This window comes from Leptodactylus fuscus, chromosome 3 (genome assembly GCF_031893055.1).
Source record: "Leptodactylus fuscus isolate aLepFus1 chromosome 3, aLepFus1.hap2, whole genome shotgun sequence".
Taxonomy (NCBI): domain Eukaryota; kingdom Metazoa; phylum Chordata; class Amphibia; order Anura; family Leptodactylidae; genus Leptodactylus; species Leptodactylus fuscus.
The window spans coordinates 108,941,572-109,002,519 of record NC_134267.1 but is presented as its reverse complement, the minus strand read 5'-3'; the positions used below and the strand labels follow the sequence as shown (position 1 = coordinate 109,002,519).

Below are 60,948 nucleotides of genomic sequence, written 5' to 3'. Positions count from 1 at the left end.
GACTCTTTCGAGTGTTCATATATATCTACATCAACATAAATACTTATTTTTATTAAGTCTATAGTACCTCTAGTGTGTTCTGCCATGGACCCCCTCCAGTTTGCCTATTGGCCAGGCATTGGGGTGGATGATGCCATCATTTATCCAACCGGATACTCATCTACTTCATTAAGCGACCACAGTATGTGAGAGCCCGGGACTGTGTGTCAGACACTATGATCTGTAGTACGGGGGGTACCACAAGGTACAGTTCTTGCTCCATTTCTCTTCACACTGTACACTGCTGAATTTAGGTGCAACTCTTCTAGCTGTTACTTACAGAATTACTCTGATAAATGCAATAGTAGGCCTCATCACTGATGAAGATGGAGTACAGAGACTTAAACTGGAATTACGTGGAGTGGTGTCAGCAGAACCACCTCAGGATTAATACTGGGAAGAACAAGGAGATGGAGTTTAGTAAGCGGAGCAGTGTTCTGATTCCAGTGATGATCCAAGGGACATGCATTAAGATAGTCAAGACCTATAAGTACCTGGGTGTGCTTTTCAATAATAAACTGGACTGGGCTGATCACCTGGAGACGCTGCACAGAAAGGGCCACAGCAGGGTCTACCTGCTCAGAGATTATGCTCAAAAATCAGGAAATGTTATAAAGTGCATCAATCAAAAAAGGGTGTCAACAGCCCCATCTAGAGGCACAACATGTTCCTTAAGACGTGAGCCTTTATGCTGCTTCAAATAGAAAACCTTAGATATGATAAGGGAAAAAAATGCAATGTACATCAGAAACAATTTTCTATTAGGGTCTATCCAGACATGAAGGCCGGCGAGTAAACCTACAAAACCATGCAACCACTGACCTTCAACAAACAATACAAACAATAGGCTTTTAATCACCCACTGGGAATCCTGACAGTTTGTATGGCAGCATTTTTTTTTTCTACAGTGTCTCGGGGCTTTGCTTATATGGTATTTTTTGTTTATCAACTAAAACACACAGTAACATATGACATATCATTTATCCTCTGAATTTTATTTGCAACTATTGCATTACAAAGAGTTTTTTCAATGTCAGTTTGCATTTAAAGAACAACCCGTTTTCAGAAACATGGCAAATTTTTGTTTCAACCAATTGGCCACATAAATTGGAGAATGGGTAAAAAGTGCAGGAAAGTGACTTGCCACACATTCCAAATCTTAGTATTACACAAACCATAAAAATCCCTGACGTAACAACCGCACCATTATTTTTCACATTCTGCAACCGTAGCGGAGAAATACCCATTTCTGTAGTATGAAAGATCCACCTGGGAGAAACAGGTATATACTATACAGGACCACTATGTGAAATGCTAGTTATTTACAGTATAATAGCAAATATTCAGAAAATTACAATTTTTCTCCAACATTATTTAATCTGTGGGGGGAGGGGGTGGAAGTACACATTACAAATGCAAAACAGTCATCAATGGTGTACTAGTTTACCGAGCGTCACACAGTTATGTGCATGTAGCCCCTATACTCCTCCTCAACTTTGCAGAAAGCCAAGTAAGCCTACACATAAACGGCTGCAGAAATATTCCATTTGTGGATACCACAGTATCAGGACAGAGAGTGGAGCTTGGCACTGTTCTGAAGACTGTAGATGGCTGGTAGGTTCTCGTCTTGGTACAGTCACAGAGCACATCATTACTTATCCTGACATTAAGACTTTTCTGAAGTGATATAGCCTCTCAAATGTATCTTTTACAAAAAAGGCATCTTTGCATAAAAACCACAAACATACTGCAACTTGTGGTCCCATGATTTACAGAGCCATTCCTTTACCACATCCATTTTGCACTAATAGTGGTAATAATGACAAGGGAAGATTTGTATATAGAGCATTACATAATATATTAGTAACCATGTAGAACTAAAATTTGGAGGAATGTTTCAACTAAACAAGCTGAAATAAATCCAGATGATGTAATATTGTAGAATATATAGAAATAACTAAGTAAATGGAAGAAGATAAATGTATATTTAAGCAATACCGGGTTGTTTGCGAGGAAACAAAATCAACCAAAAACACGGTATTGAAAGTCCATGGTGTGTTTGCGCGAGACATTACCAGATACAGTAGTACATGGATGAGCACTTTGTGAATTGAAGACATGATCGTTTTAATAAAAAGCTTTATTTTGTTTCAGATGGAGGAAATGTTTCACTCTGCACCAGTTGGCTTTGGAAAGTCACTAGGCCTTTGCCAATGGCAAGGACTTGCGTGACCTTCAAAGCCAAACATCACAAAACACTCAGGATTATGAAAAGTAACTTGAAAAGAAATCAAATTTCCTGGAAAACCTCTACACTGTGGCTCTGGCGAATGGAATAGCTCTGATATCAGATAGACAACCATGTGCAAATCATTGAAGTCCATTATTTAATTTAACTTAATCATCCTCCTCGTCTTCCTCCTCCTCATCATAGCTCTCTTCAAAGCCTTCGCTGTCTCCTTGGTCATCATCACCCTCTATGGTAGTATCCCACTGTGGGTGGTTTTCAGGTATTGGTTTAGCTTCATGAACTTCCAGCTAGAAAAAGAAATTGAAAATGTGGCATTTTTACCAAAAGTATTCAATGTAATGTTTTACACAATTCTAAAACCTAATCTGCAACACAGGCCTGCTAGAATTAGGTATAGCGTTTCTTTTCGGAATCTAAGTGTCCTCATAGATTTCATATAGAAATGAAAGCATTGTTTTAATAAGCCTTGGTGGGTCCAATATTGTACTCTATGATCCATCCCTGGTGCCTTGGATTTCTACATAATGTTTATTCTGAAGAGAAGGTGGAGTCTCCTATCAAGTGTGCATAGGGTCAAACATACCGTAAACCTACGTTGCAGAACGCAGCGGGGGCAAAAAACGCTGCGGAATCTAATCCCATTTTTCTTACTTCCTCTATTAATTCTATAGGAACAACGCAAGTGTGTCCACAGGTTAAATTGATATGCTGCGTTTTTAAAAATGCAGCTTTTCCACAGTGTTTTTCCCCAGCAATGTATGGATGGGATTAACCAGTATCTCATTCACTTTGCTGGTACTGTAAAACACAGCATTTTTTGTGTTTCCACAATGTGGGGCCTTAGCCTAAGTGGGCCTATACACAACAGATTAAAGTAGGTTGAACCCACCTGAGGAATACCTGTTGGCTGTATGGGTAACCTGCTGACAACTATCCAAGACATAGGTCCCTGACCTTCTGTTCACTGTCAGTCATATTCAGTTTAGAAACACAACATTGAGAAATATCTTATGAAATCACAAACATTCAAAAATATTTTACTGTAATTATATTTGTGGTATTATATTATGACAATTCTAAAATGGCACTACTACATCATCAAATACATATTCATTACTGCAGAGGACCAGAGATGTAAGGTGTTTGAGCAGCCATCTCCTATACTGTACACAGCATACTCTATAGTCTCTACCAAGCATAAGTTCTCATTCTAATCTAAAACATGACATCAGCTATAATGTGGCAAGAGATTAGTAAATTGGAAAATTTACTGTAACTATAATTCACATGATATACAAACTAGTGATTCATGTTTAGTATGTCTAATTTTTATTTATTCTTTTTAAAGGCGATGTCTTTTGTTCTTAAAGCTGACAGGGAACTATATACACAGTTCAGAGATCTTACCTTCAATGGTTTAATCTGATCTAGACCCATATAAGAATCGGACCTTAAGAAGACAGTGTATTGATAATTTCCAGGTTTACTTGGTGCTGGAAATTTTAGCTCCACCTTAAAATCAAAAGAAAGAAACATTTAAGGTAAGCAAGATAATAAAAACTGAAAAATAATGTTAGACCGAACAAAAGGATGTTAGCAGGCATGGCTTTCTGTTAATTTGTATATCAACATGAGTACCTCCAGTGACCGATAAAAACTTCAGAGCTATGGGTGGGATAAGGCTATGCAGTGACTTTGGCTGTAACTCACTTCTAACTTCATCACAGCTGATAATTGCTGCGACTGACATAATTGGGGAAAAAAAAATCCCCAAAAAACCTAGACCCATGAATAAAGATAAAAAACAAACCACACTCCTGATTTAACTAGACTAGCATATACATAAAATATTAAGTGGTTCACTGGAGCCACACTTTAAGACAAGTCTCAACACCAAAAATTGCATCAAAGTATTGTTCAATACCTGTTAAAAGCACATCATGAGGACAATGCAATTTTCTCCAGAGACTTTATGACTACCCTCCGGGGTATATTAATTACATAAAATAATCCTTTAAAAGGGCACTATCATTGGAAAAAGTCATTTTGAACTAAGTACATACTTGCATTGCCTTTAGAAAGGCTATTCCGCACATACATTTTGTATGTAAATTGCCTCAGTAGTTTTTGAATGAGAATTTAAAAGGCTGGAAAAACCGGCAACTCTCCAAAGGGAAAATTCTATAAAATTTAGCTTTTAATTAATCATATTAAGAAAAGTGAACAAAAAGCCAAAAAGGTGTTTTTAGTTTTTTTTCCCCACTTTTCTTAATATGATTAATTAAAAGCTAAATTTTATAGAATTTTCCCTTTGGAGAGTTGCCGGTTTTTCCAGCCTTTTGAATTCTTCTTTATATCATTCGTTGTCCCGAATGTGCCATGCACCCTGAAGAAAAGATAGGAATTTGCAAAAGAGGAAGATATTGGTGAGCTCGAAACTGTTTTTTCATTATTGTTTCAGTTTTTGAATGAGCCCATTTTTATTCATATGCTAATTAGCCTCTTGATGCACCCCGGAAGTCTCATCGTGTACCCTCTGCTATATTTTCCAATGTATGTGTACAGCACAGGCTGCTGCTGCAGATCGTGCACTTGTGAAGTCTCATCGTGCACTCCTTCCTCCTGTGTATACAGCACAGGCTGTTGCTGATTCATCTCCCTGCTCTCACATACAGCACAGAGAGGAGTGCTTGCTGAGAACTTCCTGTGCACGCTGGAGTCTAATTAGCATGTGGATAAAAACGGGCTCATTCAAAAACTACTGATGCAATTTACATACAAAAGGTATGTGTGAAACAGCCTTTCTAAAGGCTATGTAAGTACGTGCTTAGTTAAAAATGAATTTTCCCAATGATAGAGCTCCTTTAATAGTCCCACCATGGAAAAATTCAGTGTATTGCAGCATAGATAATGCAATAATAGTACAAGAAACAAAAACACATACAAAACTCAGAATACAAAAAAAAAAAAAAAAAAAAAGGGAAGATACTAGGAGTCATAACAACGAAAGAAAAACTTCAGTTCTCTGTGCGGAGTGATCTCCATTTAGCCTGATGTTGATTATACAGCCTGACTGTGGTTGGGAGGAAGGATCTTCAATAGTTCTTCTCACACACTTGGGGGTGAAGCAGTCAGTCACTGACAGTTCTACCAAGTGCTGTCATAGTTTTTATAGCATAGACTATCCCTATGAGACTATTTGCCCGACCTAACCAGCAATGACCTCACCTCTTCTTGATCCTTTAGTGTACACACATGATAGGGCATAGATATTAATGTTTGATCCTTTCTGTCCGCGATGTAAATCCACCACCATTCTTGCTTTTCCTACAACAATAAGTGAATATGTAAACAATCCAATAAGGTTTTAGTAACGTTTACTTTTTGTATTGTTACCACTATAAATACAACATTTAACAAACATTAATGAAAAGCTTCAAATTTTTTTTTTAGGTCCCCTGTTACTCTGTTTTTTTATTAGATTGGAAGTGCTGATGCTTCATTTGTGATCAGTCAGTCACTGGCCTTTGTGATGACCAGTTCACAAATGGCATACGAGTGCCTGGAATAGAGGTTCTGTTAAAGGTGAGTTATGCTATTTTGTAACTAAGACCATCTGCAGTAACTTTTTGTAGTTTCTAGAGGAGTTGGACAATCCCTTGGTCATGGCGTTGCTGTGCAGCAACTACAAAACATACAACCAACATCAAGTAAGGTAGGTCCTGCCAGAAAACATTCACCAGGTTTCCATTTCACAGAACTACATTTCAGCAACTCTTTTTGTAAGATGCCTTGTTCTACACCTAAAAAACAGGATATGTAGGACTTGTACAGCTATGCAATGAAAACATATGTTCTGAATTTAAACTTCTGCCAGTGCCTCTGACATAACAAACAGGTTTGGCAGAAAAGATTTAGGACAGAGGAAACAGCAAAAGCTTTAATCTGACTTGTCGTTTTTCATTGTATGGCAAATTTCTCTATTCCCTATTTGAGTACAAGACGACTAGCTGTTCAATTTTAACTTTGCATCAAACCCCATATGTCTGATTAATCAACATCTCTAAAGATAAAGAAGTTGGAAGCTGTAGAAAGAGTGTTATTACTGACTGGATCATTTTTATTTCTCCTTAGCACAGCCTGTCCGTTGTTCTGGTCTGTAGGAAGACCAGAACAAAGAAGAGGCGGACTGCTAAAATAGGGTTTACACATGGCGCCTCACGGAGCTCTTTATAATTTTATACCCTGTACCCGCACATCTATGCATTTCAGAGTGCATGCACTACACCTCGAAACGTACTCCGTAATGCCAAGATGTACTTCCCACCTCACAGATGTGTCAGAAGAAATGGAATTATCTCTAACTATAAAGGTTTGATCTTCAATGTGGCTACAGACAGAATTAGAACAGGGCTACTTCGGACATTAAGCCACTAATTCATAATGACATGTGGGTAAGTTAGTGCCCCGAATAGCCCTCGTAGGTTTCTTTTTACAGTCCTTTCTACATATTTCTGAAAAAGTCTTGTTATGCCTTATATTGTAAATGCATTAAATAACAATGTGTACCATTCTTACACATGGGGAAAATGTAGGTTAAAATTATAATAAATGTTATGTCACTTTCTGGCAGAACGAATAAAGCTGCAAATTTTAGTGTGCCACACACGGATTTTCTGACAAGTGGCAACATTGGCATGGCACATATTGGAAGGGACATTAACACTTGCAGCTCAGCAGACTTATAGTTTGCGCCAGCTCGTACCTGGCATAGATTTGAGATTCTAGATCATAGTGTGCACAATAGCAGTGAGCACAACTCCCCTACTTCTAGTGAAACAATAGTCTTTATAAGTCTGCCCTATAGAATTTTGAACACAATCTCTCTAAATTGTTGTGATAAATATAAAGAAAATTGGACTTCAATTTATGATAGACATTACCTCTGGAAAATATAAACTATAAACAGGATGTGTTACTTTAGATTTGGTTTCTAGTAGTGCTCGATCTTTACGCTGAATGCTTTGTTGCAATTCTTGCCACTCCTTTAAGGAAAAAAAATACAACAATAATAGAAACATGTCAATTACACGTCATACATATTTAAAATCAATTTAGCTTAAAACAAAATAAAGACCCAGATGTCCCTCCTTTAACAAAAATCTTTGGATATCAGGTCTATGTCATAAAAGTTTAATTTACTACTTAAAGGGGTTGTCCCATCACAAGGATCCTATCTATACTGTTTGTTAATGTGAATGTAAGACTTTTCCTAAATACACTGCTTCAGCAAAACTGCTTTGTTTGTCTACTATCTTACTTTATTCATTTTTTTGGGACACATCCCTTGACTTATCTGCTCATAAGTCAAGTGATGTATCTGCTGCTCTGAGGGGGGGAGGGGCTATGTGCACAGGAGCGAGCCTGGTTGGGGGGGTAATTTACCCTTTGGGGGGGAAGGGGCCGCCAATGCAGACCGGCATCCGCTGTAATAGGCAGATGCCGGGGAGGGTTGCATGAAGCCAGCAGCGGCAGGAGCGGAATAACAGCATCGCTTCAGCTGCTGCTGGCTTCATGCAGGGCAGAAGCATAGCGATGTTGCAGGCACCTGTGCCAGCGTCTGTGCATCTGTGCCGGCGTCTACACTCCCCGGCATCTGCCTCTCTATTACAGTGGATGCCGGGTTTGTATTCACATATGCACAGCCAGCGGCGAGATGCCGCTGGCCCTGCGGGCACACTCATAGACCAGTGTAGCCTTCGCAATGCGAATACAGACCCGGTGTCCGCTGTAATAGAGAGAGGCAGATGTCGGGTCTGTATTTGCATTGTGAAGGCTAGACTGGTCTATGAGCGCGCACGCATGGCCAGCGGCATCTCGCCGCTTGGCTTTGCATATGTGACCCCGCCCACCAATGACGCAACAAAGCCGGAAGCCGGAAGATTTTTCAACAACGAAGACTGGTGAGTATGCGACGTGGGACAATCCCTTTAAGGACAAGGCCACACATTGTGGAAATACAGCTTTTTTGTTGCAGATGTGTTTTTTTGTTTGTTTTTTTGAGCCAAAGCCAGGAGGGGATAGAGCTTTTGTTCAAAAACCTGCAAAATGCCCTATTCCTATTTTTTCATAATTAAACACAAAACATATCAACCAAAATTTACTACTAACATGAAGTATAATGTGTTACGAAAAAAACAATCTCAAAATCACTTTGTTAAGTTAAAGCATTCCAAAGTAATTGCCACATAAAGTGACACATCAGTTTTGAAAAATCGAGCTTGGTCAAGAAGTCAAAAAGTGCCAATGACGGGAAGGGGTTAATATAGGAAAGGGACATTTTGGGGGGCTTCACTCGTTTATTAATTTTCTTTACCACTTTTTTTTTTTAATGTCATGTCCCACTAGGGAACGGGGTTTCCAGGAATGGTTACTGTGGGCGTATTTAATTGGGAAAACCCTTAGATGGCACACAAAGGGGTTAAAAACTCCCGATCAGAACTCCACTCAGACCAGGGTGTTAGCCGTCAGTTACAGTTAACAACTGCTCTGGATGCCCTGCTCACATAGTTAATAGTGGGCGGGCTACACAGGGTGTCATAGTACATCCTTAGCCAGTAAAGCTCAGGCAGCCAGGATGTATTATTACGTCTTTTATCGCTAAGTGGTTGTGCAGGACTTTGAAGACATGGCTGCTTTCTTCTTCTCAGGAAGTGACTTCACATCTGTTGGTAACATGGCAATGCCAGTGACCCATCCTATTAAAATGAATGAGACTGAGTTGCATGACATGATTGTCAATCCATACGGAGAAAAAAAGCTGCCATGTTTTTGAAGTCCTGTATAATCACTTTAAAACACTAGCACAATCAAGTTACTCATAAACTTGAAGGGGTTTTCTCATCTTCTACAGAAATGGCTGATATATAATCAAGGGGCTGTGGTGCTGGTTAATTTTTATTTTCTTTTTAAATGTAGATTGTGAGCCCCATATAGGGATCACAATGTACTTTCTTTTTTTTTTCCTTCCTATCAGTATGTCTTTATAGAATGGGAGGAAATCCACGCAAACATGGGAAGAACATGCAAACTCCTTGCAGATGTGGTTCCTGGATTTGAACCCAGGACTCCAGCACTGCAAGGCTGCAGTGCTAACCACTGAGCCACCGTGTTGCCCCGCTGCTGGTTCATTTGACTGGAACAATGCTGCATTTTCCTGTAGGTGGCTATGAAGCGGATGTGCTGAGAAAGTTTGTGGAGGCTTTATTCTCAGGATCAGTGCGAGTTTCAGAGACCAGACCACCACCAATCTTAAAGTGATGGGTAAATTCACTGTGATAGAAAAATTTTATCATCAGAATGGGGTTGTTTCTGCAGCATGTGCACAGATTTCTTAACAACCTATTTATATGAATGGAACAGTCACAAATCCTATTCAAGTGAATTATCTTAAATGCTCCAATATACAAAAGCCAATTTCGACTTTACTAACTGACCAACAAAGGGTGTGTACATTCTAAACAAGAGCTTACCGCTTCATCGTCTTTGCCTTGCTTGTCATCATTCTCCCTGTCAGAATCCTTGTCACTACCATCACTCTGGGAATCCCGATTAGTATCTTCGTCTTCAGAATCACTACCTTTGTCAGAAACATCCTCCTCCTCTTCCTTTGATGCAATATCCTAATGAAATATCAAGGAGTTATACTATTATCTTGAACTAATTTGATCACAGCTTTACAGATGAATAAGGAGGGTACTTGAGTTTGTTACTTCCTTACAGGTTCTTTATTTCTAATCTTGTTTACATTTTCTGATTGTAGACTTTATTATTCTATTTTTTGCACAAGATTATTGAGAGAGCCATCATGTCTGAGCATTTAAAGATGTGCTCTATAGCATGCCCAATAGACAGAAATAGTCGAATGACTGATTGGAATGGATTCCTCAAAATCGTTTAAAATAAAACCATTTGACTTGTCATGGAAAGCTTTCTAGGCATACTGTTACTTGTGCAGAGCTCAATGTGCAGGGAAGGGAAAGATGCTGCTGTGTGATGATTACCTATTGTGAATGGTGGATCGTATAGAGAAGTATTACATGCCACTGTAATCCTACAACACCTTTAAACTGCCTTATATAAAAGATGGCTAGATTTGCTTCTTACATGCTACTATAAAAATGTTTCTTACTGCACTCTAATAAATTCAGAAAACTGACATGTAGAGTAAGAAATGACAAAGAAGAAAATTCTCACATTTGCAATGATATCATTAGCGTGCTTCGGCTTTCCTTGTTTCTGCTGTAATGCAGGCGGGGCAGTGGGCTTTTTTTTCAATGGTTTCTTCTTCTTTGATTTGGAAGACTTTTTTGCAGTTTTATTTTTTTGCTGCCAACCTTTGCTTTTTTTGCCACCATCCCCTTGCTGTAAATAAAGTAAAACATAAGTCCCTGTCCAATAGACGTTTTACCGGTAAGTCTTTAAAAATACAAATAAAATAAAAAATACAAGAGTTCAAATCACACAATTTAAAGGGAGGCTTCCAGGACAGGGCAGCCCGTTTGGAGACCCTGTGCATGGAAGTAATGGTAATTTTCCTAAACTGAAGGTGAAGGGAGAACTGGTGCAAACGCTCAAAAATGATGCACCTCAAGGATGAGGTTAAGGTCTCCCAGGAGAATGGTAAGGAGGGAGGAGCTTTCCCTGAAGATGTATTTTCACCTCAAGCCAGAAGGCCAGGGTCTTCTGAAAAAGAATATAAAGGGCAGACACCTGCACCAGAAAGAGGACCTTTCATGTCCTCAGGCACATGCGGTTTTATATACCACTAGTAAGCTGACTGCACTGACTTCAGTGCACTATCAGCTTTCCTGTCATGTGTCCCAGGGCCATTATAATGGCACCGATATCTGCCCACTGTCAGAAGAGTGTCCCTGATAGTCTAGCTGGGCTGTGAAAAAAAACCCCTCCTGACAGTATTTGTGCACAGCCCTGTACCATCAGAGGGGGCATTGCTTACCGCCCAGCGACGATGAGGCGGGGGGGGTCGTTCCTCATAGCTTAGCATCATCGATGGAGTATTACTCACAGCCCAGCTAGACTGTCGGGAATGCCCTTCTGATAGTGGACAGACATCGGCAGCAGCACCAATATCTCAAGCCCCTGGGCACATAACGGGGAAGCCAACAGTGCACTGTCAGCTTTCTAGCGAAATATAAAACTGCATGTGTCTGAGGATCTGAAAGGTCCTCTTTAAGTGAAAACAGACCAAGTCCTCGGTTCAGCTGGACTAGAAAATGTGTAGAGGTCAGTCTTCAAATCTTAGTGCTGTCCCATAAAATATAGGAGCTAGCACTACTATTACAATTAAGGGTTGAATATATCAGAGTGGGGTAATCCTTTTCTGAGATCTAGTGTCATCCCAATATATCGTACACACATACACTCACCGGCCACTTTATTAGGTACACCTGTCCAACTGCTCGTTAACACTTAATTTCTAATCAGCCAATCACATGGCGGCAACTCAGTGCATTTAGGCATGTAGACATGGTCAAGACAATCTCCTGCAGTTCAAACCGAGCATCAGTATGGGGAAGAAAGGTGATTTGAGTGCCTTTGAACGTGGCATGGTTGTTGGTGCCAGAAGGGCTGGTCTGAGCATTTCAGAAACTGCTGATCTACTGGGATTTTCACGCACAACCATCTCTAGGGTTTACAGAGAATGGTCCGAAAAAGAAAAAACATCCAGTGAGCGGCAGTTCTGTGGGCGGAAATGCGTTGTTGATGCCAGAGGTCAGAGGAGAATGGCCAGACTGGTTCGAGCTGATAGAAAGGCAACAGTGACTCAAATAGCCACCCGTTACAACCAAGGTAGCCAGAAGAGCATGTCTGAACGCACAGTACGTCGAACTTTGAGGCAGATGGGCTACAGCAGCAGAAGACCACACCGGGTGCCACTCCTTTCAGCTAAGAACAGGAAACTGAGGCTACAATTTGCACAAGCTCATCGAAATTGGACAATTGAAGATTGGAAAAACGTTGCTTGGTCTGATGAGTCTCGATTTCTGCTGCGACATTCGGATGGTAGGGTCAGAATTTGGCGTCAACAACATGAAAGCATGGATCCATCCTGCCTTGTATCAACGGTTCAGGCTGGTGGTGGTGGTGTCATGGTGTGGGGAATATTTTCTTGGCACTCTTTGGGCCCCTTGGTACCAATTGAGCATTGTTGCAACGCCAAAGCCTACCTGAGTATTGTTGCTGACCATGTCCATCCCTTTATGACCACAATGTACCCAACATCTGATGGCTACTTTCAGCAGGATAATGCGCCATGTCATAAAGCTGGAATAATCTCAGACTGGTTTCTTGAACATGACAATGAGTTCACTGTACTCCAATGGCCTCCACAGTCACCAGATCTCAATCCAATAGAGCATCTTTGGGATGTGGTGGAACGGGAAATTCGCATCATGGATGTGCAGCCGACAAATCTGCGGCAACTGTGTGATGCCATCATGTCAATATGGACCAAAATCTCTGAGGAATCCTTGCAGTACCTTGTTGAATCTATGCCACGAAGAATTGAGGCAGTTCTGAAGGCAAAAGGGGGTCCAACCCGTTACTAGCATGGTGTACCTAATAAAGTGGCCGGTGAGTGTATAATTTTTATGCTTTGTGCATCATTATCAATAAAAGTTAAGTTTTAGTCCTTGCAACCAAAAGTAAGGACAAACCTCAGTACACCTTTTTGTTTTGTAATTATTGTTATATGGACTAGAGAAAGGCCAGAATCCTGGGACGACTTAAAGAGGACCTTTCACGTCCTCAGGCAAATGCGGTGTAATACAACACTAGAAACCTGACAATGCGCCGAATTCAGCACACTATGGGCTTTCCCGTTCTGTGCCCCCACTGAAGAGCCATCAGTGCCGTTACCGTTCCTTACCACCCAGCCATGACGCAGTGACACTGAAGAGCTATGGTAACTGCACCAATAGCTCTTCAGCTGGGGCACAGAACGGGAAAGCTGAATTCAGCGCATTGTCGGCTTTCTAGCGGTGTATTACACCGCATGTGCCAGAGGACGTGAAAGGTCCTTTAAAGGAGAGAGGATGGAAATCATGACTCACACACCACTGTATGTAGGCCTACCACATGCAATAACATTGCAGACTGGAGTTTTTGGGCTTTGAGAATAGTCTGGGTAACAGGATCCAAAAAACCACAACACATCAGGACCTCAGCTTCAACAGCCACGCCATTAAACACAGACGAGGTAAGGTGGAATGCAACAGCCTATTGCATGGTGTAAGCCGATGGCCGGCAAATAATAATAATAATGGAGGGGGTGTACATCTCACCCAGACTACTCAGGTGGGCAAGATGAGTGAAAGTCCAGGAATGACTTGTTCTCAGCAGACAGCTTTTGTCTGCTGAGCATTTTGTTACATGCTTAGTATTGGGCTGGATTTTTTAGGAATGGCAGGTAGGAATGGCAGTGGGACCTGTCATTCCACACCCCCTCCAGTCCACACATTGTGGATGTTTCTGCAGTGTGTCAGCTTCTGTGGATTGTCCTCATCAGTGAGGTTTAAAAGGTCAGCTCCAGCAGCAAGACTTTGGACAGAGCTGGGCTGCAGGGCCAGCTGGAAGGTCACACTGTGGGAGCTGTGTCTTGTACCATTCAATTTTGCTATTGAATCTGCTATTATAGGTGAGGTAACCTATTTATGTGTTTAGTTAGAGCCTAACCGGGCAGGTGTTTATTTTTGTATGGTTTTTTTTTCTCTTTGGTTGCTGCAAAAAAATAAAAATAAAACTCTACCTTTTTGGACTAAAAATGTGGACTTATGAGTCTATGCCACCCCACCTAGCAACCTCAGACCCTGACGATGGCCACTCGGCTCCTGGTGTCCCCCTGATGGTTTATGTAGGAAACTATGGTAGAGTTCTTGGTCTAGACTCTAATCAGACACTGAAGAGCGCCAGGACATAATGTGCAGCCCCACCTAGAGGTGGAATTGGAGACCGGCCTGGACAGGCGTGTGGACAGATGAGTAAATTATCGTCCACTATCTAGTGCAATAATATAACAGGTAACACCTGAACAAACAAGAATGCTGTCCCCCAGTTCATGCCATGAACTGCCGCCGAGGCCATCGCCTCAAATCACTTCATTGCAGACGCCACAAAAAAAGGCCGGATTTGACAAATGGCCCTGTGTTTGACACATGTTCTTAACAGTTCAAACCAAAATGCAGGCCTGCTTTTCTTTTGTCTGCCAGATTTTATAAGACTTTACAGAGATTGCTGAACTCTCTTCAGGTAAGTACTTGTATTTTTTGCCTTTCATCATTAACTCCAGAAAACATGCACAGAATATTGATAATTGTGCTAATAACAGTATTTTTCCTGTAAAATTTGGCTTAAAACAGTTGCCCCAATTCAAAAACTTATGCTGTGTATAGGATATATGTGTCAAACCACTGGTGGTCAGTCCACTGACTTTCCCCACTAATAGGAGAATGAGGGACCAAAAGTCCACCTGCATTCTCCCCATGAATGAATGGTAGTGTGCCTGAATGACTGGAGCTACATTCACTGCCATCGGGCTGCTGAGACTGCTCTTTTTATAATGGACCCCTGATGGGGGACATCAGCCCATTGGACTCTTAACCAAAGATAACATGCTAAAAAGACAGATGTGTCTGCTAACGCAAATCTTTGCCAAGTGAGCTTCATGGATGTATCGTTTCACATAACTGCACAGAGATAGTTTCTTTTTAGTTGCATTGTTAATAGTGAATACTGTACTGGTGAATCATGACATGCCTACTGTTACACTTTCTAATATCTAGTCACTAGGTACACAAATGACAAGAGGGTAAAATAGACTTCAACAAGAAGCAGTACACATACCCCTTCTTCAACTGGCTGGTCTTCAGCAGAGCAAGCAGACTGTTCCTTCTCAAACACCTCCTATGTTATGAAAGAAACAGAAATTGACAAGCTAAAAAAACTCCTACAGTATATTTTCAAAGTACACTTTAAGCTTTATAGATAGTTAAATATTTATGCAAAAAATCTAAAATAAACCTTCTATATCAGAGATTGAATTCTATTACTTCATTAGGATGTTCTTTATTTTTCCTACTTACCGCCATTGTTTGTCTTTTAAGGGTGACAAGAACAGTGACAAGGGATCCCACTGTAATATTGTTACTGTCTTCATCATCTAGCACTGTAACAAATAAATAGAGTCCTGTAAGACCTTCATAACAAGCGGACCACCTTATAGGCTGAAACTGTACCAGGAAAAGTCAAGCTTCATGTAAATACATCATAACCATTTTATCATTAAAGGAGTTGTCCCATCTCAAGGATCCTATCTATACTGCTAGTTTATGTGGATTTAAAGGGGCAAAATTATGCTGTATGAGCCCCGCTAATCCCATTTCACCCCCCCCCCCCTCATTTTAAAATAATACCCTAAAAACATTTATTCAAATGATACTTACCTGTGCACGGTTGGATGACATCTTGCTGGCACGCCTTCCTCTTCTTTCAGCGAAGCCCTCCTGTCCTCGCTCGTCCACGCCTTGATTTTCTGTTCATCCGGAATGAAGAAGTTCATACTTCCAAGGGGTACTTAGAGCTACAACAAAAATGGCGCCGCAGCGCGCGCAGTAGCGCTCCGGAGGAAGCGATACTGCGCACGTGTGGGATTTAAACACAACCCGCCGGAAGAACAGAAGATCAAGGCGTGGAAGAGCGAGGACAGGAGGATGTCACTGGAAGAAGAAAGAAGAGGAAGGCGTGACAGCAAGATGACATCCGACAGTGCACAACTGCTCATCGTAAGTATCATTTGAATAATCGTTTCTAGGGTATTATTTTAAAACGGGGAAACGAATGGACGAGTTGGCCTCAAAATCTGTCTAAAAATACTGTGTGTGAACATACTCTAAGGCATTCTACGGCTTACATAATGATGGTATCATTAGAGTAGGTCATCCGTGTAATTGGCAAGGCAGGGTTCTGACACGATCCCAGTAGCAAATTTTCGGCACTCAATGTAGACTTCCAAAGAGTTTTACTACGTCTAAATAACAATAATAAAGGTTTTGGTCCTACGGACCTTCCTCAGTACATCGGATATGGTGCAATGAAGTAGAACAGAATGTAAGTCAATTGGAACGTCCAAGAAATATGATGCAAGGTCACCTGGGACCCCAGACAATCAACTGTTTAAAGAAGTTATGGCACTCACAGGCATTGTGACCATTTCCTTGTTCCCTTAAAATAGCAGTACAGTCCCATTTAAGTGAAAGTGACTGAGCTACATTACCAAGCACAGCCCCTACAATATGTACTGTGCTGTGCTTGGTATTCAATGAAGAGGCCTCAGCTCTCACCCAAATGCTGCAGCCTCTTCAACCAGCTGATTTGTGGAAGTTCTAGACTTCAGACCCTTACTGATCACACATTGATAACCTATTCTAAGGATAGATCATCAATATGTGTACCTCAGAAAACCCCTTGAAATAGAAAGCAAAGATCTTAAAAGGGCATTCATTCATGGACACGAAACACCGAAAAACATGGCTGACCAAAAAGTCCCACCTACCTTGTGGTTTTACCTCCATTGTAACATGTGGAAAACTACCAAGAACTGCTACCAACTCCTCATAACTGCTATCCTCAAGAAAGCTGAACAGCAGACGACGATCTGACTCCTTCATACTGACTAGATCCCGAATGGTCTTGATTTTAAACTATGAACCAATAGGATTGGAAAAAAAAAAAAGAAATAAAATTCTATATTCAAAATCATACAATAAAAAGTTGAATTTGTGGCACATTTCTCTGCAAGGGATATCTAGCTGGTTAAGAATAAAAGAAGTCATTGTCACACTAGTGAATCCCTTGCTGATATCTCCAATACCAGATCCAGCAATGATGGGCCAATATTGGCATGTGATCAGAGAATTATTAATCTAGTTGTCCACCATTAAACCCTCACCAGCACCCAGCACTCTCTTACACTTGGTTTAGAGTATGCAGCCCAAAACTAAATTCACCTAACCTGCACGGATTGAATGTTTGCAGGACAAATTGTTCTTCATAATGGTACCATTAATTATTCAGTATAATGTACTAGGAAGTCGGAAAAAGGATTCCGAATGGGGTAGAATTGAAAAAGAAAAAAACAAAACAAAACATTTTTTCACTTTCTCAGGAGCAGACCGTGTCCAGCCCCCCCAAAAAAAGGTTTCCTCGCAGAGAGGCTGCATACAGACACTGACAGTTTGCTTTTAAAACACCTTCAAATGAATTGGTTTTAAAACGGACAGCTGTCCCCTGTGCAGTTTCTCTGGGTAATAGGAGAGAAACCCGGAGGGTGGACAAGGGTGCAAATTTGAACACCCCGTTACAGGTTTCATTTTACAGCGTTCACTATGCAGTCAAAATGGCATGTCACCTGTAATCTATGTTTCAGTACGACTCCGGCGATGTCAAATTAATATAGTTTTATTTGCATTTTATCCCCTTAAAGGGATCCTATCACTCACACATGATTTTATCTAAGTATCACGTCGGAATAGCCTTAAGAAAGGCTATTCGTCTCCTACCTTTCGTCGTCTTCTCCGTGCTGGTGTTCGCCTACAATCCCGGTACTTGTCGGTATGCTAATGAGCTCTCTTGCAGCACTGGGGAGCAGGCTCCAGCACTCAGACAGCACTAGGGGCGTCCCCAATGCTATGAAAGAACTCTCTCCAGCACTGCCTCCTCTTCTTCAGCAGCGTCATCTTCAGCCTTTTCTTCCGGCTGTGGCTTGTAACTTCTAAGGCCTCGGGCCTTGGGCAGAGCAGACCGCGCATGCCCACAGGCCATGAGAAAATGGCCGCTTGCAATACTGTGCTGCGAGAGATCTCATTAGCATACCAACAAGAACCGGGATTGTAGGCGAACGGCGGCGCGGAGAAGACGACGAAAGGTTGGAGACGAATAGCCTTTCTTAAGGCTATTCCGACGTGGAACTTAGAAAAAAAATCATGTCTGAGTGATAGGATCCCTTTAACAAAAAAAACAAAACTTGGCAAGAAAAAAACAAAACACTCTTTTTTCTAAAAGTGGCCATATTCTGACACCCAGAACTTTTGTATATTTCCGTATACAGAGATGCATAGGGAGTTTTTTGCGTGGCCAGGTGTATGTTTAGTTACATCATTTTGGAGAATGTCTATTGCTTTAATCATTATTTATTCAAATTTTTATCACTGTTATCGGACACAGGAATACCTAATGTTTATCTGTTTCACACAAATGAATGCCAAACAAGCTTGGGAGCCTTCAATATTTACGGTGGAAGGGGTTAAAGAAGCCTATCAGCAGGAAGATCGGTATCAAACTAATGCCAGTACTTTGTAGGGCATCATCTACACTTTCCAAAGAGGTCTTTCTTATTCTGGATTGCAGCTCCATTTTCATGAAGATCAGTATTTTATTCTTATGCAAATTCGCTGAAAAGGGTTTTAGGGGCATTTCTTCTCCTGCTAGGGTTCTGTGTGAAGCCCCAGCAGAAAAAAGACATGTCCCTAAAGTCCTTTTCAGCTTATTTATATATGTATAAAATCTCAATTTCCTGAAAATGGAGCTGCAATAGAGAATAAGAATGGCATCTTTGGAAAGTGTAGAAGCTGCTGTACAGGGTACTGTCACTAGTTTAATACCATTTCTTCTGATACCAGACTTCTTTTAAAGGGAGTCTATCACCTTCCCCAGGCACTTTCAACTGCTGTAAAGGATGTGCTCACAATTAAAACCATATCTTTGTAGTGTTTCAAAGCCCAAGAAATGGGTCTAAAAAGCAGTTAAATTTGTTATGCAAATGAGCAGCTTGCAGCACAGAGAATGTTTCTTCAATTGCCGTACACAACCGCATCATGGGTAAAACTCGCTCATCCTGGATGTAGTACATCCCTAGGCAATAGAAGCTGATCTTTCAACTGCTCTAACGTAACTGAAGCTGCTGCAAAATCCTGGAAATGTGCAGTACTTTCCAGTCCATCCGAGAATACTGCACATTCGCTACCTGGAAGTCCCATCCTACACCCATTCTCCCATTGAAGCATTATCGCCTTCTCTTCCAGGGTTCAGGGAAGAACCTCCAGATGGCATACGCGCAGTATGCTCAGATGGACCGGAGCGTACTGCGCATGCCCAGAATTTAGCAGCAGTTTCAGTGACGGTGGAGCAATTGGAGGATCAGTTTCCACTGGGCAATGATGCGACAGTGCTCAGCAATTGAAGAAATGCCCCGTGCTACACATTTGCATATAAGAATTAACCACTTCAGTACCGGGCCAATTTGTGGTCCAGGACCAGACACATTTTAGGTTTATTATGTATGTGCGGTTTTGAGGTCTGTAAAATTTTTCTCGTATGTCTTAGTCAACTATTTTTTGCGTCTTTTTTCGGGGACACATAGGGCTTTATTTTTATGTTATTTTTATTTTCAAATGTGTTTTAATTTTTTTATATCCAGGAAAATATAAACAAAATAGGAGGGAAATTGTGTCTGGTTTTCAATTTATATATATATATATTTTTTTATTTAATAACACAAAGTGTCACTGAAATACTTTATAATATAGTTTTTCCTCTCCGTTACGGTAATTTTTATTTTGTATGGTGTCGTCGGGGGTGGGGCTATAACCTTTAATAACGGCGTTTTATTAGCGTATTATTTATTATTATTATTTTATTTACATTTTTTTTAAAACTTTTTTTATTATATTTTTATTTTATTTTTTTCCCAGATTGTGTCCCCATAAGGTGATAAGAGACCTTTGGGGACATCTGATCACTTTTTTTTTTTGTACTTGAGGCTGATTTCTCCTATAACTGGGGCTGGTACATTTAACTTCAGTTACAGGAGAAATACAGACTCCTGCACACTGTATACACAGTATACAGAGCTGATCTGGGGTCCTGTAGGACCCAGCAGCTCTGGCAAGACACTGCTCACAGCGGATCACGTGTCTGCCGGGTCAGAGGGCAGCTGAATTATGGCTGCGTCCACAGCCGTGTATACAGCGCTCATTGAGCGCTGTATACACAGCGAGCGATCGAGATAGCAGAGGAGGTAATAAATCTTCCCTGCTATCTCTCTGGGAGCTCCGGCTGTGGCTCCTAATGAAAGCAGCTACACGAACTCCGTGCAGCTGCTGTGTTCTGACTGGACGTACAGGTACGTCTTGTCAGAACAAGGCAACCACTTCCCGGATGTATATACTCTATGGGCGGTCCGGAAATGGTTAAACTGCTTTTTAGGCTAAGGCCTCAGGTTATGGAAACACAGCATTTTTTGTTGCAGTATTTTGCTGCTTTTTTTTTTTTGGGGGGGGGGGGGGGGGGGTGAGCCAAGATCTGAATGGCTTGAAAAGGAATGGAAAATATAAAGAAAGTACTTAGACAGTTCCCTTCTGACAAATCCAGTTCTGACTTTGGCTCAAAAGACCGCAGCAAAATCTGCAACATGGTAGGGCCTTAGCGTTATTCCTGAGTCTACCTAAAAAAGTTATCAAAGCATTTACAGCACTAGGACAGTGGTTTAAAATGGCTGGAGGAGGTGATAGACTCAGTTTAAACAGAGACACAATTGTCCTTGCTCGTAGATTATAAATCCACATTATATTTAATGCTAAAACCATATCCCTCAAAAAAGTTTTCTTTGTGCCTTTCATACATATTTATAATTACAACAAATTAAGCAAACAACTGGGGTCAGAAGCTAGAAAATTGAACAACGTACCTTTTTGTGGTTAAAAACTCGTCTTAAATGATCCTCTTCAATAAATGGCAGCTGCATAAAGGGAGATTTGAACTGTTGCAGGCCCTGCACGATCATCTGACACAGTTTCATGCAGTTCTCCAAAGAGGCAAGTGATGGTGGCCTGAGCTCCCTCTCTTCACAAAGAGCACGAAAAATAAAACAAACCAACATGAACTTCACCGATAAAAAGAACAATAGAAATGTAATTACATATTGTTTAAAGAAGTTACACACTTCCTTATTTTTACCAATTTGCATAAAACATCCACAAATAATATGCCGACATCTCACCAAGTACAGTCTAGTTTTCTGACAGTAGGGCACTCCATTCAGCAACATGACCTCTGATGAAGGAGCATGTATCCTGTCTATTAAGGGCTCGTTCACATCTGCGCCCAGTCTTCGTTCTGCAGGTTTCCGTTTCCTACACAAAACAGAGGCAGGAGACGGAAACATGCAAGACTCTTTCATACCCATTCATTTGAATGGGTTTGAAAGGTGTCTGGCCATGAGCGTTTGATGCTCTCTGCCGCAAAACCGTTTTTTTTTTAAATCGGACACAGAGTCGGACATGCAGTACTCGGTGTCCGATTTAAAAAAAACGGTTTCGCGGTGGAGAGCATAAAACGCTCACGGCCAGACCGCTCTGACTGGTTTCCGTCTTCTGCATACAGAACGGAGACCCCGAACGCTAGTGTGAACCTAGCGTCACTGGCCTACATTGAATAATACTGCACATGGCATTAGAAACTACTATGTGTCAAATGAGTACATTGGTGCTTTAATGTCAGGCACCAAAAAAAAAATTTAAAAAATTACCTTCTCGACTACGAGCCATAATTATCAGTTGACATATGACATTAACCATTTCTTGAAGTAAAGCGGGGCACTTCTTTAGAATAAACTGCTGATCTGAAAGAACAAAACCAGCAAAGTAAGGTAAGCTTAGACAAAAAAATAAATAAAAAATTTAAAAAAAAAAAAACCACACAAACTTATTTCTTACCTTCTTTTAGAGTCTCAGGAATCTGCATCCGTGACAAGTGAGCAAGTAAAAGGACTCTGGATTTTAAGCTGTATGGACAGGTTAGTGGAGGTTCATTCTTCTTCAGATTGATACCACCAATTTCTCTTATCAGCTAAAGGCGAGACAAAAAAAAAAAAAGTTCTTAGTTCTGTGGAGGATTCCTATTTAATAGTTTTTATTGCCAAATGTTATTAGTAAGTAGATTACCTGAGGAATAAGTATATTATCTGCAGGCCTGCTCGTGGCATCTTTATTATATTGTGGGTCAAACTCTGACGCACCAGATAAGACCATAATTAGACCTTAAAAAGAAATTTAAAAAATTGATTCATGGGAAGAAGAACACATCTTATGTTAAGAAGAACACAGTGCTTATAACACATCAAATTTACTCAATAGGTTATGCATACATGGAGCCATTAAAAACTTGAAGTGTACCAGCAATTATAAACCCACATTTCAGAAATGAATAGTACAGGTGAATAAATAAATCTTATTAAAACAAAAGGGCTTCCTTGTCCACTTCTTAGGGGGCATTCACACAGAGGAAGATGGCGCCGATTCTGGCGCGATAACTCGCGGCAGAAGCAGCGTTTAACAAAAAAAAACAAAAAAAAACAACACTCCCATTGACTTCAATGGGTTCCCGCAGAAAACGGAACCCACTGAAGTCAATGGGAGTCTTTTTCCGGCGCTGATTCTGCCTCGAATTATTGTGCCAGAATCAGCACCAACTTCCTCCGTGTGAATGCCCCGTAGGCTGCTCTGCTCCTCATCTTCACTTGGACTGTTATCTCCATAAGAAGTGTAGCCTGTACTTTGGGTCATACATACATTTGTTGAGATGGGAGAGGGAGCAGGAAGAGGTTTTTATTCCCTCATTCTGTGCAGTGGTGAAATCTTATCCTAAAGATGCAGCAGTGTCAGAAGAGTTCCCTCGCTAAAAGTGTTGCAGCAGTTGTGTTTTTACGGCAACTTTCTCCTCCCCTCTCTGCAAATTTCTACGTAATAAAATATGCAAGCCTGACAAATGAAAAAGTGTGCATATTTCTTAAAGAGGACCTTTCATGGTTCAGGGCACAGGCAGTTCTATATACTGCTGGAAAGCCAACAGTGCGCTGAATTCAGCGCACTGTCGGCTTTCCCGATCTGTGCCCCGGGTGAAGAGCTTGCGGTCCTGGTACCGTAGCTCTTCACAGTCAGAAGGGCGTTTCTGACACTCTATCAGGAATGTCCTTCTGTACAAACAGCGCCAATAGCGCTGTACTGTGTGAGCGGGGAGGAACGCCCCCTCCCTCTGCTCATAGTACTCGCACATAGATGATTATCAGGAGGGGAGGAGGCGTTCCTCCCCGGTCTCAGAGCACAGCGCTATTGGCGCTGCTTGTACTGAAGGACGGTCCTGATAGAGTGTCAGAAACGCCCTTCTGACTGTGAAGAGCTATGGTACCAAGACCGCTAGCTCTTTACCCGGGGCAAAGATCAAGTATATTACAAACTTTTTTTTATGTTCATCTGCACTATTGATTTATGAAAAGCTGACCACCAGCAATCAGCAAGCAAACAGATGTACTATTGATACAAGGGCAAGAGAACCATGTTCTTTAGAAACAGCACCACTCTTTAGAATGACCCTTTGTTTAAAAAGCTGTGGAAAGTTTTAGTGACTTTAGAGTTTTAAACGCCAATAGAGGTTTGAGACCCCTCACACCCCAGTGTTCTAGTAAGTCTTCATAACCTCTTTTTGATGAATTTCCTTTCTAATTGACACTTTAGATATAGAAAAAAAAATGCTAAACTTATAAAGGGATGCAAAGAAAGCCACTCTGTCCCTTTAAAATATGCAAGGAATTGAATTTTCAGTGCTCGACTTAAGCATATTCACAGCCAGTTTGTGTCAAACCAAAAATACACTCACGTTTCATGTCCATGTTCCGTGTCTTATATACAAAATATGTGTAGATCTGCGTCGTTCGAATAAGGATCTGATCTCCGCTATATCTGATAGATTTATACCACCAAGAACCCTAAAACATTTTTCAGACAAAAAGGTATGAAATATCATTATAAAAGGAACATAAACCCTGAATGTAGATACATGTTTTATAGATCGAAACAAGGGCAGTCACACTATGAGCCTTATTTAGCAGAAACGTCTGGTAATAACTCTAGCCGTCTTGCCTATAGCTACCGATGAAAGTTCAGCTTTCATTTTTCCATTTTTGCTAAAACTGGGAATGGATAATAAAACAAGAGAATCATAGAAGTAATGAAGCCCATACACAGTAGAATGAGGGCCAATTGAACCACATTTGACAACTATAGCAAGAAGGTCTGACCAACCAACTAGCCAGCACACAGAGTGACTTGGGTGGCGCTGCTTCCCATTGACTTAACACTGCTAATTTTAAAGTATCGCCATTCCACAAGAGTTTGTTATTTCACTGTTTAACATGTGGCAAGCAAAAAAAAAAAAAAAAAAAAAAAAAAAAAAAAAAAAATAATAACCTTTAAAAAGGACTTTTCATGTCCTCTGGCACATGCGGTTTTACATACCGCTAGAAAGCCGACCGTGCGCTGAATTCAGCACACTGTCTGCTTTCCCATTATGTGCCCCCAGGGCAAGAGATATCAGTGCCTTTACCGTAGCTCTTCACTGTCAGAAGGGTAAAAGTATCGTTAAATGCAATGATTTAATACTCAAGGGATTCAGTGTCCTAGATATGGAACTGAATCCCGTGGGTATTAAATCATTACATTTAATGATACTTTATGTTTGCTCTATGAACACATTACCTTTTTAAAGTGTGTTTGTATCTAACTGTTGGAGACACGGGTGCATATTCCAGTATGGTTTCTTGCTGGGCCCAAAGTCAGTAGTGGTGGCTATGTGTATTTGGGGTGCGTGACCTGTGTTGGGGTATGAATTGTGCTCAATATGCCATCTGAGTGAAGGGCAAGTGTGACTCTGAGTGAGTGGAGTAAATTAACCCAACAGCCACACCCATGTCATTTACTAGGATGCTCCATGCGTGCCAGTTAATTTTCAAAACTGACCACAACTCAGCTAACTAAAAGATTAAGTGATTATTTACTTACCATATATACTCAAGTATAAGCCGACCCCCTAATTTTACCACAAAAAAACTGGGAAAACTTATTGACTCGGGTATAAGCCTAGGGGGGAAATGCAGCAGCTACTGGAAAATTTCAAAATTTAAAATGGCCGGAGTTTTTGGGTGCAGTAGATGCTGAGGAAGGGGAGGGGGTGTTTTGGTTGTCTGTCTGCCCCTTCCCTGAGCTTGAGGACTGGGTTCCCCCCCCCCCACACTTTGAATTCAGCCTGGCTGAATATAGGGTATCTGCAGTGCTCCTATTAACCCCTTCCCGACAGAATATGAGCAGTGCAGATACCCTATATTTAGCCTGGCTGTAGTCAGGCTGAATTCCAAGTGGGGTGGGGGGACTCAGTCTCGGGGAAGGGGCAGTTAGACCCGCTACGGCATTTACTGTACAGGAAAAATATATTTATAGATATGTAGAGCGGGCGTTTTTGGACACAGGGATACCTAACGTTTATGTGTTTCACAGTATTAGTTTTATATGTGTTCTAGGGAAAGGAGGTTTGAATTTTTAATACTTTTTATTTAATAATACTAATACTTTATTTTTAATTTATTTTTTAACTTTTTTTTTTTTGCATTTATTAGACCCCCTAGGGGTCTTGAACCCCAGGGCGTTGGATCACTAATGCAATGCATTGCAATACATTGCAAAAATTGTCATTTCTTTTGTAGGCTGCATAGAGCAGCCTGCAAAAGAGAAGCACTGCCGGCCGGAGAGCCTTTACAGGAGCTCTGAGGGGAATCCCCAGCCGGCTGGACCTGAAGGAAAACTGCAGCCAGCCACTAGCAGGAGCGCGGAGGGGAATCCCTGGCAGAAGCGCTTCTGCCGGCAGCCAGCCGCAGTTCCTATCTAAAGGATCGCACTTGAGAGAGAGAGGTCGCGCCAGCTCCCTTCAGCAGCTTGACGGCACCTGCCCAGACCCTTCGTACCGGGACATCGTACAGCATCTCCGCTGTAACACTTACAGCGGAGATGTCTTAGCTCTCCATGCCAGATACACGCCGGGTGCGAGCCTGAGCTTACGTGGCCACGTCACCTGGTGTGTGATGGAGTGGAGCAGCATCGATCCTGCTAGGAGCGTGCGATGCTGCGTCCCGGCACTCGTCCCAGTGTCTGTATGCCAGGTCCGGATGCCGGGTCTGTAACGATGATATTGCTGAATTAACGTAATGACCCGAGTATAAGCCAAGGCAGACTTTTTCAGCACAAAAACTGTGCTGAAAAACTCTGCTTATACTCGAGTATATATGGTATTTGTGTATCAAAGCAACACAGAGTGGTAAAAATCAGAGTTGGTTAACTGCCTACTATAAAGTCTGTTATCTGTCACAGCCCATTCAAAACAATATCTAATGTTCTTACTAGAAAACAAATCTTATAAGTAACATAATAAACATACATGTGCTGGGAAAGTGAGTCAACTCATCCAACACCTGCAGTCACAACTAGGGATACTTACCACAACAACTGGAAGGATGACCATAAAGGCTAGTCCATAAACCAGCAACACCTAAAACAAGAATTAGATATAATTAGATATAGACAAACATTACAGAACTCAAAATAATATTATACAAAAGAGCACTCCGAATACGTTGATACACTGCGCTAAGCTTTGTGCAGGGTCTTTAGGTGTGTGACACTGGGATTCTTGGTATAAATTCTTGCATAATTCATAACCCTTTTAGACTATGCTCTATTACCTGACAGATTCCTTTAAAATATTCCAGTTAAAAAATTTTTATTTTTAAATTAATAATTCAGGTAAATATAAGAAACGTCATAATATATCTTATTGGTGGAAAGTGCTTCTATATCCTGTTATCAGCTCCTGTCTGGTAAAGGGCTCAATTCACTGAGAAATCTGTCTCAATGTGAAGAGAGGTAGCACTCACAAGCCCAGCGGGGGAGAAACAAGCACAGACACGAGCTGCTACGGAAAACCATAAAATTTCTCTCTTTTATAGCACTTTTTATAGATATTTTCAGGTCTTAGCAGGCAGGAGTGAGCAGCACAGATGTGAATAAAGATTTGGTGACAGAGATCCTACTATAATCTGGTCCAGGATGCGTGTTACCCTCTTCTTCTCGCTCACTCCCCTCTCCATAGATTTTAATGAATTGTAGCCTGTCTTTACTTTAGATGGATCACTCAGTAAGTTGAGCAGTTTAGCTGGCAGAAAAGGAGTTAAAAGGAGAATGAAGCCTTTTCTGATAAGATATATTTCAAAGTTTTATATATTCACCTGCACTTTTCATTTGCAAAAAAAAAAAAAAAAAAACACAACTAGTAACTCAACTAATTTAAATGATTGATCAACTTAACACTTTTCTAATGAAACTAACTCACCAACATAGAATTCTTCTGGTCCACAATCCACGCTGGCAATGCAATGCCAAAATGCGTAGCTTTAAAAAATAAATAAATAGAATGAGAAGAAGCCACTGAATTACTGATGGTTACCAGTACATTATCCACAAATACAGATAGACTTGTTACTGTAACCGGAAACAATACAAATTCACTGAAACGGCTATCAGCTGCTTACCCTGTGGTCCATCAGGATTACCATATTCTTCCCAATTTCTTCTGGACTCATCATCTGTTAAACTACAAAATAAAAACAAGTTTAATTACCAATAAGAAGCAATGAAGTAGAAAAAAGGAATGCTGAGCATCTCTCTAAAACAACTCTAAGAAATGAAAGTTGAAATCTGGTTGGTTGCTATGAAAAAGTAGCGCGTATCTTTCCTAGCAAAGGTTCTGATGAATTACCCTGCCTAGGGATTGAAGCTGTGGATGTCCGACCTATATGACTATCTTAATATGTACATAATATGATTCCATAATAAGCTTTTATATAACCAATATCAGTCTTAGCCTCAAAAAATGAGGGAGGGGGGCTGACCCCAAGGGTGAAAATTATCCTCTCCACAGGATACCTATAAAGGGCCTGAAGAGAGAGATCTGTCTACTGGGACCCCCAATTACTGCGGGAGTCCCATGTTCTCTGCGATCAGTTGGTGTACCACTAGTCGGACCCACTGTGATCAAGCACAGGAAAGGTGAAAAAAAAAAAATCTTTTTAGACAATCTTTATAGTCTGTACAGTATTCCACTGTATGACAGAAAATTGCAATTACAAGCAACTACTCAGGAGATACCAGAGAGCTGCCTTGTCCATATTTCTTCCCTCCATTCCTCCAGTTTGAGTTACTACTCTTCACAGCGGTGGCAGTGATCAATCAGAAAATTACCTATGAAACATACTGAATAGTGCCTAGTATGGCATATTGTGTGACTGAAATATCAAAAAACTGCTGGTCCAATAATAAATTACAAGTGCAGAGTTATCTTTATCTGTGGAGCTGGGTTGGGAACCTACTTCTGCACCCATCAATTTCTATTGGTTAAGTGCAGTCTAACTTGACACTACCAGCTATAAAATATATAAAACATCTGATTTTTAGTAAGAACAAAGAACTAAAATAATGAGTTAAAGAAGTCATTTACTTTACTTACGCTTCATATGCCTTTGCTATCTTCATAAACATAGCATCATCTCCTCCTTTATCAGGGTGAAATTTCAGAGAAAGAAGACGGTATTGTTTCTTTATTTCAGAAACGGTGGCACCCTTTCAATAAAATATATGGCAAAGAAACATTAGAGAACCTTCCACTGTGATTGAGAAGATCCACTTATGTATAAAAAACAAACAAAAAAAACCCAACAAACTAATATCACATTTCAACAACATTCTTATTTTCATTAAGCATTGTTTTTGTACTTCATGGTGTAAAACAACAGTCACTAAACTTTCAAACAACTTTTGTTTTTCTAATGCAATGTGTGATAATAATGGTTGTAATATACTTTAACAACAAATTTTAGCTCCTTTAAGTGGCGTCTGGTTTATTCTTCTCTGCTTTACTCTATACAATGCTGCTGACTGCAGCAGGCAGCTATCAAGCGTGTTAGGAGATCACATAAAACAGTTATAGCTCAGGCTCTACAGCTGAGAATACAGTCAGGATTGTAATATTTACACGCAGTTGCCCCCAATGACAACTAATTTTCATCTGATAATATTGCTGGAAAATATAGAGGCAGAACTGCAATTTTCCAATGAGAACCCTGTTTTAGAATGCCTGAGATATAACTGCTTGAAGTGTGCTCCCCCCCCCCCCCCACAGCTTCAGCTTTCCTGTATCACATAATTAATGTCACAAATACTGCCCAAAAAAAACAGTACTCTTCTCTCTGCAGGATTTGTGTGGACACTGCGCGGAAAACACACGGACCCTATTATAGTCTATGGGGTCGTGTGGCTTCCTAGCTAGCTGCTTTTTAATAGGCTTACGTTCAGGGTGGGTGTGGGAGGAGGGAGGTGTCCCTAAGTGGACTTCCCAATTGAATACCAAACATAGATGTTAGTTCACATCCTAAGTAAGATAGTTCACAGCCTAAGTAAGGGCTAGTTCACACAGGGCAAGAGGGAGAGAATCTTGACGCTGAATCCACCTCAAAATCCGCCCCCTCACAATAGAAGTCTATGTAGAACACTAACGTTCTTTTTTCTGTGAGCAGTCTGTTTCCGCTCACGGAAAAAAAGAAGGGAGCGGCCCTTTCTTCAGGCGGATTCCGCAGCTGATTCAGCCTCGGCGTCCTGCTTTGCGACACCACCCTTTGGACTAGGCCCATTCATTTGGGCCTAATCCAGAGCAGAAGGCCGCGACGGGATGACAGTGCACTGCAACCGTGACGGAATGTTTTCACACGGAGCCCTGTGTGAACTAGGCCGTAGAAAACTGTATGATATCCCATTGTGTAGACAAATTTAAATAAATAAACAAATATAAAAATGGACTATATATCATTAACAGAAAATGTTGAATGTCATGAGAAGGGGCATGTTAAATTGACTCTATAATGTGCTTGTACATCTGAGGATCTGACAATTACTGATTGTTATTAAAGAGTCCTTTACTTACCGGATCTAACCCAAGAACTTCATATGGATTGTATTCTTGGTATTCTTTATCTGTTTTGGAAACTTTGTAGGCGAGGAATAAAAACAATGCCCATCCAAGGAGCAATACTATTTTCCTGTACAAATATGCACAAAAATATAAAAGAAACGTTTAAGAAGGTTACATTAGCAGCAATGGTTGCTCGCATTTTGTTCTCGATTTGTACAAACCAAGAAAGACGTCCATAGCAGCAGAACACAAGGTGAAAAGAAGAGCTACTACAACATTCTAGGTAGAGATCATATAGAGGATTTAAAATAAGGAAAAATGGCTACAAACAGATGAAACAATGTTTTTCTAATGACAGGGTACACTTTTAATACCAATGACTTCATGACCCAATCCTATCTGGCATGAAAAGTACAGGCTCACATTGACGCTGTAATTATGTAGAAACCCTTGTAGGCACCAGATCCCCGGATACCAATTACTCAATCACTACTTACATACTGAAACATTTTTAGTCAAGTGCTTTCATTTATGGCCGCTGTTCCTCCTGCCCGAGTGATAAACATATGCAAAGCCTACTCAGTCTGTCTATCATTTTTAACACTACAAGAATTATTTTAGTACTATGGCGCGGTTTAGCATTTATTTGCCAAGAAGAGGAACAACTACTAGTATTAGGGATATTTTAGCATTAAAAGTGGTTTCAGACATCAGTCTGGCATCCGGGGCTCGCATAAATCTTGAACATAAAGAAATTCTGGCTTCTTTAAACTGAGGCCCCCCGTTTTTTTGTTGCAAATTTTGTTGCATTTTTTTTAGCCAAAGCCAGGAGTGGAATGAATAGAAAGGAGAAGTATAAGATCTTCCTATATATTTCCCTTTTGTAGCCATTCTTGGCTTTGGCTCAAAAATCCGCAGGAAAATCTGCAACAAAAAAAGCTGCACAATGTGGGGCCTCAGTCTTAGTGATTTTTTTTTATTTTTTTTAAAAATCAACTGGACAACATCTTTACTACAAGTACATAGCCCTCATTTATGAGAACAGTCAAGAACTTTTACTTACTTCACAGTTGGAACTATATTTTGCTGTGGCTTTATAGACTTCAGCTGATACCATAAACAGCTTCTGTATACCTGACGGATGGTTTTCAGTCGAACTTGTTCTAAAAGGAATTCCAAGACAAAAATGTTTAAGCAATGACTCTAAGGCTTATTTGCAGAGACTCCCATTTATCATACTACAAGCCCAACTTTCTCCTCCAGTGATTTCAGTTACTAAGAGTGGACTCCCTATAGACCCCTTTGACAATGAAGGGGTCCATCAGGCTGCGTTGGTGTAAGCTAGTTTAGCAGTCCATTTTTGTAGTCCTCCAAGAGACCAGAACAATGGACATCCAGCGTAAAACTGTGAACCTAGCGTAAATTGAATACTTTGTTAGATAACATTTCCAACATAGATTGTTTGTCATGACCACAGAACAACTAGCACAGCTGATGTATATTTTTCACAATTGTGGGGATCTTGTGAGATGGTCTATCCTATATATGTTAAATGATTTTATAATGCATGTAAAATATTTATAGAACACAAATTGACTTTGCAGACAGTTTCACCCTGCAGTCATAGTACTTTTCATTTGCTCCTAGTTCTTGCTCATATCAAGAACAACTGCACAGCAATCTAACCAGACACACAGATCAGTAGATACAGTAATGTTTAATGTAGTATATTTGTATACGTTGCTACTTTTTTTTTTAGGATGTATTCAAACAGCAAGGAAATGGATGTACCGCTTAATATTTATTGACACCAGTTTTCAACACCCCCTCAACAGTGAAAGATGAGCCTCATATATGACAACACAACTCAACATAAATGAGGCGCATCCTCTGCTGGGTTCTACAACCAGAGAGAAATCTACATCAGTTCACAGCTAACAGATTTCCAGCATCATTTGCACCAGATTTCTGGCGTATACAATATTAAATCTGGTGCTGACCAACCCCTTGCACGCCCTCAACATGCCACCCTTACAAAAGGGAAAAAAAAAAAATGCATTTTTTGCACAAATCCTAACTTGCTCAAAAAACGTGTGACTTTTTGTGTCTTGTATGCCGAAAATTAACGTTCAAGGAGACATAATAAGTCTACCCAAATGTTTGCATTTTTTGGTTAAATTACAAACAGTCAGGGAGGAGCAAGCCATAAGAAGCCTGATTATTAGAGATGAGCGAGTACTGTTCGGATCAGCCGATCCGAACAGCACGCACGCATTGAAATGAATGGAAGCACCTGGTACTTCCGCTTTGACGCCGGCCGGCCGCTTAACCCCTCGCGTGCCGGCTACGTCCATTCATTTCAATGCGTGCGTGCTGTTCGGATCGGCTGATCCGAACAGTACTCGCTCATCTCTACTGATTATTAAAAAAAATAAAAATTAATACCTGCAGGATCTTACTGGGCAATCTAACATCTGGATGTGTTAGGGGGCGTTCACACTACCGTCGGTGTCCAACAGGTAGTGTCCACTCAAAATCTGGCACGGACATTAGGAGCGGACACTAGCTGTGTCCGTGACACCTGTCATTCACCTAAATGGGCATCGGGTGCGTTCTTTTGCACTCCGTGCCTGTCCTTCCCTGTCCGCAAGTGAAGATGTCCGACTTCTCCAGCGGACAGAAAAACCTGACATGCAGGGTTCTTCTGTCCGCTTGAGAAGTTGGACATCTTCCCTTGCGGACAGGGAAGGACAAGCACGGAGTGCAAAAGAACACACCCGATGCCCATTTAGGTGAATGACAGGTGTCACGGACACAGCTAGTGTCCGCTCCTAATGTCCGTGCCAGATTTTGAGCGGACACTAGGAGCGGACACTACCTGTCGGACACCGACAGTAGTGTGAACGCTCCCTAAGTCTTCATACATTGTGTTATATATTATTTTCTGCTGCCAATAGCCCTATTATGTTTATTATTATGTTTGCTTGTTTCCTAATAAGGGCTCGTTCACATTTGCGCCCGGGTCTCCGTTATGCAGGTTTCCGTTTCCTGCACAAAACAGAGGCAGGATACGGAAACCTGCAGGACTCTTTCATACTCATTCATTTGAATGAGTTTGAAAGATGTCCGGCCTTGAGCGCCAGTGAGCGTTTTATGCTCTCCGCCGCGAAACCGTTTTTTAAAATTCTAACACAGAGTCGGACATGCAGTACTCTGTGTCCGGTTTAAAAAAAAAACGGTTTCACGGCGGAGAGCATAGGCGTAGTTTTTAGTTGTTGCATTTTCGGGAAATGCTATTGGTTTGATCACTTTTGATTGATATTTGTATGATAATGAAAATAGTGAAAAAATGGCGGTTTTGGACTTTTCAGTTTGCCGCTACGGCGTTAAGCGTCCAGGCAAAATATTTGTATAGCTTTGTAAAGTGGGCGATTTCGGACACAGGGATACCTAACATGTATGTGTTTCACAGTATTTAGCTACTTTTATATGTGTTCTAGGGAAAGGGGGGCGATTTGAATTTGTAATACTCTATTTTTTATTTAATTTTTTTTCCTTTTTTTTTGTTTTTGCATTTATTAGACCGCCTAGGGGTATTGACATGGGTGGGTGGTGTCGCGGATTGTCAGAGCGGTGGGGGTCGGCAAACATGGCTGCTCCGGAGCGTTAAAGGGATTCTACCACTAAAACACATTTTTTTCTAGTTAACACGTCGGAATAGCCTTTCTCTCGCAGCGATGTAGGCGTCCCCATCGCAGGAGCAGCGATGGGGGCGTCCCCATTGCAGCTCGAAAACCGACCGCAGCGCCGCCTCTCTGGTCTTCGGTGTCCTCCCCTTGCTTCTTCAGCGTCTGTCGGACGCCTGCGTAGTACGCTCCTGTTCGGCGAAGATTGCCGAACGTACTGCGCATGCGTGAAATTGCGGTCCCAGCCATAGTTCGGGCACCACAATTTTGAGAACTAATTAGCATACCGGTACAAACCGGTATTTTGAACGAACGGCGCGGCGGAGAGCACTTCCACAGGTAGGAGACGAATAGCCTTTTTAAAGGCTATTCCGACGTGTTAACTAGAAAAAAATGTGTTTTAGTGGTAGAATCCCTTTAAAGAGAACCGCTTGGAGTATCATTAAGGTGAGGGGCAAAGTGGTAAAGTATATGTATATGAGATTGTGTGGGGTTAGGGGCTAAGCTGTAGAGGGCAATATGAATTTTGTGGCTTGCTATGGTCCAAACTGTGTGAGATTGCAGAGATGGTGGTGTGAGTTTGGGTTTTGTGGGGGTCCTGGCACAAACGTATGTGTGCTATTGTGACAAAAAGTAGCCTATTGCACAATCGGGTGTATTAACTATGTTTGTGAAAACTTTCAGCCAAATCGGTGGAGCGGGTTTTGCGTGATTGAGGAACAAACACCCGAACATCCAAACATACAAACTCACAAACCAGGATAAAATAGTCTAATAAGGAATTTATTAAATTATTATACACGGCCTTTGTGTCAGTGCTCAGCAACATTGTTATGAATTTTATAGCAGATGAATTTTATATCACAATTTTTACATCACATGTGCGTTTTAATTTCACTTTTGTTGTAATATATATTTTATTGTTGGTTGTTTTTTTTTTAAGTACATTTGCAATTGATAAAGGACCTATGGGTCCGAAACGCGTTGTGCCATTCCCTTTGAATGTTCAATAAAGATGGTTTCTAATAATTGGGTGAGCACTGTCCTTGACCTATCGGTCGGTTGGTCCTTTCCAATAGCCCTATTACGGCTGCAGGACATTTTACTTTTTTCTCTGAGGCTGGAGACAGATACAATAAGGAAAAATCTGCTACCTCAATCCATTACAACTACTACTGGTTTATTTACATTTAATTTTGACAGAAATAACTGCAAAATAGGAAAGAAATAGCTTAAAAACTCCCAATTGAATATAATATAGGGGATCAGGGACTGCAAATACAGCACATGATGCAGCTAAGAAGATCCATGAAACATAAAAAAAATTAGCACAATAAGAAAAGCTACTTACTGTCTGAGAATAACATCCCATCATCAATAACACAAGTAGCCAGAAGTAGATACATAGAATCCTTGTAACAAATACAGTTAGAAATGTAGGACATTTAGAAATGTAGGACATGTAGCAATGTAGGTCATTCCTCACAGCTTAGCATCATCGTTGGGTGGTAAGGAATGCCCCCTCTGACGGTACAGGGCTCTGCATGAGTACTGTCAGGAGGGGTGTTCCTCAAAGCCGAGCAGCAGCACAGATATCTCAAATCCCTGGGCACATAACGGGAAAGCCAACAGTGCATTGTCGGCTTTCTAGTGGTATATAAAACAATGAAATGTCCTCTTTATAAGCAGTCCCTGCACTGACAGAGGGAACATCAATGGGGGAAAAAAAAGCACTGTTTAAACCTAATCCTACATTGCTTAAAACTCAGATAAGAACTTACGGTTTCCAACTCCAACAATAAACGTTAGACTCCCTATAGCTTGTACCGTGTGAAAAACTCACTATACATAATAGCTTTAGAAAAGATCTCACATGTTTAAGGCTAGGGAACCACATTGTAGAAACTCAACTTTTTTTTGTTGCAGAGTTTTCTGCAGTTTTTTGAGCTAAAGCCAAGAATGGCTGCAAAAGGAATGGGAAATATATACTTCTAGCGTATGCTCAATCCACTCCTGGCTCAAAAAACTGCAGCAAAAGCAGTAACAAAAAGAGCTGCATTTCCGCAACCTTGGGCCTCAGCCTTAAAGGGATCCTATCATTAAAACACAATTTTTTGTGACTAACACGTAGGAATACCCTTAAGAAAGGCTATTCTTCTCCTACCTTTAGATGTCTTCTCCGCGCTGCTGTTCGGTATAAATCTGTTTTCATCTGTATGCAAATGAGTTCTCTCGCAGCACTGGGGGCGGGCCCCAGCGCTCAAACAGCACTGAGGGTGTCCCCAATGCAGCAAGAGAACTCTCCAGTGCCGCCTCCATCTTCTTCAGGAACGGCCTCTTCACACATCTTCTTCCGATGCGGATGGTCAAACTTATAGGCTTAGGGCCTAGGGCAGAGCCGATTGTGTATGCCCACAGGCCACAAGAAAATGGTTGCTTACTTACTGTGTAAGCGGCCATTTTTCTTGTGGCCGTGGATATGCGCAGTCTGCTCTGCCCGAGGCCTAGAAGTTTGACCACCAACGCTGAAAGAAGAAACGTGAAGTGGCTGTTCCTGAAGAAGATGGAGGCGGCGCTGAAGAGTTCTCTCGCAGCATTGGGGATGCCCCCAGTGCTGTTTGAGCAGTCCCCAGTGCTGTGAGAGAACTCATTTCAATACCGACGAAAACCGGGATTTATACCGAATAGCAGTGTGGAGAACACATCTAAAGGTAGGAGAAGAATAGCCTTTCTTAAGGCTATTCCTACGTGTTAGTCACAAAAAAAATTGTGTTTTAATGATAGGATCCCTTTAAGAGGTTTTCTTAGATCTGAACCTAGCCTTAAGATGTGCATCCCAATACTTTTGTCCATATAGTGTACTGCAAAATAGACAACCCTGTCAGCATGGAGCATTCCTGAGCGGCACTGGTTGCGCCAAACTGTAAACCTGGTCTACAAAGGCAAAGAAATGAAGCTGCTATTGTAAAGTCTCTGCAAACTTTCATATGTACGTTCCCAATGAAGTTGAACATACATACAGGATTAGTATCAGACAAAATTAAAAAAATAAATAAATAAAAAACGGGCTTGCAAAAAGTCATAATATTTGTACTTCCAAACAAAAAAAATTTGACCCAACTCATTTTTCAGTCTTGTGTTGGCCATCATGAACAATCATTCCCACATAACTAACATAACATAGCAGTATAATATGGTCAAACCTGTTCCCATGATCTCACATATTTTCAGTGCTGAGAGCATCTATGGAAAGCTGAACAAACATGCCAATTTCGTAAGGAACAATCTTGTGTATGCAGGCCATCTGACTACTCCCTGATGACACAACTTTAGGGAACAGAGGGCCTGTACATGTTAGATGTTATTATGCCTGAACCTTTGTTCCTGCAGGAGATAAGCTGCAGCTCATTTTCCATTTGTCCTCTGTACAGCCAGCTTTACAGAAACTAGGAGGCGCCATCAACCCGATGCACTGAGGGGAAAGACATAACTTTGATTATTTTCACAAACAATCAGTATTTGGCATCCATATTCGCCCAAACCACCAGAGCAACAAATATAAGGGGTGAAGCTCTTCTATGTAGGGTCCACTCATGGTTTTGGCTTACAAATACTGAAACATTCTGACCATATACTGCCATGTGCCCAAATTCTAAGGCCACATTCACAGACATATAAAGCATCAAAAACTAGACTATATGGACTGCTGAAAGAATTGGTACAGTAATACTTGGTTATCCTCTTTTTCCAAGGTGCTATTCACGCAATTGTGTTTCATCCATGATGCTTCATGCAGATTGTGTGCCAGCTGTATTACCCAGACTGCCAAAATCCCATAATGGAGCATACAGACGTAATTACCCAGGATGCATTCACCAGAACCCAGTGAACAGATGATGAACACCAGAAACGCATACCATAGACCATCAAGGAGTAACCCCTGACATGACCATAGCACCCAATATATGCCTAACAAATAGATAGTGCCTTAAGATAAAAAGACACATGCCCGCTCCCCCTTATATGAAGGGCACAGACATACACACACACCTATAGACCCTCGAACCCCTACAGATCTACAAATACCTCCCCCACCCCATACACACACCCTCACCCAAACCAACATAAATAATAACTAAGGCTACGATAGTATATGCATCTAATCTATAGATACCATGTGACTTGAAAGGCATAAAAAAACACTCCTCCTAACACATAGAAGCGTGAAATAATGGTAAGGGGGGGTGGGTTAACACCTGCAATCATTGTCCAGTTTGTGGAATCTCGCTGGCTGCTGTCTTCTGCCCCTCGAAACTGGACAAGAGACGGAAACCAAGCGGTCAGTTTTAAAACCCATTCACTTGAATGGGTTTGCAAAGGTGACAGCCCGTATACATCTTCTGCCTGTCCACGGGGAAACCGTTTTTTTTTTTGTTTTTTTTTACCGGAAACAAAGTCCTGCATGTCCGACTTTGTGTCCAACATTCTGACCTAATCAGGAGCGTGATACTGCCTCGGCATCCTGTCGCGGCTAGCTGCGCGGAAGTTTGCACAGCAGAAACCCTTTTCCGCCATGTGAACATACCCTAAGAGAGGTCTGCAGGCAGGTGTCACATCAGCAATTTTCAGAAAGGAGGGGGGGATTATTCAAATTCCTACCCCTGGAGACAGTAGTGTGGTGAGGGGGCCTATGAGGCCCCCTGGTTTAGGGGCTGGCACGGGCTACTGATGTGACCCCTATAGCTGTTTGTTCTTTCTTTGACTGGAAGGTCCACAGTACTCCCCAGCTATAGAGTAATAGTGATCTTCCAGCTGAAGACATAACAAAATGATGTCACTTAAAGAAGTTGTCCAGGCAAACCTATTATATTTTCAATAGGCGGAGGGAGATTTAAAAAAAAAAAAAAAAAAAAAAAATCATTCTCACCTGTCTTCAGTGCTTGGGAGTCCTCTGAGTGCAGTCAGGTGCTCAGTCAAGTGACCACTGAGGTCAATCAATGGCCTCAAGGAGACCCCAAGACATCACAGTGATGTCACATGACCTTCACAGAGGCCGCTGATCGGTCTTGGTGGCCATGTGTGGCGGGGACTTTCTTCAGAAGATAATTAATTGGGAGGACCTAACCATGCTGGGAGGCACCTGGGAAAGGAAGGTAGGAATTTTTTTTTTTCACATCCCCTAGCCTACTTAACATAAAAAAAATGTTCGCCTAGACAACCCCTTTAATGTGGCTTACTAGCCCCCAAAACATAATATAGATCCCACACAGTATAGAACCCCTTTTTTGTTCTCCACACAGTGTGATATGTTAGGCCACTACCTATTGGATTATTGCAATAGGTAGCAGCCAATAATTTAAACACTCATCCATGTTCCTGTCCAGACAGTCTTCCATCACCAGTGCAGACTGTACCAGATGATGAAGAACCCAAGGACGTAATGTCCTGGTATTCTTCATCATTATGACATAATGTGCTGCACCATCTAGAGGTGTTAGTGAAGGCCGACCTGGACAGGAGCATGGATGGGTGTTTAAATTATTGGCCGCTAACTATTACAATAATTCAATAGGTAGCAGCTGATTAATAAAAGTATTCCGCCCCCAGATTATGCCATGAGGCGCCACCTAAGGCTATTGCTTCATGTCAGATTCAGAAATCGTAGGCTTCAAGACACAAGGCCTTATGTTTGACACCTGTGCACTAGGATGGTGTGGGCTCCATTCACACGGCTGTGGTCAGTGAGGGAAATATGGCTCACAGATGGAACACACTGTGTGAATGGTCCCTAACTGGGCAAAATAAAACAAACAATGTAAACACTAGAATGTGCCCAGGTGTGGTTGAAGCTGCCGAACTTATGACTAAACTTCTATAGCAGCAGCTGGGACTGAGATTGACAGGCTTGGTGTCCTACAGCACAGCAGAATAAGGATATGCTGTAGTGGCTCTGAACCTAGTGATAAGCTTGCTAAGGCAGTGCAAATCATCTGTTCAGGGATACAGATGCTATTCACATGCTGACATATGTCTCTACTACCAGTGATCACATACTGACACAACATGCTAAACAAGAAGACCATTGGAAAAGCAACCACCTTGGTAAAAACAAGATCATACAACTTTATTTTATTCTTTAACAAAGTACTAAAAAACCCAATAACAAATTCCATGCAAGTCTGTATAAAAAGCAGAGTGGGGAAGGAAATCACTTTTATTTCACAACTGGCATGACACAAATACATGAAGTACCATCAAACAGTAAGTGAGGCTTTAAAATAACACTCCACGTAGATGCTCACGCACCAGAAAGTGCCAGGGCCTTTGCCAGCTGTTTGCTTGGAGCAGGACTCTGACTGATCAGCTGAATGCCCTAGTGGGCACATTCTGAAAGCGGATGTTTTCGATTACACAACCCCTTTAATAGACATGTAATGGGTGACTACTTGAACTCCTAGAGAGAGACAACTTAATAACTTGTCAAAAGGTCTAAAAATCCCACACATCATCTGATAGGCAGTGCCAGCCATTTTGGTGTTTTCTTTATCCAAATCCATTCCAAAGATATAAGCCCTATACCCTATACAAACACTAAACGGACTTATATCTTAGGAATAGCTGAATGGAATTGAATAAATAAGACACCAAAAAGATAATGGTGACAATCAGATGATGTTAATCTGTCACTGGGATTTAAAGACCTAGTGACAGGGTCTCTTACAGCTGCCATACAAGATAAGGATATGAGAAGTGGTCAAATCCTAGACAGAATTAGCCATTTCCACCATTAAGCATTTGAATAACTTGCGCAAATGATTATTCATGAAGGGCGACCGCAGACTTCTAACACCGTAAATGTGATACACAGGGGTGGATCTACTATGGCTAGCTAAATCTTCATGTGTATGGCATACACTGAACAAATTTACTGACACATCCTATTTTGCTCAAAAGTATGGTGGCCGCAGGTGATCCTTACCAGTGGTGCACAGCCAGGTTAAGGCTCTATTGACACCTGTGCCATCGCTTGCACTCAGAACAGAAGCCCTAGAAGTGTACCGATCCCTTAGAAGATTGATCTGAGTGGTATCCTAAAGATCCAGATGACTTATAATGGGCCCACTGCATTTCTATTGTATAGGGTCAATCCTCATATGCCATACTGATGTGGGTGCCATGCTGATGAGTATAGGCTTTCCCAGCAGTAATATGACACCGATCAGCACCAGTAAATGACACGATGACATAGACGTGGTGAAGACACTGATTCCTCCAAGAATCTGCTGCACATTCCTCATTCACATCTCCTTCCAGCAGCAGTGTGGTGTGAGAGCCAAACACATACACATAGTACACAGACTGTGGCCGCCACATCCCAGCCCGGCATGACTTCCCATCACACTCACCCGAGTTCTGGTCACGGGGCCATAGGTAATATGTGGCCGGGATGACAATCAGTCCTACAAACGAGGTCAGGAAGTAGAGGAACGTGTTGCCACTGTCGTCATACTGGAACTGTTGCCCAGCCATGGCTGCCCTTTCCTCTGCTTGCCCGGCACACTACCCCTAGCCGGGTCCCTTTACAGCTCACGACACTAGAAACCCGACCGACCTACGGCCGTTACCCGGCGAAGGGCCCGCCCACCTCTTCCTTAACACGCCCACACATCGCATCACTAGCAGGCAAAATCTCGCGACGATGGGTATGGAATACGTGTTATTTTGTCGAATAAACTTTATTAGTAAATGACACTGCGTACATGTTAAGGGAGTTGAATAAACTTTATTGAAATCAGACTTGTAAACACACACAGTGGAATGGAATGCCAAGTGATATGTTTACAGTTGTACAAAACGGATTTGCCTAGTAGAGAGAATCTGTTGCAGAGACTGGGGCACTCCATAAACAAATGTGCAAACAAAATACTCCATATAAATAAAACTAGCTGCACAGGGCCCCCAAACACTGCCAGCAGAGTCAGAAAAAGGCCATATAAAGTGTGAAGTGTTTCCCCTCACACAACCATAATATTAAAGAAGGTTTCCAAGAAAACAAGGAATGATAGAATAACAACTGCTGTCCTGGTGCTGGCACTCTTGTGGCTCCTATCTGTCTTTATCTACATGGCCTTCAGTGACGACAGACCACTGCAGCCTACCAGTGGCCTCTGATGCAGTGGTCAAATGGATCTATAGTGCTGGCCAAAAGTATTGGCGCCCCTGCAGTTCTGTCAGATAATACTCATTTTCTTCCAGAAAATGATAGAAAGCACAACCTCTTTGGTATTAGTATCTTCATTTATTTTGCTCGCAATGAAAAAACACAAAAGAGAATGAAAAAAAAAAAGTCAAATCATTAATCATTTTACACAAAACTCCAAAAATGGGCCAGACAAAAGTATTGGCACCCTCAGCCTAATACTTGGTAGCACAACCTTTAGACAAAATAACTGCGAACAACCGCTTCCGGTAACCATCAATGAGTTTCTTACAATGCTCTGCTGGAATTTTAGACCATTCTTCTTTGGCAAACTGCTCCAGGTCCCTGAGATGTGAAGGGGGCCTTCTCCAATCTGCCATTCTGAGATCTCTCCTCCCCCACAGGTGTTCTATGGGATTCAGGTCTGGACTCATTGCTGGCCACTTTAGAAGTCTCCAGTGTTTTCTCTCAAACCATTTTCTAGTGCTTTTTAAAGTGTGTTTTGGGTCATTGTCCTGCTAGAAGACCCATGACCTCTGAGGGTGACCCAGCTTTCTCACACTGGGCCCTACATTATGCTGCAAAATTTGTTGGTAGTCTTCAGACTTCATAATGCCATGCACACAGTCAAGCAGTCCAGTGCCAGAGGCAGCAAAGCAACCCCAAAACATCAGGGAACCTCCGCCATGTTTGACTGTAGGGACCGTGTTCTTTTCTTTTAAGGCCTCTTTTTTTTTCCCCCTGTAAACTCTATGTTAATTCCTTTTCCCAAAAAGCTCTACTTTTGTCTCATCTGACCAGAGAACATTCTTCCAAAACGTTTTTGGCTTTCTCAGGTAAGTTTTAGCAAACTCCAGCCTGGCTTTTTTATGTCTCTGGGTAAGAAGTGGGGTCTTCCTGGGTATCCTACCATACAGTCCCTTTTCATTCAGATGCCGTCGGATAGTACGGGTTGACACTGTTGTACCCTCGGACTGCAGGGCAGCTTGAACTTGTTTGGATGTTAGTCGAGATTCTTTATCCAACATCCGCACAATCTTGCGTTGAAGTCTCTCGTCAATTTTTCTTTTCCGTCCACATCTAGGGAGGTTAGCCACAGTGCCATGGGCTTTAAACTTCTTGATGGCAATGCGCACGGTGGACACAGGAACATTCATGCTCATGCTTCCTCACAATTTTGCTTCTCAAGTCCTCAGACAGTTTTATGGTCTTCTTTCTTTTCTCCATGCTCAATGTGGTACACACAAGGACACAGGACAGAGGTTGAGTAAACTTTAATCCATTTCATCTGTCTGCAAGTGTGATTTAGTTATTGCCACTACCTGTTAGGTGCCTCAGGTAAGTAACAGGTGCTGTTAATTACACAAATTAGAGAAGCATCACATGATTTTTCAAACAGTGCCAATACTTTTGTCCACCCCCTTTTTTATGTTTGGTGTGGAATTATATCCAATTTGGCTTTTTGACAATTCTTTTTGTGGTTTTCCATTGAAGACAAATTAAATGAAGATAATAATACCAAAGTATTTGTGATTGCAATCATTTTTTGGAAGAAAAGGAGTATTATCTGACAGAATTGCAGGGGTGCCAATACTTTTGGCCAACACTGTATGTCACATCACATACAATAATGAAAACAAAAACCCTCAAGAAACATCTGAGAATCTGCACTTACATGGTCACTACCTTTAAAGAGGTTGTCCAGGCATAATGTAAATTTTTATATAGAACATGGGGAGGTGAAAAAAAAATAATCATACCTGTCTCTGGTGCTGCAGTGTCCTCCAGCACGGTCCGGTCCTGTTGATCTTCTCAAAGTGAAACTGCTCACCATCTGTGATGTCACGGATCCCTTCCACTGAAGCTGTTGATTGGCTTCAGCAGGCCTCAAGAAGGGACCCGTGATGTCACGTGTAGTGATATCTCAGGCCCTGCGCTGAGGCCGCTGATTGTTCTCAGCGGTCGTGTGTGACTTGGACTTCTGCCACACATCAACACTAGACTGAGAAGACCGAACTGTGCTGGGAGGCAGTGGAGCATTGGGGAATGGTGACTGTAATATTTTTTGTTTTTACATTGCCCCCAGCCTAATTAAATAATAAATTTAATGTCCAGTTTTGCCTGGACAACCCTTTTAATATAGAACGTGTGATTCTGGACTAAAATGTAATGCACTTTAATTAAAAATTTTGCTGCTTTCTGCTTGAATAACCTCTCTAAAGTTCCTGCCACTAGGTGTCTCCCCTTACAACTAATTTGTTGTTCACTTTTTTGTTACCAAGAAAGCCCCTCCATAGATACATAGGGGGTTGCCTTTTTCTCTCTTCACTAGGGTTGAGCGATCGGGAAAATCGGATTTTAAGATCTCAAGATCGGCTGAACCCTACTGTATATATAATATACAATTAGGGTTGAGCGATTGGGAAAGATCGGATTCCGATCAGCGATCGAGCAAATTTCATGATCGGGATCGGTTGTAAAATGATCGGAAATCAGATTTTAAAATCAATTCTGAAATCTCAAGATTGTCTCAACCCTACTTTTCAAACAGTGAATAGAGAGGTGAGGGGCTGATTTTCTTCTCAGCCTGCACAGACATGTCTGCAAACTGTTGTTGTGTGCAAAAGAATGAGGAATCTGCAAATCTCACTGCTTACAATGTAAGAAAAGTCTTCTACTGTATGTCCATACTTAGGGCTGCTTGTATGATTACAGATGGGATATTGTTTACAGACAGCAAGCAGCTTTACTGAGGAAAGATTCACTCCAGCATGCCAAAAATAAAATTTAACTTTTACTGAAAAATAGTTAAAAACATCTTACACAGACATGGATCCAGACATGGAAAGCACAGCTTACGCGTTTCGGGTGTTTGAAGTAACGATCCCTTAGTCATAGCGTGCCGACTACAAATGGAGACACGGTTATATACTAAGACACAGCAAACACACCTGAAACAAATTACATATTCAAAAACCTGGGTGTGAAAGGTTTCAAGATATTATGAACCGCCTCTCCACTATTACCAATGTTTATAACATACAGCACATCTACAGGCAAATATACCGTGGTGATCATTAAACCAAACAAATTGCCTCTTAAAGGGGCTCTATCAGCAAAATCATGCTGATAGAGCCCCACATATGCGTGCATAGCCTTTAAAAAGGCTATTCAGGCACTGTAAAAGTTAAATTAAACTACCCCCCCCCCCCCTGTTTTAAAATAATAACTTATATAAGAATGTTCTCTACTTACGGAACGTGCACCCTGGGCGGGCATTCAGGGTGCGCCGTTTTCTTCTTCTCCGCCTCTTCTTCCTCTGACGTCTTCGGGCCCCGTCCTCCTCCGGCGCTTGCTCGCGGACACTGATAAAAAAAAATAGCCCGGGCGCATGCGCAGTAGCACGCGGCTTCTACTACGGCTACTGCGCATGCGCCCGGGCTATATTTTTTTTTATCAGTGTCCGCGAGCAAGCGCCGGAGGAGGTATGATATTTTTACATGTAACAATTTTTTTTATTATATCACTAAACATGTAATTTATTAAGAAGAATAGTAAATAATACTATTAGTCCAGTAGTTACATCCTCATTCTATAAAATATGAACTAATCAAACACTTAATAGGATGTTTTTAAACTACTGGCCTTTTATCATCAATTTGTCCCTTCTAGTGAGTGAAATGTAATCTTGTCTATAAGCGCTTACTAGCAACGTGTCACAGAGTATGTCCGGCCTGTCATGGTGTTCGGCTCCACCTGAGTTAAAGGGATTCAATCATTAAAATTACATTTTTTCTCTCTAACACGTAGGAATAGCCTTAAGAAAAGCTATTCCACGCCTACCTTTAGATGTCTTCTCTGCACCGCCGTTTGGTAGAAATCCTGGTTTTCTTCTGTCTGCAAATGAGTTCTCTCGCAGCACTGTGGGCAGTCCCCAGCGTTCAAACAGTACTGGGGGCGTCCCCAATGCTGCAAGAGAACTCTCCAGTGCCACCTCCATCTTCACCTGGAACGGCCTCTCCCTGCGTCTTCTTCCGGCACTGGTTTTAAACTTCTGGGCATGCTCAGTCGGCTTTGCAATCGGGCCTCGGGCAAAGCCGACTGCGCATGCCAGCGGCCATTTTCTTGTGGTCGCTATCCCAAGCTTACTGTGTAATAAGCCACATTGAAATGGCCGCTTACACCATTGCTGCCAGTAAACTGGTGTAAGCGGCCATTTCAATGTGGCTTATTACACAGTAAGCTGGGGATAGCGACCACAAGAAAATGGCGCTGGCTGGCATGAAGAAAATAGAGCAGGTACTATCTTGCTCTGTCATAAGAACAGAACAGATTGGTAGCCCCCATAGTGAATGTACTTGGATGACACACGGATGTCACTCAACTGCATTCTGCTGCAATCTCAGCCCCACATCAGAAGCACACTCAGTTATGTGTATGGGGTCTTATTCCCCAAAAGAATTCCCACACTAACAAGGGCAGTTCCAGACATCTGGCTGGTAAAAGTATACCACAATGTCCCTACTCAGCCCTCTTGGGGAATCTTAAGCAAAAGGGACAAATAACTGTATTTTGCTACAGCGCTTCTCAAACTGTAAGGTGGGCCTCAGTAGTGATGTGCGGTTCACTGGGTAGTGAGATAAACGTCCCTGGCAGAGTTAGGTTCAGTACAAAGTAGGGACTCTAAAGCACAATCTGATTTCAGTCTTGCAATATCAGCACAGTTTCCATGTCTGGAAAGACTGAAGGACTTGCAATTACATCATCATCATCATCATCATCATCAAGAGGTTCTAGTTCTACAGGTTCTTTAACCCAGGAACAGTACAGCCAAAGTCTGCAGGCTGCATACTCTTATCTCTCTTCTCTGTTGTGGGGGTGCCCCTGAGTGTATGGGGTGTTGAACTGGGCAATGATTTTCTGAAAGTTTGGAACATTTTATTTTTAGAAAATGATGCTGCCAATGGGTTATAGGTGAAAATGTACCTGTCATTAGGTGAAAAGAAAGATTGGGGGCAATGCTGCTACCTCTGATGTCATAGGCTATTTGGTACACCTATGCTGCACTGTGCTGTTTGGCTCTTCTGGGATGTATTTTCTCCTGGGCACTTGAATTTGAGACGGCTAGTGAGGTATTTTGTGCTTCCTGTGTGATATCTGGTGTAGCTACGGATTTTATGTGTGCTGTACTGTGGTATTTGGTTGCAACTGGTGAGAGTATTATGTATTCAACTTAGTGGAATTCTGACCAATACTACCACTCCAAGGTAGAATTTCTTTGCTAGTGAGGCAATGCAAGACAGCAAATTGACAATGAGGCTCAAGTACAAAAAGTTTTCAAGGATCCCTACTTTAAAGAGGACCTTTCATGGTTTGGAGCACAGGCAGTTCTATATACTGCTGGAAAGCCAATAGTGTGCTGAATTCAGCGCACTGTCGGCTTTCCCGATCTGTGCCCCGGGTAAAGAGCTTTGTGCCCCGGGTAAAGAGCTTTCGGTCCCAGTACCATAGTTCTTTACAGTCAGAAGGGCGTTCCTGACAGTCTGTCAAGAACGTCCTTCTCCACAGCAGCGCCTATCGCGCTGTACAGTGTGAGCGGGGAGGAACGCCCCCTCCCCTCCTGATAATACTCTTCTATGGACGAGCACTGTGAGCAGAGGGAGGGGGTGTTCTGTATTATATGCTCCACAGTGGGCCCCGCACAGTATTATGTGCTCACCATTGGCCCCCACAAAATATTATATGTTCCACAGTAGCCCCAACACAGTATTATGTGCTCACCATTGGCCCCCACAAAATATTATATGTTCCACAGTGGCCCCAACACAGAATTATATGCTCACAGGGGCCCCACCACAGTATTATGTGCTCACAGTTCCCACCCCAGAGCCTGAACCCCCCCATTCCCCCCTAGCTCACTTACACACAGCCTACACCCCCCATATACCCCTCTTTCCCCCACACAGCCTTCAACCCCATTTTACCATCTTGCTCACACACAACCTGTACCTCCATTCCTCCCCCTTGCTTACACACAGCCTGCACCCCCATGTCCCCTTCTTGCTCACACGTTTTCTTCTCTCCTCCTTACCTTCCATCAGACTCTGTTCCAGCAGCTCCGCGCATACAAAGGTCTGATGATATCTTAGTGTGCTAAAGGACCTTTGATGACATCATGACATCATCAAAGGTCCTTTAGCCCACTAAGTATTTAGCATCTGCCACAGAAAGAGCCCTGGAGCGGATGATCAACCCAGAACAGGTGAGTATAAGTATTTTTTTTATTTTTCTACACCTTCCCTGGGCTGGCATTTACTGGAAAGGAGCCCAGTCAGGTCCCTTTCCATTAACAATATGTATAACAATTGGGAAATAAGGCTTTCCCCAACCGCTATGGTCCGGGCTAGTGAGGGATAATGAGCATGAAAATGAACTGTCATTGCTGTGCTCAATGCCCTGAAAATACACAGTTGAATAAGAGTGAAATACTTCAATATATGGACTCATGAATGGGAGGTACAATAGCTGGATTCCTGTAGCGACTCAAAAGTTAAGTGTCATTTTATTGCTGCTGTGTCCCTGAACAATATTTATTTATTTATTTATTTATTTATTTAATCCATTCAACTGTTCAATAGATACGGCCCCTGGAAGGTTATATTTAAATTAGTTATTATTCTCCAACTTGGTGTTCATACAATTTTGATTTGAGGAAACACTAGAAGTACAATAATGCAATGGAGTCTGTCAGCAGGAAAATCATTATCAGACTAATGACAGTCCCTTTTATGGCAGCTTCTACACTTTCCAAAGATGTCTTTCTTGTTTTGCTTTGAAGATCCATTTTCATGATAATCAACATTTTATTCTTAAATAAATTAGCTTAGGTGCCATTATTCTCCTGCCAAGGCTTTACTTTCCAATTTTCCACTATTTTGCATAAAACTAAAATACTGATTTTCATGAAAATGGATCTGCAATGCAGAATAAGAAAGACATCTTTGGAAAGTGTAGAAGCCACCATACAAGGTACTGCCATTAATTTGATACCGATTTTCCTGCTGACTGATTCCCTTAAAGGCTAGTTGCACACTTTTGGGTTTTTTTGGCCTTTTTTTTCATGTTTGTTAGTGGTGTTTTTTCTGGATTTTTATGTCAAAAAGAAATCATATCCAGATATTACTGATTTAATCAATAGGAAATTAATAGCTATAGATATACTGTGTTTTTATTCTTGCCATTTTTTTTTTGTTTATGGAGTTTTTGTTTTCGAACAGTATCATGGTTTAGGTCAAGGTTTTTTTCAGGTGCTTTCCTATAGATGTCATTTTAGAAAAAAAAATGAAAAAAATGCAGAAAATAGTGTGAGCACAAATAAATATAAAATAAAAAAAACAAAAAAGGTAGAAACATTACTCATCTCCTTTTCAAGATAACATGAAGTACTTAGCTACATTAAAAAAAATAAAATAAAATCATCTATATTCATCTTTAAAACAACATATGTAGGTGCTTGATGTCCAAAAATGTGACAGAAGGCATTTGTTATACTTGTAATAAAATAACCAACCGATGATAAAATTGCCACAACTTTCAGAAAGTTTCACACTACAAAATAATTAATCATGATTGGTAAATGAACGTTAATTCAGTTTTCCATTGTAGACAGCAGAGGGCACTAGTAGATCATACAAAAGGCAGAGCAGTGTAAGAAATGTAACGTATTCATGTAAACATAATTTACTTCACTAGTTATCACGTCAAGTCTATAATAGTATCCCTGCACCTCATGCCATGGGTAACTTTTTAAGCACCAACATTTTAGAGAAAAACACATGGAGTACATCCTGAAGTGACTAGTGGGTTTATACACCTTCATCAATAAGTACAGTTAGGTCCCGAAATATTTGGGCAGTGACACAATCTCCATAATTTGGGCTCTACCTGCCACCACATTGGATGTGAAATGAAACAATGGAGATGAAATAGGTGTGTATACCTTCCAGTATTAATGTCTCTGCCTCTCCCCCAGTTTTTTTTCCTTAACTGTCACGGATGCCTGTCCTCCTCTCCTCCTGGGGAGTCCGGATCTTGAGGCGGTCTTGCTTCCGTATTCGGCTCTACGCCGCGCTGGCTGCTGTCATGCGGGGGGGACCTTATTCGCTCTTGCGTCCTGGCGGAATGATTGTGCCGCGGCAGGTTCCGGCTGGGCACTTTTGCCTCCCGACTTCCGCTTCCGGGGTGAACCCGCGCATGCACAGCTGCAATGCGGCGTGGCTCTCCTCTGGGCTGTCTAGAAGCCCCCTTTGGGTTTTTTCTCTCCCTCCAGTGTATGAGGGATTCGTTCAGGGTCCCCTTTTCATCTCCTCCTCCTCCGGCGAGTTTGAATAAAATGCGGTGTTGTGCTGACTTTTTTTCCCTGGAAAAAAACATTGACTCAGGGGTCCACCGGCATGGCCTCCTGACATCCATGTTAGATATTGCTCTGATGGTCGATTTCCTGTCCAAAGCGACTTTTTACCAAACAAAACTGGCATCCAGAGCTATGGCTCGCGCCACCGCGGCCAGGCGCCCGCTATGGCTGAAACCTTGGAGAGCGGATAACGCCTGCAAGTTTAGTCTTTGTGCCCTTCCCTTCAAGCCGGGGAAGCTATTCAGGGAGGAGCTAGACCGAATAATGGAGGGCCTCAGATTCAAAAGGGAAGAACCTCCCTCAGTCCTCTGGCGGTAGACAGAGATCTTCCTTTCGTGGCCGTGGATTCCCCAAAGGAAGCTCTCGAGGACAAAGGCGCCCTGGTGGAGGTCGAGGGTCCTCTCGTGACCCTGAGAAGAAAAGAACTTTCTGACTATCCCGCTTCCCCCCCACCCCCGCGTTCTGGTGGCGGTAGGCTGTCGCCTCTCTCCACATGTGTCCGCCTGGTCCCATTCAGGATCCCTGGGTCCTACAAGTGATCCGAGACGGTTACAAGATAAGCTTTTCCGCACTTCCACCAGAAAAGTATGTAAGAACCCGCCCTCTTCAGGGCACCAGACAACTTCATCTAGAGAAGTCCATCCAGGAGTACGTGGACAAGGCAGCATTGGAACCGGTTCCTTATTCAGAACGCAGTCAAGGCGTCTACTCTCCGGTGTTTCTAGTACCAAAGTCATCAGGCAGATGGCGCATGATCATCGATCTCAGATTCTTGAATTGATTCATTCACAATCGGACAGGCACACTACCAGAGCGGTGTCAACTTCCTGAGCAGAAAGACGCTCTCTCTCCCTAGAGCAGATATATGCCGCTGCCTCCTGGAGTTCACAGCTGACCTTTGCCAGACATTATAGCTTGGATTGGCGCTCTGCGGACTCGTTAGCCTTCGGGCAGTCTGTCTTGGCATCGGCCTGCCCAGACTACCCACCCCAGTAGGGGTTATACTTGCTAAATCCCCATCTTGTGCTGCTGTTGGGTGTAGGGGGAATGGAAGATTATGAAGATAATCTGTTTTCCCTTAGCCCAGGGGTAGGGAACGTACGGCTCTCCAGCTGTTGCAAAACTACAACTCCCAGCATGCATACAGGCTCTGCTGTTCTGGGAACTCCCATGGAAGTGAATGGAGCATGCTGGGAGTTGTAGTTTCACAGCAGCTGGAGAGCCAAAGGTTCCCTACCCCTGCCTTAGCCCAAACAGCAGCACAAGGCTCCCTCCCATTTATTATTGTATTATTGTATCATTGTATATTTTTATACTCTTGGACTAACACAGGGGGGAGGAGGTCTCTCGGCCTCTTATAGGGGAAAAGATCTGTTAGCTAATTAAAATTTCCACCTGTCCTAACAGCACACAGGGGCAGGAATACCCCATCTTGTGCTGCTGTTACAGATTATCTTCATAATCTTCCATTTCCTCCTTTGTGATACTTTGCAAGGCCAAAGTATTCTTTTACAAAACTGGGCTGGCTTCTAGATGTTTTTTGGCAAAGTCTAATCTGGACTTTCTGTTTTTGAGGCTAGTCAATGGTTTGCATCTTGTGTTAATCCCTCTGTATTTGCTCTTTGAAGTCTTCGCTTTATGGTAGCTTTAGATATGGATGCACCTACTTCCTGGAGAGTGTTTTTTTACTTGGGTGGATGTTGTGAAGGAGTTCTTCTTCACCATGGAAAGGATTCAGTGATCATCCACTACTGTTGTCTTCCATAGATGATCAGAACTTTTTTGTTTTCTTGAGCTCACCAGTGCACTCTTTTCTTTTCACCAGAATGTACCATACTGTTAATTTGGTCACTCCTAACATGTCCACTATCTCTCTGATTTATTTCTTCTTTTTTTTCAGACTGCTTTACTTCCATTAGGTGCTCCTTTGACCACATGTTGTGGGTTCACAGAAACAGCTTCCAAATGAAAATGCAACACTCAAAATCTGCTCCAGTTCTTTTACCTGATAAATTGATGATGGATTAATGAGGGAACAGCCCCTGCAGCCCAATAAATAGCCTTTGAGATAACGGGCAAATGGCCTTTGGTCCACTGAAAAAGAGGCAGCTATATATTATAGAACTGTAAATCCTAAACCCTCCCTCCAAATAGGATTTGAATACCCTCAAATTAAAGCTGAGAGTCTATATTAAGTCCATATTGATTATACAATGTTTTAGTAAGGGCGGGTTCACACTTGCGCTTGTCGTCCAGTTTGAGCAATCCGGCTGGTTTCTGTCTTCTGTCCAGCGAAACTGTACAGGAGACGGAAACCCCATGGTCAAGTTTTCAAACCCATTCATTTAAATGGATTTGCAAAGGTGACCGCCTGTGAGGGTGTTTTGAATGTCTGCGGGGAAACAGTTTTTTTTTTTTTTTTTAACTGGACACAAAGTCCTGCATGTCCGACTAAAAAAAAACCTGTTTCCCCGCGGACAGGCCGAAGATGCACATGGAGCGGTCACCTTTGCAAACCCATTAAAGTGGATGGGTTTGAAAATTGACCGCCGGGTTTCCATCTCCTGTCCAGTTTCGCAGGGCAGAAGTTAGAAACCGTCTGGATTGCAAACACTCGACAACAAGCGCAGGTGTGAACCCCCCCCCCCCCCCTCCTCCCCCAAACAGCTACAATGCTGCAGGTTGGAGATAAAGACAAGGCAGGCCAGGACAGGTGTAGGAAATGGTGAGTAAATGGTGATGGTGTGGTGCACTCGTTGTCTTCTCAGTAGTGCAGAAGGGCTACCTGCAAGGTCTAGTTGTTGACCTGGTCCTACATTATAGAAAGCGAGATGTGAGCCTGATATTTGCCACTTCACTTACTAGTTCTTCTTACTATGAGCTTTTATTACTATTCAGTGTCAATAAGAAAGAGCTCCTTAACCAAATGTCACCTGAGCAGAAGCTTCTTTTATTCTGAAATCATGAATAAGACCTATTTATGGGATTCCATGTACGGGTGACCAAGTTTTTCATCAATGTAGCTCTCTTGACTTTTGTTTACTCAGTCTCTGTATGACTGACAACTTGTTTTATTGCGATAAGTTGTATTTTTAAGTGGAATTTTGAAGTACATAAAATTGCACATTATTTGTTCTACAAGGAAAATAGCATGGAAAAATTCAGTCCTAATTATGGATGTGTTTTTGCCTTGTTCACCAAGCCGCATCAGTAAACTGGTGAATGTAAGTGATACTAAATATGTGTATAGCTTTGTGCTCATATACATTCTGCATAAAGAATTTAATTAGCCTTCCTTTACATGGGATTTATTTCATATTTTAATGGTAAAAAAATAGCAAGCTTTTTTTAGTGTTCTTCATAATGCTTGTTTGCTTTGTTTTTTTGTTTGTTTTTTTTCTGGCGTTTTTCAAATCCTGTATAATTTTATTGAAAAAAACACCAGTAAAAATTATTGTTATTGTTGTTATTAATAATAATAATAATAATAATAATAATAAGTCTGTGTTGAATTTCATAAGACGTTGGTATTTATTTTCCACCATCTTGCTGGGGTATGCAATAACATTCAGGGCAGTGCTACAGCAGAAGTACTGCAGACTCTGAGATATAGACCAATACAGAGAACAAATATGATCTCATATGTCAGTGCACACAGTTTTTTGGCACTGGTTTCGACGCTGAATCCACCACAAAATCAGCCTCCAAAAAAGGCATCCCGATAAAGACTGATTTGATGCCTTTTGTAATGAATGCCAACATCTTCCTTTATATCTAGGTGGCTTCAGATTGACCCAGAACCAGTATATGGGTATAGAATAGTAGTATTTTCTGTATGTGTAATATTGCAGTGCTTTAATGCACATTTGTATAGTATGGCCATATGAGTTTTCTCCAAACAATAAGTTTGTAGGGGAAAATTCTGACCCCGTATACAGCACTCCTAGTTAAAGGGGTTTTCTCCTGTCTTTGCTCCCCTCTGCTTCCTGGTTTTCAGCTCAGGCCAGGAGTGAGCCCCGAGATGAGCAGTGTTGTTAATTTCACAGTTATCTCTGAATTTATATATAGAAATAACAGGATTTTATCAGAGTTTAGCAACTAATGCACTTTGCAGAGCGAGTACAATACAAGAGAATATAGGTAGCAGGTCAACCACTACATAAGAAATCTAGGGAATAAGCTATAAACACTAGAGATACAAATTCAGCTGTTGAGGAAAACAGACCAAGATAGAGAATGCAATGTATTGAGTGAAATCCCTCTTTAACCCCTTCCCGCCGATGGCATTTTTTGATTTTCGTTTTTCGTTTTTGACTCCCCTCCTTCTAAACCCCATAACTTTTTTATTTCTCCGCTCCCAGAGTCATATGAGGTCTTAATTTTTGCGGGACAATTTTTTCTTCGTGATGCCACCATTAATTATTCTATATAATGTACTGGGAAGCAGGAAAAAAATTCAGAATGGGGTGGATTTGAAGAAAAAATGCATTTCTGTGACTTTCTTACGGGCTTTGGTTTTACAGCGTTCACTGTGCAGCCAAAATGACATGTCCCCTATATTCTGTGTTTCGGTACGGTTCCAGGGATACCAAATTTATATGGTTTTATTTACATTTTGACCCCTAAAAAAAATTCCAAAACGGTGTTGAAAATTTTTTTTTCTAAAAGTCGCCATATTCCGACGGCCGTAACTTTTTTATACATAGGTGTACAGGGATGCATAGGGCGTCTTTTTTTGCGGGGCTGGGTGTACTTTTTAGTTCTACCATTTTCGGGAAATGTTATTGCTTTGATCACTTTTTATTCAAATTTTTATCAGAATTAAAACAGTGAAAAAACGGCGGTTTGGCACTTTTGATTATTTTTCCTGCTACGGCGTTTACCGAACAGGAAAAATATATTTATAGATTTGTAGAGCGGGCGATTTCGGACGCGGGGATACCTAACATGTATATGTTTCACAGTTTTTAACTACTTTTATATTTGTTCTAGGGAAAGGGGGGTGATTTGAACTTTTAATACTTTTTATATTTTTTTATATTTTTTTTACTTTTTTTTATTTTTTTTTTTGCATTTATTAGACCCCTAGGGGTGTTGAACCCCAGGGGGTCTGATCACTAATGCAATGCATTACAATGCTAATGCATTGCAATGCATTGCAAAAAATCATCATCTCTTTTGCAGGCTGTATACACCAGCCTGCAAAAGAGAGAATTTGCAGACCGGCTGGGAGCCTTTAACAAGGCTCCTGGCTGTCATGGCAACGTGACGTCGGCCCTGGAGCATGCTCCAGGAGCCGGCGATCCCTGCCAAAATGGCGGCGCCCATGTGCCGCCGGGAAAATGGCGCCTCCGGCGCCTTTGACAGCAGCGCCGGAGGGGTTAATGCCTCCAATCGGTCCGGGGACCGATCGGAGGCATTAGAGCCGGTTGTCTACTGCTTAAAGCAGTAGACACCCGGCGGCTATGACGGCCGCCCGGCTCCCGGGCGGTCATCATAGTTACAGACCCGACACGCACCGTACTATTACGGCGCATGTCGGGAAGGGGTTAATTATACTGTGTAGCTGTATGGTGAGCTCTTGGAATCCTTATCCCTCTTTAACCTTGGCCATTTTCTTTGATCACCTCTCAATAGGAAGTTTAGTTGTATGCTGGTAGGCCTTCTATAGCCATTTCTAAGTATGACATACTGAAATAGGTTAGCCCCTTCTCTGTCTCCCACGTATTTATACGTCCAGACAGGGTGAAACTTTAGTTGCAGAGGACGTACATAGTATGTCCATGCTATTAATGGTGATTTCTCAGGATGCATTTAGGCTATGAAGATGATCTTGGATTCATTTTAAAGATGAGAATGTTATTTTTAAACCGATCCCAAGATCATTATGATATTGATTTGCTGGTGAAAACGCTGTTTGGCATTGAAATTCCCAACAGTGTTTCTAACAGCAAATCGCTCTCAATCTGTAAAGGTAATCATGGTGATTTTCCTCTTTAAAATGAATTCAAGGACATCTTCATAGCCCTAATAGATTCTGATATATGGGGCTTTAGAGACTATGATAATTCATCACCAAAAGAGTTGCACCAAACACTCAACACATACACAAAGTCATCACTAAAGTTTACATTTGACACTGTCTCTGTCCATACCTGTTCTTTAAAGAGTAAAATACACCAAGCACCTCTCTAGTGATATCCATTATACATTAAAATAATAGCAATAATGATTATCACTAGAGGTGAACGTATAAAACGCTTCTGACAGGCGGAAAAGTTCCATCAGTCAAGTAACATATTGTCACCCATTGAATGTCACCATATAAAATCACAGTTTTTGGCAGCTTTCAGATGGGTATAACATTTTTTTTGCACCCACAGTACAAACAAAACACCTGGAGTTCTAGATCTAGAATTATGACTTTCTAACACCAGTAATGATGATCAATAATGTGAGAGCAATAAATCAGCCATATTACGCCAATCTGAAACCAGTCAAGTTAGGCATAAAGATTATAATAATAATATAGTATAATTTCTTCTGCGGTGTTGCTATCAGTGTGTCAAAAGTGGGAGAAGAGGGTTGCATTGACAATCCAACACAATGGGCAGCACTTTGAACACATTTTATAAGTGGTCAGATACTTGTAAATAACTCATGAAAGAATAAAGTGCCGTTAAAACCAAGCACATCATTGTTTTTCTTGTGAAATTCTCAATGAGTTTGATGTGTCACATGACCCTCTTTCCCATTGAAAAAACTAAAGATGGATCCAAAATGTCCGAGTTCAAAATGGCCACCATGGTCACCACCCTTCTTGAAAAGTTTTCCCCGTCCCATATGTTAAAGTGCCACAAACAGGAAGTTGATATCACCAACCATTCACATTTTATTTAGGTGTATCCATATAAATGGCCCACCCTATATATATATATATATATATATATATATATATATATATATATATATATGGACTGGTGGTACTGCATATTCTCCACTATTACTGGGCAATCAACCTTTGCTGTATCCCATTTCAGGTGGCATAACAGTTCTACACAAAGTGGGTAGAAATTGAGAAACCATGGCTTGCCTCTAAACATCCAAATGCTTTCCTATGGACCTACTCTCTCCCTCAACCACTTGAGGCCCATTTGATTCACTATGGTGATCTGGATTACTTGTAGTAAGCAGTTCTCCCTTGCCTCTCACAACTCCTCCATGATTTCCTTTCTGTACCACCTTCTCCTCCTGAAGGGGCTAACCGCTCTTATGGTCCGTATATGGTCTAGGTCAGGAACAGTTGCGTAACTAGGAATGGCAGGGCCCCATGGCGAACTTTTGACATGGGACCCCCCCCCCCCGACCGACACCGAAGACCTCAACCGACCCCCTCATACGCGCTCTATTATGCCCCATAGTGGTCCCTGCACACAGTATTATCCCCCATAGTGGCCCCAGCACACAGTATTATCCCCCATAGTGGCCCCTGCACACACTATTATCCCCCATAGTGCCCCCTGCACACAGTATTGTACCCCATAGTGGCCCCTCCACACAATATTATCCCCCATAGTGGCCCCTCCACACAGTATTGTACCCCATAGTGGCCCCTGCACACAGTATTGTACCCCATAGTGGCCCCTGCACACAGTATTATGCCCCCATAGTGGCCCCTTCACACAGTATTATCCCCCATAGTGGCCCCTGCACACAGTATTATCCCCCATAGTGGCCCCTGCACACAGTATTATCCCCCATAGTGCCCCCTGCACACAGTATTATCCCCCATAGTGGCCCCTGCACACAGTATTATGCCCCATAGTGGCCCCTGCACACAGTATATTATTATATTATGTCCCACTGTGGACACCCATAAACAATTATTATACTCTGGGGTCTTTTCAGACCCCAGAGTATAATAATCAGAGATCCAAGGGCAGAAAAACATAAAAAAAACTATTGTTACTTACCTATCTCCCGGCTCCTACGCTGTTGGCCTCCGAAGTAGTCCATCTTCAATTATGTTAGACGTCACATGACCCAGGACGCAGGCCGGGGTCATGAGACGTCAGACGACTAGGCCGAAGCCTGCCCAGATCATGGAGAGGTAAGTAACAGTGTTTTTTATGTTTCTTACCTCTCCTGGGCCACCGATCATTATACTAGAGGGTCTGAAAAGACCCCCGAGTATAAAGATAGCAGCGGTAGCAGCTGTCACCGGGCCCCTAATATTCACTGGTCAGGATCGCTTAGATTTGTGGACATTGTCGACCCCTCCACTCGAGTTCAGGCCCTTTGACTACCTCACATCTATTATACATCTTCCAGGAACAGAGTGGCTCCCCTACCAGCAAATAACCCACTTTGTTTTCACACTGTTTGGTGGTCCTAGTCTTTCCCTACTACATTTGAGAAGTTATGTCAAGCTTGTACTTTCACCAGAGGCTTAATATCTGACATCTACCAGATTCTTTCCTCTCCAGAGGGTTGAGATTTCCCTGCCCATAGATACATGACTAAATGAGAAGAGGCTGTAGGACAGTTTCACTTGGCCAAAGGCAGATGATATGGTCACGTGTGTCTAAATCTTCTGTGTGTGACCTTCAAGGAAACGCAATACAAGCTTTTGATGCACTGGTACCACACTCCAGCCCTTCTGGGTTATTTATCATCTGCTCCTATTTTTCACGTGTGCTTTTTTTGTTTGTTTGTTTTTTTACTAGTTTTACTGTGGTGCCTATTTATGATGTAGGTGCTCCTCCTTGTTAAATGTTGTGCACAAGTTAGGTTAAATGTGACTTCATGAGCCTATGACTTTATGTTCCCCATTGAATTCAACTATACTGTCTTTTTTTATTGTAATTTTTATTAAAGTGTTTTACAATATAATACACAACATTAAAAAGGAGTAAGAGAAATAAGAGCCACAACATGTGGCTTAACAGTTTAACAAAATACACTACAATAAGAGAGTACAAAAACCAGCGATAAACAAAAACAGATAAAGGATAAGAGAGAATCCAACAATACTGTCTGAAGGTTGGCACTGCCATAATGCAGTGGGCTCCCTTTACCACATTTTCTAGTATTGTACGCTTATATTGAGCTTCTGGCTAGAGGTGACAGAGTTGACTCGCACTCTCTTCATAGAAGGTGCTCCTGTAGATCCCACCACGTACCTACTTAATTTACCCCCTATACAATTAGGTAAGAAGTCCTCCAGGTTGTTCCTTTATTTATGCACAGCTGCTAAGATCAGTTTTTTGAAAACTGGTTAATTCCCCTGACCTCCTAACTTGCGTGAAAAACATTGGTAGCCTGGAAAACCTGACAGTGACTTTAAACAACATGGCAGAGGCATTCCAAGCCATATGGACTCCCTGGAACACCTATTATATACTACAAGGACAGTTTGCCTCCACTCTCCCACCACCCAACCCTAGTAGACTCTTGTCTTACTGTGCTTCATAGTTTCTTGCTGGTTACTTGATTGTATTGTTTTATACTTGTGAAATTTAATTAAAAAAAACAAACAAACAAACAAAATCTTTGTATGAACAAGTGAACCTGTGAAGGAGGACCAAATGGAGCCTGAAAATAAATGACTAAAGCACCAAGCACTGCTCATACCATCACAATTTCAGAGAGGATGTGGGTTAAAAAAAAAAAAAAAAAAAGTTTCGCCAAGTGCTTTTTTTTTTTTTAACATAATATTCAAGTGAATAGCACAAAAACTTTGTTGTAATGGCAGATGCTCTTTACAGCAACACTTTGTATAACCATAAAAAGGTGAAAAAAGTCTGTTCTTTACACTATAGCTAGAGACCCTATATGACTAAATAAAAGGGTTATTATACCTGTGAGGGGTCAAAGTCTCTGCTTCAGAAGCTTATGGTATTATAAGAGATTACAACATCAATCCATTATGTGAGTTAGGCTGTTTCCAAGCAGAAAATAGCAGGGAGCTGCAGAAAAGAAACTCACAAATAAGACTCTCTGGCATCCTTCCGTTGGTCTTATGATAAGGTCAGCTGTTAGTGACATCAACTCCGTAAGATCACATGTCAAAACCTTTGCTATATGACTTATGTCTTTGTTCCAGCCAAAGCTCTTCAGTGACAATCAGCCAATGCTTAAGAATGGTAAGAGCTCACAGTACAAAATGAATCAAATGTGGAATCCATGGGTAGCCATCACTTGTACTAATCAAAGTAACAAGCAAGGTACTTATGCTCCATCTGACCTCTATCAGACCCTCTTTTTAGAACATCCTTCTGATAGAGAGACAAGCTGGCCAAACAGCAACAGCTGGAGAAGAAGGCTCTTCACAAAGAATAAGTTAGTGGTGTGATTTTTTTTTTCTTCCTTTTTAAAGTAA

At 41.7% G+C, this 60,948-nt stretch overlaps 1 protein-coding gene across 1 annotated transcript; it reads right to left on the bottom strand.

Moving 5' to 3' along the window:
- Window positions 1-1,245: 1,245 nt before the first annotated feature.
- Window positions 1,246-41,636, bottom strand: SEC63 (SEC63 protein translocation regulator). The gene is made up of 21 exons (XM_075268137.1): window positions 41,361-41,636; window positions 31,332-31,431; window positions 30,281-30,395; window positions 28,811-28,923; window positions 27,837-27,898; window positions 27,638-27,696; window positions 26,747-26,797; window positions 24,080-24,188; window positions 22,369-22,463; window positions 22,141-22,273; window positions 21,954-22,046; window positions 21,114-21,268; window positions 16,923-17,070; window positions 15,454-15,536; window positions 15,215-15,274; window positions 10,547-10,714; window positions 9,823-9,972; window positions 7,234-7,335; window positions 5,519-5,617; window positions 3,698-3,802; window positions 1,246-2,577 (listed from the first exon to the last, which is right to left on the bottom strand). The coding sequence occupies exons 1-21, from the start codon at window positions 41,482-41,484 to the stop codon at window positions 2,437-2,439; spliced, it is 2,265 nt and encodes a 754-aa protein (XP_075124238.1). The 5' UTR covers window positions 41,485-41,636; the 3' UTR covers window positions 1,246-2,436.
- Window positions 41,637-60,948: the final 19,312 nt, after the last annotated feature.

Bases quoted from the DNA above. Each gene is read 5' to 3' on its own strand.
- SEC63 (XM_075268137.1), bottom strand. From the start codon at position 41,484: ATGGCTGGGCAACAGTTCCAGTATGACGACAGTGGCAACACGTTCCTC. The intron at 24,189-26,746 runs GTAAGTATCCCT...AAAATGTTTTAG, and splicing joins TCATCCTTCCAGTTGTTGTG to GGTTCTTGGTGGTATAAATC. The intron at 5,618-7,233 runs GTAATGTCTATC...TTATTGTTGTAG, and splicing joins ATAGTTTATATTTTCCAGAG to GAAAAGCAAGAATGGTGGTG.